Source organism: Papaver somniferum, chromosome 1 (genome assembly GCF_003573695.1).
Source record: "Papaver somniferum cultivar HN1 chromosome 1, ASM357369v1, whole genome shotgun sequence".
NCBI classification, from domain to species: Eukaryota; Viridiplantae; Streptophyta; class Magnoliopsida; order Ranunculales; family Papaveraceae; genus Papaver; species Papaver somniferum.
Genome location: NC_039358.1, coordinates 52,547,282 through 52,619,370, shown reverse-complemented (window position 1 = coordinate 52,619,370; position 72,089 = coordinate 52,547,282). Strand labels below are relative to the sequence as shown.

The window sequence follows — 72,089 nt, the reverse complement described above, 5'->3', positions numbered from 1 at the left end:
GACATTTTGTTCTTATCTGAAACTAAGCAACAATCTAGAAATCTTAAGAAAATCCTAGGCAGCATAGGTGTCACCAATTTTTGGTTTGTTGAACCTAAGGGTAAATCCAAAACTGCTTGAGGTCTAGTTCTTGCCTGGAAAACTAATCTAGATGTTACTATTGAGGACTTATTTGATCATCATATTAGTGCCACCATTCACCCTCTGCATGGAGAGCCTTGGTTATTTACTGGTTATTATGGTAACCCTTATACTACCTGTGAAAAGCTTAATTCCTGGAAGATGATTGAAAATACTTGTGCTACTAACTCTTTGCCTTGGTTAATCATGGGTGACTTCAATTTTGTCCTTCATGATCATGAGAAATATAGTCAACATCCTATAGATCAAGCTGAAGCTGATTTATTCTTGGACAAGATTGAAGAAGCTAATCTCACTGACTTGAGTTACACTGAATGTCCTTTCACCTGGACCAACAAAAGAACTGATCTCCAACTCACTGAGCAGAGATTAGATAGAGGACTATCTAATGAAGCTTGTCTAGAAATTCAACCCAATGCTACCATCTCCAACCTCACTGCCATTGGTTCTGATCATAACCCTATCATTCTCAATACCAATCCCTCTTGGAAACATGGTCAAATCCCATTCAAATTCTTTGGACCTTGGCTCAACCATGAAGACTGCAAAAGCATTATAGCTGAGTGATGGAAGGCCCATCACAAAGGATCTCTAGCCATAAAAATAGCCAGAAAACTCAGAGATGTGTAAGTCAGACTCAAGAAATGGAATAAAGAAGTGTATGGCAATATCAAGACCAACTTAGAAAAAAGCATACATCATCTGGATTGGATAACCAATCACCAGTTCAACTCTACTAGATGAAAGGATATTAAAGAAGCACGACTTCAAGTGGAGCATTGGCAGCAAGTGCAAGAATCCTTCTAGAAGACTAAGAGCAGAGATCAACATATCAAACTTGGGGACAAAAATATTGGATACTTCCACATAGCAGCCAAGAAAAGATATAGAAGAAACAAAATTGACTTTATACAAAAGGAGGATGGTACTTGGATACAAGACAATACTGAGATCACTCAGACTTTCACAACGCACTTTGCCAACATGGGAACTGCTGAAACCATTAATATCAACCCCTACATTATAAACCTCATACCCACCACCATAACTTATCAAGAGAACCAAAACCTCACTAGAATTCCTGAGGCTCTGGAAATTAAAAACATTGTTTTCAGCATGGCTGGAGATAAAGCCCCAGGACCTAATGGCTTCCCTCCTAACTTATTTCAATCCAACTGGGACATTGTTGGAGAAGACATCACAAACATGGTTCAACAATTCTTCACCTATGGATACATCTTAAAAGAAATGAACTCCACATTCATATCCCTCATTCCCAAAATTGAAAACCTTACTACCCCATCTCATTTCAGACCCATCTCCCTATGTGACACAACTTACAAAATCATTTATAAACTTCTTGCCCAAAGACTGAAACCCCTGCTACCCAAAATAATATCTCCATTCCAATCTGCCTTTCATGGAAGACAAATCTCTGACAACATTGCCATATCACATGAAATAATTCACTACATGAACACCATAAGGGAAAAAAATGGAGCAATGACACAATGGGCATAAAAATAGACATGGCCAAAGCCTTTGACAGAGTCAACTGGGACTTCCTTCTACAAGTTTTATCTCAAATGGAATCCAGTCTTTAATGGTGCAACTTAATTCACCAATGCATTTCTACTACCAGTATGGATGTCTTGGTTAATGGATCACTAGGAAAATTCTTCAAACCCTCCAGGGGATTAAGACAAGGAGATCCCCTATCCCCATATCTTTTTCTCTTCTGCATGGAAGCTCTATCAAGGTATCTATCACATGCTGAGACCCAACATCAAATTCAAGGAATCAAGATTTGCAAGGATGCCCCAGCCATTAACCACCTTCTGTTTGCAGATGACTGCATGATATTATGCAAATCCAACATGCAAGAATGCAATAACCTAATAAAGATTTTTCAAGAATTTGGGCAATCTTCAGGTCAGCTAATAAACTTCTCTAAGTCTGGCATCTTCTTCAGCAAGAATACTGCTCCTGAAATAGCTGAAAATATCAGTAATACTATGAAAGTTCAAAGGATCAATACTTCTGACAAGTATCTGGGATCCCCTCTGTTCACCACCAAGAGCAAGATACAAGCCTTCAAACCTTGTGTTGACAAACTAAAATTCAGATTTGTTGGATGGAAGACAAATCTCTCAACTGCTGGGAAACTAACCATGATACAATTAGTCACTTCCACTTCTAGCATCTACCAAATGAATTGCTTCAAAATACCAAAAACCACTTGCAATGAGATCAATTACATCCAAAGAGATTTCTTCTATAACAAAGAACAAGATAAATCCAAAGGTCTCTACTATATTGTCTGGGATGCAGTCAACAAACCCAAAGAGCTAGGAGGTCTGGGATTCAAAAACATGGAACTCTTAAACTTGGCTATTGATGAGTGCCAAATAATGTATATATTTATCCCTTTTTGTTGGCATTTAACTCATCTTTTGTGCAGTAATTCTACATTTTATCCCATATTCTGTATTTTCATTTTTTTCAAGAATAAATATTTTTCTTACTTAATTTTGCATTTTTAGGTAATAAATAAAGTTTGGATGAATAGCAGAGAGGAAAAGAGCAGAAAAGTAGTGAAAAGCCGGAAGAAATTACGCAAGGAAGACGCAAAGAATGGAGCGCACGTCCAAAAAGCTAGGAATGGGCTCAAGAAGGAAGAATTGTTCTTAAAGAAGATATGGGCTTGGCATACCCAAGGCCCAAAACCCTTACCCAAACCCATTTTCTATATCCATACCCGCCTCCATTCTCAGCCGTTAGATCGGATCCATCTCATCATCCAATGGTCGCTTCTTCATCGTTCATCAAAATCTGAAGTCCCTGCAAAACACCATAGTACCTAAATTCCAAGCCTTCAGATTAGATCACATTTAGATCCTACGGTCGCTTCTTTTCCTGCGCATCAAACCTCGATATTTCCGCTTAACACTACAACACCTAACTCCATCTGGTGTCGTCAATTTTGTTGTATCTCATAATCCAACGGTTGCCACATACCTCTCCATCGTAGCCGTTCGATTCAATCTATATGGGATCATCCAACGCTCTTTACTCGATGTTCATCAAAGTTCTCTATCCCTGCTTCACACCCTAGTCACCGAACCCTATTACCCAACCAAACAGACCCTTCTTCTCCATCGGGTTCTTCCTCTCTTCTTCCCAAACAACAGAGAGCTGCTCTGCAACTCCATCACCTCCACCAGCTACACCTTCTTCTCGAACCACACCACCACCACAACCACCCGACAACATCACTTTCTCCAACCCTCTAGCCTAGTTGCTTTTTCAAACCCACATCTCTCTGACCTAGGTGTGGAGTTGATGAAACAACTCGAGCTAGGGTTGCAGTACAAAATTGAGGGCAGGAAAAGCTTCAGAAGAGCAGAGGGGACATACCCAAAGCATGGGTCGAGCTCAATTCAGGAAATTGGTGAGAGAATTTGATTTTCCCCAAAAAATTAGGGTTTCGAATTAGGGTTTTATATTTGGTTGTAAACTATAAATAGGAAGTGATGTAGGATGTTAAAGGGTGTTCTTGGTTAGCCGAGAAACCCCCTAATTGGGTTAATTTAATTTCACTGTTAATTTTTAGGGTTCTTGTTTTGCAATTTTCATTCACTGTTTAGTAGTTTAAATGTTGTGTTGTTCCTGTTAAATGTGTGTTGTTCCTGTTAATGTGTGTTGTTTACATGTGTGTTACTGTTTTGCCATTCTAAATGTGTTCCTGTTAAATGTGTTGTTCCTGTTAAATGTGTGTTGTTTAAATGTGTTGTTTAAATGTGTGTTACTGTTTTGCCATTGTAGTTTAAATGTGTGTTGTTCCTGTTAATCATGTTTAGTTCCATTGTAGTGTTAATTATGTTCTGAGTTCACTGTTGAGGCTCAGATGAAACCTTAGTGCACTAATGAATGATGAATTGCTAGGAAGGCCTGTTTTGCTTGAGTAATGGGAAGAAGTTGGTGCTCTGATATGCCTGTGATTGACTGTGCTTTCAAAAGACAGTCAATGCTAGAGGCAAATCAGTGAGCAAGCTGATTCTCTTCCCATTCTAGTTGGATGCTTAAGTTTTTGCATTGTTTAGCTAGGACACAAGGTGGATTCTAAGCCTTAGCTTAGCCACAACTGCAACCTCCTCTCTGCCCTTGGCTCATAGCCTTGGTTTACTTCAATACCATTGCTTCACATCATCTTCACTGCCACCTTTCTTTTACCACTTTCTTTTGTAACTTACTTTGCTTCGTTGGCACTTTGCCACTGTTAACAATCACCATTTCACTGCCATTGTATATGCTTCCATTGTTTCATTGTCTTTACCACTGTCACTTTAGTGTTTTTGTCTCACTGTTTTCTTATTCACTTCATCTGTTTTCTTTCTCTGTTTCTTTTCTGTTTTCATTTCACTGTCACTCTTTGATACACTATATCTTTGTTACTCTTCACTACTGTTTCTTTACCTTCACTGTTCTTTCTTTGCCATTGTTTTTTTTGTCCTTCCTGGTTTGTTCTCTGTTTCTTTGTCATTGAAGACTGTTAGGTTAAGGCCAAAAGCCCAGCTCATTGCTAGGGTGAAGCAAAAGCCCAGATCACTGTTAGGGTGCCCAAGGCTCAGTTCAGTCCATCTGTAGTCCAAAGGCCCAAAGCCCAGTTCATTCTTATAGAATAAGGCTAAAGCACAAACTCAATCAAGATCCCAGTGCACTTCAAAACCAAAGCCAAGCCCACTGTGCCTAGAAGTTACCAAAGCCCAATAGCAACTTAGAAGCCCAAAATAGCTACACACTCCAAACACACCCAGTCCCTGTGGATTCGACCCGTACTTGCACGAGCTATAACTGACGACCGTGCACTTGCGGTATTACTGTAGGCCCGTTTTCATTTCGCTTCAATTTTATACGCTTTCCCGGGCCCACCAAGTTTTTGGCGCCGCTGCCGGGGATTGGTGCTGTGTTTTTCTTGTAGTTTTATTAGCTATTTTTGCATTTCACTGCATAGCATTTGCATTTGCATCTGCATCTGCTTCACTTCATTTGCTGTTGGTCCTGCTGTTCTGAACCAGTTTTTCCTCTGTTGGGACGCCACCAAGGAAAAGAGCCAAATCCCAACTGGGTTTTTGCAACAATATCAGAGCAGCTGGGCTGTGCTTAAAAGGTAACCCATTTAAGAGAACCCGAATTGTGGGCTTCCAATTTTTAATTGTGGGCTTGTAATATTAAAGCCAATTTTTGGGCTTTTTATTTTCGGTTGGGTTTGTAATTAATTTCTGTGGGCTTGTTTGTTTAATTTGTGGGCTTGTATTTAATTTTTGTGAGCTTGTTTAATTTGGACTGGTATTTTGTATTCTGGGTTTTTAAACCCAGCTGAGCTTGTAACCGATCACGCTAGGTTAACTCGTTAGTGGGCCGAGTACCCAAATTCTAGGCCGAGATTTTGGACTCAGTTTCACCAAACGTTTTCAAACCAGCTGAGCCAAAGCAAACACAAACCAAACAGTGGGCTTGCTCCCATTCAAAAACCAAATTTTATTTTCTTTTTTAAAAAAAAAAAAAAAAAAAAAAAAAAAAACAATTTTTTACTTCTCCCATTCAAAACCAAATTTTACTTGCTCCCATTTTAACAACCAAATTTTTCTTCTTTATCCCATTAAAACCAAACTTGCTCCCAAATTTTAAAAAACCAAAAAAATGTCTCCCACCAAAACCAAATTTTTCCCAAAAATCAAACCCTTTAAAAAACCAAATTTTGAGCTTTGTAAACTCTTTACTTAGCTTTTGAGCCCAATCATGAATAGATCTTTTTCTACAGTTGGGGAGTACAACAAATCCCTTAGAGAACTTGCATATGGACAAACTTCACGTTATGAACCTTCCACGGACCATGATGTCAATAGTCATAGGAATTATTATGGACATTTTCAAAGTCCCGAGCCGCAATACATGAACCCTAATGACTATTCATACGTGCATCATTCATCGCAACGCAACGTGAAATGAACATTATGCTAGAGCCTCACTCACACAATCATCACTTATGGATCAAATAGAAGCTCGAATCACAGCTTTAGAAATGCAATCACATGAGGAATCTGTCACATCTAATTTTCTTAGGCAACCTGAAATCTATGCATGTCCCGCATGTGGTAGTTTAGACCACCCTGTTGAGAATTGTCATATTTTGCATAATTTTAGGCAATCTAGAGAAAATTCAAGGTATGAAATGCCCATAAATTGTGAGAATGGTAGTCATTGGGACCATAATCAATCCTTTGAGGGTTGCGATCAATATTTTGTAAACCCTAATGACCATGCACACATGTACCATTCACCACAATTTGAACATGAAGAATTTGGTACTCCCATGAATTTAGACTCCACAACAGAAGCTTTAAGACTCTGCAAGCAAGACTATGATAGATCTACATCACGAATTCATGCATATTTAGATCAGATTTTGCTTCACCTACAAAAGGAGGAAATTCATGAGGAAATGTATGTTGTCCCTAATGAAGTGTCTAGTCCCATTCATGTAAATAATGTTGAATATGAACCTAATTTAGAGGAACATGAATCGACTAATGACACCACCACTGTTAATGAGGACCAATATGCATGCTACCATGATGATGATTATGATGATATGTTAGAAGAACATGAAAATATTGTGGAACCTGTTGGTTCAAAAACATATGGCTTCTCGCCCTCGACCTTCATGCATGTTGTTCTTTCTAATACTCATTGTAATTCATATGATTTTGATATTGACATGGGATTCGTACAATTATTCTGTGAAGATGAGCATGACATAGGAATAGTTGAATCTTCTGTAGACACTAATATGCATGAAAATATATTTGATGTGTCTGATTCTCTACCTAGGTCACATTGTGATATTTCTCCTGATTTGCCGATGCATGAGAATGAATCTGTTGATGATGTTGATGACTCTGATTGTGATCTTGCCAATTTGTTTGATGATTGCGAGCATGTTGTGACACTTGTAGAAGACTTAGGAGATGTTGATGTGATTAGTAATGATGTGCCTATCGTCCTACATAAGTCACAATCTGATGGCCTTCCACCCAACCTAGATTTGGTTTGTACCCATATTGTCAAACCGACTTTTCTGAGAGTCCCTAATCTAGGTTTGGAACTGTGTGCTTCCCAAGTCCTCTTGGACTATTTTGCTTCTAAGTATAATACATTTGAGGAACCACAGTTGGAATTAGCATGTTTGCCCGTCCCTAGCACAGTTCATTTCGAGCTAGACCTTGTGCATGATGAACCCCCGAAACTGCGCGATTTTGTTTTCAAAATTATATCTTCTGTAAAATCCAGGTTTGGGGGTAGCTCATTTTGTTTCACAGCTTCACTTGCATGCCTACCATATTATTGTGTGAAGCTGTTGAAACCTCTACACTTTGTCTTTTGGGTTGATCCTCAACTCTTTAGATTGTTAGTGTATGGTGAATTTTTGTATATAATCCAGTAGATAAAATTTCTTAAAAACCTTTTTGTTCCTTTTGTATAAATTTTACTAATCCAATATGATCTCGGCTGACATATGTTGGATTCTTGCCTTGAATAACGGAGTTCTAATATTGCTTTCGCCGAAATCGGGTATTCTCTTTCCTTTTTCTCTACTCAACATGATCCTCTTCATATGTTGTATTATAATTTTGTTCATATTTTGAAACATTGAGGACAATGTTTAGTTTAGGTTTGGGGGTGAAAAGTAGATACTTTGATAATATGCCATAATTGAAAACAAGAACTCCTTCTTTTTGAAAAAAAAAAAAAATAAATAAAAAAAATAAAAATAAAAATAAAAAATAAAAAATTGAAAAAAGAAAAAACATAAAAAATGGAGCTCATTTACCTTGAAATGTTGACTCTTGTGCAAATATGTAATTATTAGGAGTCTTAGTCTAGATATTTAGGCACCCTGATTCTAGCACAATTCACATAGTGATAAGAAATTTGCACGCGCACGATCTACCAATACATGTATAGCCTCGATCTTCAAGGTGTTTGATAGGAAGTCACGATTGCCAATCACTTTAGAATACTGAACGAAACTTGACTAGCTTGTTCTTTGGTTGGTTGGGATAGAAGGTGGAGGTTACATTAAGAAAGACAACCATCGAATTTAACTGGGTGCATCAAAAAGGGCTACCTCTTGCAAAGTGTCATGTAATCTTTTGTTTCCTTTTGTATATGTATCAAAAGTGTTTCCTATTCAAAAAAAAATAAATCAAAAAATCAAAAAATCAAAAAAAAAAAAAAAAAAAAAAAGATGTATATATTCAGAAAAAAAAATATATCAGAAAAATACAAAAAAATCAAGTATTTATCAATTCCATTCTCTCTTGTTCCAAAAATAAAAGAGAGTAATCAATGTAAATAAGAGTCATGTAAATAGTCATCTTTTGTGTTTCATTGTAATAAGCAAGGAAGGGTGTATGCCATTGATGTACAACGCGAGTAATTGTGAAACACCTCCAACTCATTCACAATTCTCGTAAAGTCCGGACAGCTAGCTAGATTTCGACCTTGGTTCTTAGCCTGAGAAACTATCTCTTGGTGATTAGTAGTCATAACATCCGATCTTTCTTTACACATGTGTAGATACACTTTACACTCTTATCACATGTCCTTATTTGTTATCAGTGCTAGGATTGTGCCTTCGATAGCTAGATTGACATCTCCATTTTGATGTGAGCTTAACTGACTTGCACATGTCACATTTGATGGAATCTGAGCTTATATTTTGACCTAGAACTTTGTAGGTACGTTCTAAGCAAACCTTCACGAGACTTCAACTCGTCCACTAGGGACACTTAGTGGTTTAAAAGGCTTAGTGCATACGCTAAATGCATTCGAGAGACCAGCGACAGTGGTATAGGTAGGATTTCCTTAGTTTTGTTTTACTTGAGGACAAGTAAAATTCAGGTTTGGGGGTATTTGATGAGTGCCAAATAATGTATATATTTATCCCTTTTTGTTGGCATTTAACTCATCTTTTGTGCAGTAATTCTACATTTTATCCCATATTCTGTATTTTCATTGTTTTCAAGAATAAATATTTTTCTTACTTAATTTTGCATTTTTAGGTAATAAATAAAGTTTGGATGAATAGCAGAGCGGAAAAGAGCAGAAAAGTAGTGAAAAGCCGGAAGAAATTACGCAAGGAAGACGCAAAGAATGGAGCGCACGTCCAAAAAGCTAGGAATGGGCTCAAGAAGGAAGAATTGTTCTTAAAGAAGATATGGGCTTGGCATACCCAAGGCCCAAAACCCTTACCCAAACCCATTTTCTATATCCATACCCGCCTCCATTCTCAGTCGTTAGATCGGATCCATCTCATCATCCAATGGTCGCTTCTTCATCGTTCATCAAAATCTGAAGTCCCTGCAAAACACCATAGTACCTAAATTCCAAGCCTTCAGATTAGATCACATTTAGATCCTACGGTCGCTTCTTTTCCTGCGCATCAAACCTCGATATTTCCGCTTAACACTACAACACCTAACTCCATCTGGTGTCGTCAATTTTGTTGTATCTCATAATCCAACGGTTGCCACATACCTCTCCATCGTAGCCGTTCGATTCAATCTATATGGGATCATCCAACGCTCTTTACTCGATGTTCATCAAAGTTCTCTATCCCTGCTTCACACCCTAGTCACCGAACCCTATTACCCAACCAAACAGACCCTTCTTCTCCATCGGGTTCTTCCTCTCTTCTTCCCAAACAACAGAGAGCTGCTCTGCAACTCCATCACCTCCACCAGCTACACCTTCTTCTCGAACCACACCACCACCACAACCACCCGACAACATCACTTTCTCCAACCCTCTAGCCTAGTTGCTTTTTCAAACCCACATCTCTCTGACCTAGGTGTGGAGTTGATGAAACAACTCGAGCTAGGGTTGCAGTACAAAATTGAGGGCAGGAAAAGCTTCAGAAGAGCAAAGGGGACATACCCAAAGCATGGGTCGAGCTCAATTCAGGAAATTGGTGAGAGAATTTGATTTTCCCCAAAAAATTAGGGTTTTGAATTAGGGTTTTATATTTGGTTGTAAACTATAAATAGGAAGTGATGTAGGATGTTAAAGGGTGTTCTTGGTTAGCCGAGAAACCCCCTAATTGGGTTAATTTAATTTCACTGTTAATTTTTAGGGTTCTTGTTTTGAAATTTTCATTCACTGTTTAGTAGTTTAAATGTTGTGTTGTTCCTGTTAAATGTGTGTTGTTCCTGTTAATGTGTGTTGTTTACATGTGTGTTACTGTTTTGCCATTCTAAATGTGTTCCTGTTAAATGTGTTGTTCCTGTTAAATGTGTGTTGTTTAAATGTGTTGTTTAAATGTGTGTTACTGTTTTGCCATTGTAGTTTAAATGTGTGTTGTTCCTGTTAATCATGTTTAGTTCCATTGTAGTGTTAATTATGTTCTGAGTTCACTGTTGAGGCTCAGATGAAACCTTAGTGCACTAATGAATGATGAATTGCTAGGAAGGCCTGTTTTGCTTGAGTAATGGGAAGAAGTTGGTGCTCTGATATGCCTGTGATTGACTGTGCTTTCAAAATACAGTCAATGCTAGGGGCAAATCAGTGAGCAAGCTGATTCTCTTCCCATTCTAGTTGGATGCTTAAGTTTTTGCATTGTTTAGCTAGGACACAAGGTGGATTCTAAGCCTTAGCTTAGCCACAACTGCAACCTCCTCTCTGCCCTTGGCTCATAGCCTTGGTTTACTTCAATACCATTGCTTCACATCATCTTCACTGCCACCTTTCTTTTACCACTTTCTTTTGTAACTTACTTTGCTTCGTTGGCACTTTGCCACTGTTAACAATCACCATTTCACTGCCATTGTATATGCTTCCATTGTTTCATTGTCTTTACCACTGTCACTTTAGTGTTTTTGTCTCACTGTTTTTTATTCACTTCATCTGTTTTCTTTCTCTGTTTCTTTTCTGTTTTCATTTCACTGTCACTCTTTGATACACTATATCTTTGTTACTCTTCACTACTGTTTCTTTACCTTCACTGTTCTTTCTTTGCCATTGTTTTTTTTGTCCTTCCTGGTTTGTTCTCTGTTTCTTTGTCATTGAAGACTGTTAGGTTAAGGCCAAAAGCCCAGCTCATTGCTAGGGTGAAGCAAAAGCCCAGATCACTGTTAGGGTGCCCAAGGCTCAGTTCAGTCCATCTGTAGTCCAAAGGCCCAAAGCCCAGTTCATTCTTATAGAATAAGGCTAAAGCACAAACTCAATCAAGATCCCAGTGCACTTCAAAACCAAAGCCAAGCCCACTGTGCCTAGAAGTTACCAAAGCCCAATAGCAACTTAGAAGCCCAAAATAGCTACACACTCCAAACACACCCAGTCCCTGTGGATTCGACCCGTACTTGCACGAGCTATAACTGACGACCGTGCACTTGCGGTATTACTGTAGGCCCGTTTTCATTTCGCTTCAATTTTATACGCTTTCCCGGGCCCACCAAGTTTTTGGCGCCGCTGCCGGGGATTGGTGCTGTGTTTTTCTTGTAGTTTTATTAGCTATTTTTGCATTTCACTGCATAGCATTTGCATTTGCATCTGCATCTGCTTCACTTCATTTGCTGTTGGTCCTGCTGTTCTGAACCAGTTTTTCCTCTGCTGGGACGCCACCAAGGAAAAGAGCCAAATCCCAACTGGGTTTTTGCAACAATATCAGAGCAGCTGGGCTGTGCTTAAAAGGTAACCCATTTAAGAGAACCCGAATTGTGGGCTTCCAATTTTTAATTGTGGGCTTGTAATATTAAAGCCAATTTTTGGGCTTTTTATTTTCGGTTGGGTTTGTAATTAATTTCTGTGGGCTTGTTTGTTTAATTTGTGGGCTTGTATTTAATTTTTGTGAGCTTGTTTAATTTGGACTGGTATTTTGTATTCTGGGTTTTTAAACCCAGCTGGGCTTGTAACCGATCACGCTAGGTTAACTCGTTAGTGGGCCGAGTACCCAAATTCTAGGCCGAGATTTTGGACTCAGTTTCACCAAACGTTTTCAAACCAGCTGAGCCAAAGCAAACACAAAACCAAACAGTGGGCTTGCTCCCATTCAAAAACCAAATTTTATTTTCTTTTTTAAAAAAAAAAAAAAAAAAAAAAAACCAAATTTTTTACTTTTCTCCCATTCAAAAACCAAATTTTACTTGCTCCCATTTTAACAACCAAATTTTTTCTTCTTTATCCCATTAAAACCAAACTTGCTCCCAAATTTTAAAAAACCAAAAAAATGTCTCCCACCAAAACCAAATTTTTCCCAAAAATCCAAACCCTTTAAAAAACCAAATTTTGAGCTTTGTAAACTCTTTACTTAGCTTTTGAGCCCAATCATGAATAGATCTTTTTCTACAGTTGGGGAGTACAACAAATCCCTTAGAGAACTTGCATATGGACAAACTTCACGTTATGAACCTTCCACGGACCATGATGTCAATAGTCATAGGAATTATTATGGACATTTTCAAAGTCCCGAGCCGCAATACATGAACCCTAATGACTATTCATACGTGCATCATTCATCGCAACGTGAAAATGAACATTATGCTAGAGCCTCACTCACACAATCATCACTTATGGATCAAATAGAAGCTCGAATCACAGCTTTAGAAATGCAATCACATGAGGAATCTGTCACATCTAATTTTCTTAGGCAACCTGAAATCTATGCATGTCCCGCATGTGGTAGTTTAGACCACCCTGTTGAGAATTGTCATATTTTGCATAATTTTAGGCAATCTAGAGAAAATTCAAGGTATGAAATGCCCATAAATTGTGAGAATGGTAGTCATTGGGACCATAATCAATCCTTTGAGGGTTGCGATCAATATTTTGTAAACCCTAATGACCATGCACACATGTACCATTCACCACAATTTGAACATGAAGAATTTGGTACTCCCATGAATTTAGACTCCACAACAGAAGCTTTAAGACTCTGCAAGCAAGACTATGATAGATCTACATCACGAATTCATGCATATTTAGATCAGATTTTGCTTCACCTACAAAAGGAGGAAATTCATGAGGAAATGTATGTTGTCCCTAATGAAGTGTCTAGTCCCATTCATGTAAATAATGTTGAATATGAACCTAATTTAGAGGAACATGAATCGACTAATGACACCACCACTGTTAATGAGGACCAATATGCATGCTACCATGATGATGATTATGATGATATGTTAGAAGAACATGAAAATATTGTGGAACCTGTTGGTTCAAAAACATATGGCTTCTCGCCCTCGACCTTCATGCATGTTGTTCTTTCTAATACTCATTGTAATTCATATGATTTTGATATTGACATGGGATTCGTACAATTATTCTGTGAAGATGAGCATGACATAGGAATAGTTGAATCTTCTGTAGACACTAATATGCATGAAAATATATTTGATGTGTCTGATTCTCTACCTAGGTCACATTGTGATATTTCTCCTGATTTGCCGATGCATGAGAATGAATCTGTTGATGATGTTGATGACTCTGATTGTGATCTTGCCAATTTGTTTGATGATTGCGAGCATGTTGTGACACTTGTAGAAGACTTAGGAGATGTTGATGTGATTAGTAATGATGTGCCTATCGTCCTACATAAGTCACAATCTGATGGCCTTCCACCCAACCTAGATTTGGTTTGTACCCATATTGTCAAACCGACTTTTCTGAGAGTCCCTAATCTAGGTTTGGAACTGTGTGCTTCCCAAGTCCTCTTGGACTATTTTGCTTCTAAGTATAATACATTTGAGGAACCACAGTTGGAATTAGCATGTTTGCCCGTCCCTAGCACAGTTCATTTCGAGCTAGACCTTGTGCATGATGAACCCCCGAAACTGCGCGATTTTGTTTTCAAAATTATATCTTCTGTAAAATCCAGGTTTGGGGGTAGCTCATTTTGTTTCACAGCTTCACTTGCATGCCTACCATATTATTATTGTGTGAAGCTGTTGAAACCTCTACACTTTGTCTTTTGGGTTGATCCTCAACTCTTTAGATTGTTAGTGTATGGTGAATTTTTGTATATAATCCAGTAGATAAAATTTCTTAAAAACCTTTTTGTTCCTTTTGTATAAATTTTACTAATCCAATATGATCTCGGCTGACATATGTTGGATTCTTGCCTTGAATAACGGAGTTCTAATATTGCTTTCGCCGAAATCGGGTATTCTCTTTCCTTTTTCTCTACTCAACATGATCCTCTTCATATGTTGTATTATAATTTTGTTCATATTTTGAAACATTGAGGACAATGTTTAGTTTAGGTTTGGGGGTGAAAAGTAGATACTTTGATAATATGCCATAATTGAAAACAAGAACTCCTTCTTTTTGAAAAAAAAAAAAAAAATAAAAAAAAAATAAAAATAAAATAAAAAATAAAAATTGAAAAAAGAAAAAACATAAAAAATGGAGCTCATTTACCTTGAAATGTTGACTCTTGTGCAAATATGTAATTATTAGGAGTCTTAGTCTAGATATTTAGGCACCCTGATTCTAGCACAATTCACATAGTGATAAGAAATTTGCACGCGCACGATCTACCAATACATGTATAGCCTCGATCTTCAAGGTGTTTGATAGGAAGTCACGATTGCCAATCACTTTAGAATACTGAACGAAACTTGACTAGCTTGTTCTTTGGTTGGTTGGGATAGAAGGTGGAGGTTACATTAAGAAAGACAACCATCGAATTTAACTGGGTGCATCAAAAAGGGCTACCTCTTGCAAAGTGTCATGTAATCTTTTGTTTCCTTTTGTATATGTATCAAAAGTGTTTCCTATTCAAAAAAAAAAATCAAAAAATCAAAAAATCAAAAAAAAAAAAAAAAAAAAAACGATGTATATATTCAGAAAAAAAAAATATCAGAAAAATACAAAAAAATCAAGTATTTATCAATTCCATTCTCTCTTGTTCCAAAAATAAAAGAGAGTAATCAATGTAAATAAGAGTCATGTAAATAGTCATCTTTTGTGTTTCATTGTAATAAGCAAGGAAGGGTGTATGCCATTGATGTACAACGCGAGTAATTGTGAAACACCTCCAACTCATTCACAATTCTCGTAAAGTCCGGACAGCTAGCTAGATTTCGACCTTGGTTCTTAGCCTGAGAAACTATCTCTTGGTGATTAGTAGTCATAACATCCGATCTTTCTTTACACATGTGTAGATACACTTTACACTCTTATCACATGTCCTTATTTGTTATCAGTGCTAGGATTGTGCCTTCGATAGCTAGATTGACATCTCCATTTTGATGTGAGCTTAACTGACTTGCACATGTCACATTTGATGGAATCTGAGCTTATATTTTGACCTAGAACTTTGTAGGTACGTTCTAAGCAAACCTTCACGAGACTTCAACTCGTCCACTAGGGACACTTAGTGGTTTAAAAGGCTTAGTGCATACGCTAAATGCATTCGAGAGACCAGCGACAGTGGTATAGGTAGGATTTCCTTAGTTTTGTTTTACTTGAGGACAAGTAAAATTCAGGTTTGGGGGTATTTGATGAGTGCCAAATGTATATATTTATCCCTTTTTGTTGGCATTTAACTCATCTTTTGTGCAGTAATTCTACATTTTATCCCATATTCTGTATTTTCATTGTTTTCAAGAATAAATATTTTTCTTACTTAATTTTGCATTTTTAGGTAATAAATAAAGTTTGGATGAATAGCAGAGCGGAAAAGAGCAGAAAAGTAGTGAAAAGCCGGAAGAAATTACGCAAGGAAGACGCAAAGAATGGAGCGCACGTCCAAAAAGCTAGGAATGGGCTCAAGAAGGAAGAATTGTTCTTAAAGAAGATATGGGCTTGGCATACCCAAGGCCCAAAACCCTTACCCAAACCCATTTTCTATATCCATACCCGCCTCCATTCTCAGTCGTTAGATCGGATCCATCTCATCATCCAATGGTCGCTTCTTCATCGTTCATCAAAATCTGAAGTCCCTGCAAAACACCATAGTACCTAAATTCCAAGCCTTCAGATTAGATCACATTTAGATCCTACGGTCGCTTCTTTTCCTGCGCATCAAACCTCGATATTTCCGCTTAACACTACAACACCTAACTCCATCTGGTGTCGTCAATTTTGTTGCTATAATCAAATCCAACGGTTGCACATACCTCTCCATCGTAGCCGTTCGATTCAATCTATATGGGATCATCCAACGCTCTTTACTCGATGTTCATCAAAGTTCTCTATCCCTGCTTCACACCCTAGTCACCGAACCCTATTACCCAACCAAACAGACCCTTCTTCTCCATCGGGTTCTTCCTCTCTTCTTCCCAAACAACAGAGAGCTGCTCTGCAACTCCATCACCTCCACCAGCTACACCTTCTTCTCGAACCACACCACCACCACAACCACCCGACAACATCACTTTCTCCAACCCTCTAGCCTAGTTGCTTTTTCAAACCCACATCTCTCTGACCTAGGTGTGGAGTTGATGAAACAACTCGAGCTAGGGTTGCAGTACAAAATTGAGGGCAGGAAAAGCTTCAGAAGAGCAAAGGGGACATACCCAAAGCATGGGTCGAGCTCAATTCAGGAAATTGGTGAGAGAATTTGATTTTCCCCAAAAAATTAGGGTTTTGAATTAGGGTTTTATTTGGTTGTAAACTATAAATAGGAAGTGATGTAGGATGTTAAAGGGTGTTCTTGGTTAGCCGAGAAACCCCCTAATTGGGTTAATTTAATTTCACTGTTAATTTTAGGGTTCTTGTTTTGAAATTTTCATTCACTGTTTAGTAGTTTAAATGTTGTGTTGTTCCTGTTAAATGTGTGTTGTTCCTGTTAATGTGTGTTGTTTACATGTGTGTTACTGTTTTGCCATTCTAAATGTGTTCCTGTTAAATGTGTTGTTCCTGTTAAATGTGTGTTGTTTAAATGTGTTGTGTTGTTTAATGTGTGTTACTGTTTTGCCATTGTAGTTTAAATGTGTGTTGTTCCTGTTAATCATGTTTAGTTCCATTGTAGTGTTAATTATGTTCTGAGTTCACTGTTGAGGCTCAGATGAAACCTTAGTGCACTAATGAATGATGAATTGCTAGGAAGGCCTGTTTTGCTTGAGTAATGGGAAGAAGTTGGTGCTCTGATATGCCTGTGATTGACTGTGCTTTCAAAATACAGTCAATGCTAGGGCAAATCAGTGAGCAAGCTGATTCTCTTCCCATTCTAGTTGGATGCTTAAGTTTTTGCATTGTTTAGCTAGGACACAAGGTGGATTCTAAGCCTTAGCTTAGCCACAACTGCAACCTCCTCTCTGCCCTTGGCTCATAGCCTTGGTTTACTTCAATACCATTGCTTCACATCATCTTCACTGCCACCTTTCTTTTACCACTTTCTTTTGTAACTTACTTTGCTTCGTTGGCACTTTGCCACTGTTAACAATCACCATTTCACTGCCATTGTATATGCTTCCATTGTTTCATTGTCTTTACCACTGTCACTTTAGTGTTTTTGTCTCACTGTTTTCTTATTCACTTCATCTGTTTTCTTTCTCTGTTTCTTTTCTGTTTTCATTTCACTGTCACTCTTTGATACACTATATCTTTGTTACTCTTCACTACTGTTTCTTTACCTTCACTGTTCTTTCTTTGCCATTGTTTTTTTTGTCCTTCCTGGTTTTCTCTGTTTCTTTGTCATTGAAGACTGTTAGGTTAAGGCCAAAAGCCCAGCTCATTGCTAGGGTGAAGCAAAAGCCCAGATCACTGTTAGGGTGCCCAAGGCTCAGTTCAGTCCATCTGTAGTCCAAAGGCCCAAAGCCCAGTTCATTCTTATAGAATAAGGCTAAAGCACAAACTCAATCAAGATCCCAGTGCACTTCAAAACCAAAGCCAAGCCCACTGTGCCTAGAAGTTACCAAAGCCCAATAGCAACTTAGAAGCCCAAAATAGCTACACACTCCAAACACACCCAGTCCCTGTGGATTCGACCCGTACTTGCACGAGCTATAACTGACGACCGTGCACTTGCGGTATTACTGTAGGCCCGTTTTCATTTCGCTTCAATTTTATACGCTTTCCCGGGCCCACCAAGTTTTTGGCGCCGCTGCCGGGGATTGGTGCTGTGTTTTTCTTGTAGTTTTATTAGCTATTTTTGCATTTCACTGCATAGCATTTGCATTTGCATCTGCATCTGCTTCACTTCATTTGCTGTTGGTCCTGCTGTTCTGAACCAGTTTTTCCTCTGCTGGGACGCCACCAAGGAAAAGAGCCAAATCCCAACTGGGTTTTTGCAACAATATCAGAGCAGCTGGGCTATGCTTAAAAGGTAACCCATTTAAGAGAACCCGAATTGTGGGCTTCCAATTTTTAATTGTGGGCTTGTAATATTAAAGCCAATTTTTGGGCTTTTTATTTTCGGTTGGGTTTGTAATTAATTTCTGTGGGCTTGTTTGTTTAATTTGTGGGCTTGTATTTAATTTTTGTGAGCTTGTTTAATTTGGACTGGTATTTTGTATTCTGGGTTTTTAAACCCAGCTGGGCTTGTAACCGATCACGCTAGGTTAACTCGTTAGTGGGCCGAGTACCCAAATTCTAGGCCGAGATTTTGGACTCAGTTTCACCAAACGTTTTCAAACCAGCTGAGCCAAAGCAAACACAAAACCAAACAGTGGGCTTGCTCCCAAAAAACCAAATTTTATTTTCTTTTTTTAAAAAAAAAAAAAAACCAAATTTTTTACTTTTCTCCCATTCAAAACCAAATTTTACTTGCTCCCATTTTAACAACCAAATTTTTCTTCTTTATCCCATTAAAACCAAACTTGCTCCCAAATTTTAAAAAACCAAAAAAATGTCTCCCACCAAAACCAAATTTTTCCCAAAAATCAAACCCTTTAAAAAACCAAATTTTGAGCTTTGTAAACTCTTTACTTAGCTTTTGAGCCCAATCATGAATAGATCTTTTTCTACAGTTGGGGAGTACAACAAATCCCTTAGAGAACTTGCATATGGACAAACTTCACGTTATGAACCTTCCACGGACCATGATGTCAATAGTCATAGGAATTATTATGGACATTTTCAAAGTCCCGAGCCGCAATACATGAACCCTAATGACTATTCATACGTGCATCATTCATCGCAACGTGAAAATGAACATTATGCTAGAGCCTCACTCACACAATCATCACTTATGGATCAAATAGAAGCTCGAATCACAGCTTTAGAAATGCAATCACATGAGGAATCTGTCACATCTAATTTTCTTAGGCAACCTGAAATCTATGCATGTCCCGCATGTGGTAGTTTAGACCACCCTGTTGAGAATTGTCATTTTGCATAATTTTAGGCAATCTAGAGAAAATTCAAGGTATGAAATGCCCATAAATTGTGAGAATGGTAGTCATTGGGACCATAATCAATCCTTTGAGGGTTGCGATCAATATTTTGTAAACCCTAATGACCATGCACACATGTACCATTCACCACAATTTGAACATGAAGAATTTGGTACTCCCATGAATTTAGACTCCACAACAGAAGCTTTAAGACTCTGCAAGCAAGACTATGATAGATCTACATCACGAATTCATGCATATTTAGATCAGATTTTGCTTCACCTACAAAAGGAGGAAATTCATGAGGAAATGTATGTTGTCCCTAATGAAGTGTCTAGTCCCATTCATGTAAATAATGTTGAATATGAACCTAATTTAGAGGAACATGAATCGACTAATGACACCACCACTGTTAATGAGGACCAATATGCATGCTACCATGATGATGATTATGATGATATGTTAGAAGAACATGAAAATATTGTGGAACCTGTTGGTTCAAAAACATATGGCTTCTCGCCCTCGACCTTCATGCATGTTGTTCTTTCTAATACTCATTGTAATTCATATGATTTTGATATTGACATGGGATTCGTACAATTATTCTGTGAAGATGAGCATGACATAGGAATAGTTGAATCTTCTGTAGACACTAATATGCATGAAAATATATTTGATGTGTCTGATTCTCTACCTAGGTCACATTGTGATATTTCTCCTGATTTGCCGATGCATGAGAATGAATCTGTTGATGATGTTGATGACTCTGATTGTGATCTTGCCAATTTGTTTGATGATTGCGAGCATGTTGTGACACTTGTAGAAGACTTAGGAGATTTGATGTGATTAGTAATGATGTGCCTATCGTCCTACATAAGTCACAATCTGATGGCCTTCCACCCAACCTAGATTTGGTTTGTACCCATATTGTCAAACCGACTTTTCTGAGAGTCCCTAATCTAGGTTTGGAACTGTGTGCTTCCCAAGTCCTCTTGGACTATTTTGCTTCTAAGTATAATACATTTGAGGAACCACAGTTGGAATTAGCATGTTTGCCCGTCCCTAGCACAGTTCATTTCGAGCTAGACCTTGTGCATGATGAACCCCCGAAACTGCGCGATTTTGTTTTCAAAATTATATCTTCTGTAAAATCCAGGTTTGGGGGTAGCTCATTTTGTTTCACAGCTTCACTTGCATGCCTACCATATTATTATTGTGTGAAGCTGTTGAAACCTCTACACTTTGTCTTTTGGGTTGATCCTCAACTCTTTAGATTGTTAGTGTATGGTGAATTTTTGTATATAATCCAGTAGATAAAATTTCTTAAAAACCTTTTTGTTCCTTTTGTATAAATTTTACTAATCCAATATGATCTCGGCTGACATATGTTGGATTCTTGCCTTGAATAACGGAGTTCTAATATTGCTTTCGCCGAAATCGGGTATTCTCTTTCCTTTTTCTCTACTCAACATGATCCTCTTCATATGTTGTATTATAATTTTGTTCATATTTTGAAACATTGAGGACAATGTTTAGTTTAGGTTTGGGGGTGAAAAGTAGATACTTTGATAATATGCCATAATTGAAAACAAGAACTCCTTCTTTTTGAAAAAAAAAAAAAATATAATAAAAAAAAAATAAAAATAAAAATAAAAAATAAAAAATTGAAAAAAGAAAAAACATAAAAAATGGAGCTCATTTACCTTGAAATGTTGACTCTTGTGCAAATATGTAATTATTAGGAGTCTTAGTCTAGATATTTAGGCACCCTGATTCTAGCACAATTCACATAGTGATAAGAAATTTGCACGCGCACGATCTACCAATACATGTATAGCCTCGATCTTCAAGGTGTTTGATAGGAAGTCACGATTGCCAATCACTTTAGAATACTGAACGAAACTTGACTAGCTTGTTCTTTGGTTGGTTGGGATAGAAGGTGGAGGTTACATTAAGAAAGACAACCATCGAATTTAACTGGGTGCATCAAAAAGGGCTACCTCTTGCAAAGTGTCATGTAATCTTTTGTTTCCTTTTGTATATGTATCAAAAGTGTTTCCTATTCAAAAAAAAAATAAATCAAAAAATCAAAAAATCAAAAAAAAAAAAAAAAAAAAAAAAAACGATGTATATATTCAGAAAAAAAAAATATATCAGAAAAATACAAAAAAATCAAGTATTTATCAATTCCATTCTCTCTGTTCCAAAAATAAAAGAGAGTAATCAATGTAAATAAGAGTCATGTAAATAGTCATCTTTGTGTTTCATTGTAATAAGCAAGGAAGGGTGTATGCCATTGATGTACAACGCGAGTAATTGTGAAACACCTCCAACTCATTCACAATTCTCGTAAAGTCCGGACAGCTAGCTAGATTTCGACCTTGGTTCTTAGCCTGAGAAACTATCTCTTGGTGATTAGTAGTCATAACATCCGATCTTTCTTTACACATGTGTAGATACACTTTACACTCTTATCACATGTCCTTATTTGTTATCAGTGCTAGGATTGTGCCTTCGATAGCTAGATTGACATCTCCATTTTGATGTGAGCTTAACTGACTTGCACATGTCACATTTGATGGAATCTGAGCTTATATTTGACCTAGAACTTGTAGGTACGTTCTAAGCAAACCTTCACGAGACTTCAACTCGTCCACTAGGGACACTTAGTGGTTTAAAAGGCTTAGTGCATACGCTAAATGCATTCGAGAGACCAGCGACAGTGGTATAGGTAGGATTTCCTTAGTTTTGTTTTACTTGAGGACAAGTAAAATTCAGGTTTGGGGGTATTTGATGAGTGCCAAATAATGTATATATTTATCCCTTTTTGTTGGCATTTAACTCATCTTTTGTGCAGTAATTCTACATTTTATCCCATATTCTGTATTTTCATTGTTTTCAAGAATAAATATTTTTCTTACTTAATTTTGCATTTTTAGGTAATAAATAAAGTTTGGATGAATAGCAGAGCGGAAAAGAGCAGAAAAGTAGTGAAAAGCCGGAAGAAATTACGCAAGGAAGACGCAAAGAATGGAGCGCACGTCCAAAAAGCTAGGAATGGGCTCAAGAAGGAAGAATTGTTCTTAAAGAAGATATGGGCTTGGCATACCCAAGGCCCAAAACCCTTACCCAAACCCATTTTCTATATCCATACCCGCCTCCATTCTCAGTCGTTAGATCGGATCCATCTCATCATCCAATGGTCGCTTCTTCATCGTTCATCAAAATCTGAAGTCCCTGCAAAACACCATAGTACCTAAATTCCAAGCCTTCAGATTAGATCACATTTAGATCCTACGGTCGCTTCTTTTCCTGCGCATCAAACCTCGATATTTCCGCTTAACACTACAACACCTAACTCCATCTGGTGTCGTCAATTTTGTTGTATCTCATAATCCAACGGTTGACACATACCTCTCCATCGTAGCCGTTCGATTCAATCTATATGGGATCATCCAACGCTCTTTACTCGATGTTCATCAAAGTTCTCTATCCCTGCTTCACACCCTAGTCACCGAACCCTATTACCCAACCAAACAGACCCTTCTTCTCCATCGGGTTCTTCCTCTTCTTCCCAACAACAGAGAGCTGCTCTGCAACTCCATCACCTCCACCAGCTACACTTCTTCTCGAACCCACACCACCACCACAACCACCCGACAACATCACTTTCTCCAACCCTCTAGCCTAGTTGCTTTTTCAAACCCACATCTCTCTGACCTAGGTGTGGAGTTGATGAAACAACTCGAGCTAGGGTTGGTTGGAAAATGAGGGCCAGAAAAAGCTTCAGAAGAGCAAGGGGACATACCCAAAGCATGGGTCGAGCTCAATTCAGGAAATTGGTGAGAGAATTTGATTTTCCCCAAAAAATTAGGGTTTTGAATTAGGGTTTATATTTGGTTGTAAACTATAAATAGGAAGTGATGTAGGATGTTAAAGGGTGTTCTTGGTTAGCCGAGAAACCCCCTAATTGGGTTAATTTAATTTCACTGTTAATTTTTAGGGTTCTTGTTTTGAAATTTTCATTCACTGTTTAGTAGTTTAATGTTGTGTTGTTCCTGTTAAATGTGTTGTTCCTGTTAATGTGTGTTGTTTACATGTGTGTTACTGTTTTGCCATTCTAAATGTGTTCCTGTTAAATGTGTTGTTCCTGTTAAATGGTGTGTTTAAATGTGTTGTTTAAATTGTGTTACTGTTTTGCCATTGTAGTTTAAATGTGTGTTGTTCCTGTTAATCATGTTTAGTTCCATTGTAGTGTTAATTATGTTCTGAGTTCACTGTTGAGGCTCAGATGAAACCTTAGTGCACTAATGAATGATGAATTGCTAGAAGGCCTGTTTTGCTTGAGTAATGGGAAGAAGTTGGTGCTCTGATATGCCTGTGATTGACTGTGCTTTCAAAATACAGTCAATGCTAGGGGCAAATCAGTGAGCAAGCTGATTCTCTTCCCATTCTAGTTGGATGCTTAAGTTTTTGCATTGTTTAGCTAGGACACAAGGTGGATTCTAAGCCTTAGCTTAGCCACAACTGCAACCTCCTCTCTGCCCTTGGCTCATAGCCTTGGTTTACTTCAATACCATTGCTTCACATCATCTTCACTGCCACCTTTCTTTTACCACTTTCTTTTGTAACTTACTTTGCTTCGTTGGCACTTTGCCACTGTTAACAATCACCATTTCACTGCCATTGTATATGCTTCCATTGTTTCATTGTCTTTACCACTGTCACTTTAGTGTTTTTGTCTCACTGTTTTCTTATTCACTTCATCTGTTTTCTTTCTCTGTTTCTTTTCTGTTTTCATTTCACTGTCACTCTTTGATACACTATATCTTTGTTACTCTTCACTACTGTTTCTTTACCTTCACTGTTCTTTCTTTGCCATTGTTTTTTTTGTCCTTCCTGGTTTGTTCTCTGTTTCTTTGTCATTGAAGACTGTTAGGTTAAGGCCAAAAGCCCAGCTCATTGCTAGGGTGAAGCAAAAGCCCAGATCACTGTTAGGGTGCCCAAGGCTCAGTTCAGTCCATCTGTAGTCCAAAGGCCCAAAGCCCAGTTCATTCTTATAGAATAAGGCTAAAGCACAAACTCAATCAAGATCCCAGTGCACTTCAAAACCAAAGCCAAGCCCACTGTGCCTAGAAGTTACCAAAGCCCAATAGCAACTTAGAAGCCCAAAATAGCTACACACTCCAAACACACCCAGTCCCTGTGGATTCGACCCGTACTTGCACGAGCTATAACTGACGACCGTGCACTTGCGGTATTACTGTAGGCCCGTTTTCATTTCGCTTCAATTTTATACGCTTTCCCGGGCCCACCAAGTTTTTGGCGCCGCTGCCGGGGATTGGTGCTGTGTTTTTCTTGTAGTTTTATTAGCTATTTTTGCATTTCACTGCATAGCATTTGCATTTGCATCTGCATCTGCTTCACTTCATTTGCTGTTGGTCCTGCTGTTCTGAACCAGTTTTTCCTCTGCTGGGACGCCACCAAGGAAAAGAGCCAAATCCCAACTGGGTTTTTGCAACAATATCAGAGCAGCTGGGCTGTGCTTAAAAGGTAACCCATTTAAGAGAACCCGAATTGTGGGCTTCCAATTTTTAATTGTGGGCTTGTAATATTAAAGCCAATTTTTGGGCTTTTTATTTTCGGTTGGGTTTGTAATTAATTTCTGTGGGCTTGTTTGTTTAATTTGTGGGCTTGTATTTAATTTTTGTGAGCTTGTTTAATTTGGACTGGTATTTTGTATTCTGGGTTTTTAAACCCAGCTGGCTTGTAACCGATCACGCTAGGTTAACTCGTTAGTGGGCCGAGTACCCAAATTCTAGGCCGAGATTTTGGACTCAGTTTCACCAAACGTTTTCAAACCAGCTGAGCCAAAGCAAACACAAAACCAAACAGTGGGCTTGCTCCCATTCAAAAACCAAATTTTATTTTCTTTTTTAAAAAAAAAAAAAAAAAAAAAAAAAACCAAATTTTTTACTTTTCTCCCATTCAAAACCAAATTTTACTTGCTCCCATTTTAACAACCAAATTTTTTCTTCTTTATCCCATTAAAACCAAACTTGCTCCCAAATTTTAAAAAACCAAAAAATGTCTCCCACCAAAACCAAATTTTTCCCAAAAATCCAAACCCTTTAAAAAACCAAATTTTGAGCTTTGTAAACTCTTTACTTAGCTTTTGAGCCCAATCATGAATAGATCTTTTTCTACAGTTGGGGAGTACAACAAATCCCTTAGAGAACTTGCATATGGACAAACTTCACGTTATGAACCTTCCACGGACCATGATGTCAATAGTCATAGGAATTATTATGGACATTTTCAAAGTCCCGAGCCGCAATACATGAACCCTAATGACTATTCATACGTGCATCATTCATCGCAACGTGAAAATGAACATTATGCTAGAGCCTCACTCACACAATCATCACTTATGGATCAAATAGAAGCTCGAATCACAGCTTTAGAAATGCAATCACATGAGGAATCTGTCACATCTAATTTTCTTAGGCAACCTGAAATCTATGCATGTCCCGCATGTGGTAGTTTAGACCACCCTGTTGAGAATTGTCATATTTTGCATAATTTTAGGCAATCTAGAGAAAATTCAAGGTATGAAATGCCCATAAATTGTGAGAATGGTAGTCATTGGGACCATAATCAATCCTTTGAGGGTTGCGATCAATATTTTGTAAACCCTAATGACCATGCACACATGTACCATTCACCACAATTTGAACATGAAGAATTTGGTACTCCCATGAATTTAGACTCCACAACAGAAGCTTTAAGACTCTGCAAGCAAGACTATGATAGATCTACATCACGAATTCATGCATATTTAGATCAGATTTTGCTTCACCTACAAAAGGAGGAAATTCATGAGGAAATGTATGTTGTCCCTAATGAAGTGTCTAGTCCCATTCATGTAAATAATGTTGAATATGAACCTAATTTAGAGGAACATGAATCGACTAATGACACCACCACTGTTAATGAGGACCAATATGCATGCTACCATGATGATGATTATGATGATGTTAGAAGAACATGAAAATATTGTGGAACCTGTTGGTTCAAAAACATATGGCTTCTCGCCCTCGACCTTCATGCATGTTGTTCTTTCTAATACTCATTGTAATTCATATGATTTTGATATTGACATGGGATTCGTACAATTATTCTGTGAAGATGAGCATGACATAGGAATAGTTGAATCTTCTGTAGACACTAATATGCATGAAAATATATTTGATGTGTCTGATTCTCTACCTAGGTCACATTGTGATATTTCTCCTGATTTGCCGATGCATGAGAATGAATCTGTTGATGATGTTGATGACTCTGATTGTGATCTTGCCAATTTGTTTGATGATTGCGAGCATGTTGTGACACTTGTAGAAGACTTAGGAGATGTTGATGTGATTAGTAATGATGTGCCTATCGTCCTACATAAGTCACAATCTGATGGCCTTCCACCCAACCTAGATTTGGTTTGTACCCATATTGTCAAACCGACTTTTCTGAGAGTCCCTAATCTAGGTTTGGAACTGTGTGCTTCCCAAGTCCTCTTGGACTATTTTGCTTCTAAGTATAATACATTTGAGGAACCACAGTTGGAATTAGCATGTTTGCCCGTCCCTAGCACAGTTCATTTCGAGCTAGACCTTGTGCATGATGAACCCCCGAAACTGCGCGATTTTGTTTTCAAAATTATATCTTCTGTAAAATCCAGGTTTGGGGGTAGCTCATTTTGTTTCACAGCTTCACTTGCATGCCTACCATATTATTATTGTGTGAAGCTGTTGAAACCTCTACACTTTGTCTTTTGGGTTGATCCTCAACTCTTTAGATTGTTAGTGTATGGTGAATTTTTGTATATAATCCAGTAGATAAAATTTCTTAAAAACCTTTTTGTTCCTTTTGTATAAATTTTACTAATCCAATATGATCTCGGCTGACATATGTTGGATTCTTGCCTTGAATAACGGAGTTCTAATATTGCTTTCGCCGAAATCGGGTATTCTCTTTCCTTTTTCTCTACTCAACATGATCCTCTTCATATGTTGTATTATAATTTTGTTCATATTTTGAAACATTGAGGACAATGTTTAGTTTAGGTTTGGGGGTGAAAAGTAGATACTTTGATAATATGCCATAATTGAAAACAAGAACTCCTTCTTTTTGAAAAAAAAAAATAATAAAAAAAAAAAAATAAAAAAAAAATAAAAAATAAAAATTGAAAAAAGAAAAAACATAAAAAATGGAGCTCATTTACCTTGAAATGTTGACTCTTGTGCAAATATGTAATTATTAGGAGTCTTAGTCTAGATATTTAGGCACCCTGATTCTAGCACAATTCACATAGTGATAAGAAATTTGCACGCGCACGATCTACCAATACATGTATAGCCTCGATCTTCAAGGTGTTTGATAGGAAGTCACGATTGCCAATCACTTTAGAATACTGAACGAAACTTGACTAGCTTGTTCTTTGGTTGGTTGGGATAGAAGGTGGAGGTTACATTAAGAAAGACAACCATCGAATTTAACTGGGTGCATCAAAAAGGGCTACCTCTTGCAAAGTGTCATGTAATCTTTTGTTTCCTTTTGTATATGTATCAAAAGTGTTTCCTATTCAAAAAAAAAAAAAATCAAAAAATCAAAAAAAAAAAAAAAAAAAAAACGATGTATATTCAGAAAAAAAAATATATCAGAAAAATACAAAAAAATCAAGTATTTATCAATTCCATTCTCTCTGTTCCAAAAATAAAAGAGAGTAATCAATGTAAATAAGAGTCATGTAAATAGTCATCTTTTGTGTTTCATTGTAATAAGCAAGGAAGGGTGTATGCCATTGATGTACAACGCGAGTAATTGTGAAACACCTCCAACTCATTCACAATTCTCGTAAAGTCCGGACAGCTAGCTAGATTTCGACCTTGGTTCTTAGCCTGAGAAACTATCTCTTGGTGATTAGTAGTCATAACATCCGATCTTTCTTTACACATGTGTAGATACACTTTACACTCTTATCACATGTCCTTATTTGTTATCAGTGCTAGGATTGTGCCTTCGATAGCTAGATTGACATCTCCATTTTGATGTGAGCTTAACTGACTTGCACATGTCACATTTGATGGAATCTGAGCTTATATTTTGACCTAGAACTTTGTAGGTACGTTCTAAGCAAACCTTCACGAGACTTCAACTCGTCCACTAGGGACACTTAGTGGTTTAAAAGGCTTAGTGCATACGCTAAATGCATTCGAGAGACCAGCGACAGTGGTATAGGTAGGATTTCCTTAGTTTTGTTTTACTTGAGGACAAGTAAAATTCAGGTTTGGGGGTATTTGATGAGTGCCAAATAATGTATATATTTATCCCTTTTTGTTGGCATTTAACTCATCTTTTGTGCAGTAATTCTACATTTTATCCCATATTCTGTATTTTCATTGTTTTCAAGAATAAATATTTTTCTTACTTAATTTTGCATTTTTAGGTAATAAATAAAGTTTGGATGAATAGCAGAGCGGAAAGAGCAGAAAAGTAGTGAAAAGCCGGAAGAAATTACGCAAGGAAGACGCAAAGAATGGAGCGCACGTCCAAAAAGCTAGGAATGGGCTCAAGAAGGAAGAATTGTTCTTAAAGAAGATATGGGCTTGGCATACCCAAGGCCCAAAACCCTTACCCAAACCCATTTTCTATATCCATACCCGCCTCCATTCTCAGTCGTTAGATCGGATCCATCTCATCATCCAATGGTCGCTTCTTCATCGTTCATCAAAATCTGAAGTCCCTGCAAAACACCATAGTACCTAAATTCCAAGCCTTCAGATTAGATCACATTTAGATCCTACGGTCGCTTCTTTTCCTGCGCATCAAACCTCGATATTTCCGCTTAACACTACAACACCTAACTCCATCTGGTGTCGTCAATTTTGTTGTATCTCATAATCCAACGGTGCCACATACCTCTCCATCGTAGCCGTTCGATTCAATCTATATGGGATCATCCAACGCTCTTTACTCGATGTTCATCAAAGTTCTCTATCCCTGCTTCACACCCTAGTCACCGAACCCTATTACCCAACCAAACAGACCCTTCTTCTCCATCGGGTTCTTCCTCTCTTCTTCCCAAACAACAGAGAGCTGCTCTGCAACTCCATCACCTCCACCAGCTACACCTTCTTCTCGAACCACACCACCACCACAACCACCCGACAACATCACTTTCTCCAACCCTCTAGCCTAGTTGCTTTTTCAAACCCACATCTCTCTGACCTAGGTGTGGAGTTGATGAAACAACTCGAGCTAGGGTTGCAGTACAAAATTGAGGGCAGGAAAAGCTTCAGAAGAGCAAAGGGGACATACCCAAAGCATGGGTCGAGCTCAATTCAGGAAATTGGTGAGAGAATTTGATTTTCCCCAAAAAATTAGGGTTTTGAATTAGGGTTTTATTTGGTTGTAAACTATAAATAGGAAGTGATGTAGGATGTTAAAGGGTGTTCTTGGTTAGCCGAGAAACCCCCTAATTGGGTTAATTTAATTTCACTGTTAATTTTTAGGGTTCTTGTTTTGAAATTTTCATTCACTGTTTAGTAGTTTAAATGTTGTGTTGTTCCTGTTAAATGTGTGTTGTTCCTGTTAATGTGTGTTGTTTACATGTGTGTTACTGTTTTGCCATTCTAAATGTGTTCCTGTTAAATGTGTTGTTCCTGTTAAATGTGTGTTGTTTAAATGTGTTGTTTAAATGTGTTGTTAAATGTGTGTTACTGTTTTGCCATTGTAGTTTAAATGTGTGTTGTTCCTGTTAATCATGTTTAGTTCCATTGTAGTGTTAATTATGTTCTGAGTTCACTGTTGAGGCTCAGATGAAACCTTAGTGCACTAATGAATGATGAATTGCTAGGAAGGCCTGTTTTGCTTGAGTAATGGGAAGAAGTTGGTGCTCTGATATGCCTGTGATTGACTGTGCTTTCAAAATACAGTCAATGCTAGGGGCAAATCAGTGAGCAAGCTGATTCTCTTCCCATTCTAGTTGGATGCTTAAGTTTTTGCATTGTTTAGCTAGGACACAAGGTGGATTCTAAGCCTTAGCTTAGCCACAACTGCAACCTCCTCTCTGCCCTTGGCTCATAGCCTTGGTTTACTTCAATACCATTGCTTCACATCATCTTCACTGCCACCTTTCTTTTACCACTTTCTTTTGTAACTTACTTTGCTTCGTTGGCACTTTGCCACTGTTAACAATCACCATTTCACTGCCATTGTATATGCTTCCATTGTTTCATTGTCTTTACCACTGTCACTTTAGTGTTTTTGTCTCACTGTTTTCTTATTCACTTCATCTGTTTTCTTTCTCTGTTTCTTTTCTGTTTTCATTTCACTGTCACTCTTTGATACACTATATCTTTGTTACTCTTCACTACTGTTTCTTTACCTTCACTGTTCTTTCTTTGCCATTGTTTTTTTTGTCCTTCCTGGTTTGTTCTCTGTTTCTTTGTCATTGAAGACTGTTAGGTTAAGGCCAAAAGCCCAGCTCATTGCTAGGGTGAAGCAAAAGCCCAGATCACTGTTAGGGTGCCCAAGGCTCAGTTCAGTCCATCTGTAGTCCAAAGGCCCAAAGCCCAGTTCATTCTTATAGAATAAGGCTAAAGCACAAACTCAATCAAGATCCCAGTGCACTTCAAAACCAAATCCAAGCCCACTGTGCCTAGAAGTTACCAAAGCCCAATAGCAACTTAGAAGCCCAAAATAGCTACACACTCCAAACACACCCAGTCCCTGTGGATTCGACCCGTACTTGCACGAGCTACAACTGACGACCGTGCACTTGCGGTATTACTGTAGGCCCGTTTTCATTTCGCTTCAATTTTATACGCTTTCCCGGGCCCACCAGCTATGCTCTCCAAGATAGCCCGGAGACTAATTATGGAACCAGATTCCCTATGGAGCAGCACCATGAAGGCATCTCACTATCCAGCTACTGAAGTTATAAGAATGGACACAAAGCGTAAGACTACTGACTCTTGGATCTGGAAAGGAATTCTGGAAGGCATATCCTTAATTCAACAGAACTACATATGGAAGATTGGTAATGGAACTAAAATTCATATCTGGGAAGACAGATGGATTACCAAAAACTCTGACAGAATAACCAAACCTACCCTTTGCCCAGTTACCCTCATCACAGTCAACCAACTATTCAATACCTATGGAGAATGGGACAATAATCTCTTAAACCAATGGTTCACACCTGAAATTCAACAACTCATTCTCCAAACCCCTCATTCTCCTAATGATCAGGATGAAATCCAGTGGGCTCTCACCCCCAACAACAAGTTTTCTGTCAAATCCCTATATGAAAAACAGATTCATGACAAGTATGCTAATGATAATCAGTTAGCTCCTTGGAGCCAAATCTGGGGACTTGATACTAAACCAACCATCCATTTATTTATCTGGAAATGTGCTCATGGTATTCTCCCAACAAATGCTAAAACAGCTAGCATCCTGAGCTACATTGACCCTATATGATCTGCAAAAATGGAGTTGAAGATATAACACATGTCCTCTTAACTTGTCCCGCTGCTTCTGAAGTCTGTAAGAAGTTTTTTGGAGATCATCATCAACTCTTCTCCTCCTTCATCTCTTTTCATGATTGGTTTAACAACTGGTTCCAGGCAAATAACTTAAATGCTATTTGGAATGCAACTTATGCCACTATCTGCTGGTTTATCTGGAAAGCCAGATGCGACTGGGTCTTTCAAAATACTTCTCCTTCCGAAACAACTACTGCAAGAGAAATCAACCACCATCTCTGCAATCACTCAGAGTGCAACATAAACCAGGGCACATCCTTAATAATCTTTACTACCAGTCTAATAGCACTCGTTCTCCACCTGAGAACTATAGTCAGCACAGGCACACAACTGATAAGTTTGGGATCACTATTAGCATGCATATTGCTCCAGCTGATCTATGTCATGTTACTAGTGATATTCAACCCTATACTAATTTCTCTTTTATTGCAATGTCCCTCACAGGTCAATGCATGGGCACAAGAAACTTCAAAGACTACACCACTGGAATCGGAGGAGCAGACAGAACAAGCAGAGGAGCTCAACTTGCTATGACATGGGGGAAGACTATGAGGCAAACCAACATCAATTTTGCTGCAGAAACATAAGAAATTCTACAAGCTATCAAAAAAGGTTACCAACTGGAGGTTCAACATCGTTTCAAAGGGAGAAGAAATCAAAATCAGGAAAGCAACAACAACAATGCTCCAATTGATTTCGTCTGAGGGAAGTTCACCAAAGTCAGTGCTCAACAAAATTATGCTGCTATCAATCTAGCTAGACTAGCTAGACAATCTATCTTATTTTCTGACTCTACCTGGAGAGGATCCAATCTACAAACCATTATGCTTGTCTTACAGAATTCCACAAACAATATTCAACTGGATTACTGTAACAACGATAATTATATTTTGGGAGATATACCTGATGCTCGGGACAACTGAGATGATATCCAAGTTGTAAACATGAGTGGGTTGCCTGCCTAGGCACCAATACTCTTTTCTTATTAAAAAAAAGAAACAAAGAGAGATAATATGTAGGCAGACCGGGTAAAACACTTTGTATCATAAGAAGTCTTTGGCCTTTCGACAAGTAAGACTATTTCCAAGCCGCAAGCTTATGAATTACTACTTTGAATAATAACATTCCAAACTCCGTATCTATCATCGAACAGTTTTCTACTCTGAAGAAAAACACATGTGAAATTTTTTCGATGGCGCAAATCACAGATTTCACTTCTCTCAGGTAACTTTCAAACCCTGAATACCTGATCTAAAATTCATTTCCCATAATGATTTCAACAAAATTCTTACCAAATGTCCGTTAATTTTTGTTTGGTTATCGTGTTTTTTACTGATTCTAGATAACAATCTGAGAAAGATCTTCTAACGATTCTGAAAAACATAAGTTTACTACTCCCTCCGTTCTTTTTTAATAGGCCAGTTTTTATAAATAAAAGTTTCAAAAAAATAGGCCAGTTTCCTAATTGGGAAAGTCAAATGTTATTTTAATTTTTTGGGACCACTTTTCTCTTAACTTCTTTTGATGACAAGTGTCATGTGGACCACTTCACTTTACTTCTTTTGCTAACAAGTATCATGAGGACCATTTCACTTCACTTCTTTTATTGACAAGTGTCATGAGGACCACTTTCAATGATTAGTTTTCTTAATTTCCTTAAATTTCGCTAAAAACAAAACTGGCCTATTAAAAAAGAACGGAGGGAGTATAACACTTCAACTTTTTCTTCTTCCCCAAATTGAATGCAAGATTGACTGCATGTTCGTTTCTCATTTTTATCTTTTATAAGCAAAACCCAGTAAGGGTGATTTATTAAATTTTCGTTTCTCATCGTTGGATAGATTCGTGGAAAGAAGTGTTTAATTGTGGATGACTCTCATTAATCATTCAAACATCAAGTTTCGAAGTACATTTTGTTTTGTTGCGAGTCATTTTATTTTTTATGCCCTAGATATTTTTGATTGATTAGTGTTATGTGATTTTTTTATACTAACAGAAACTTGGAGTATATGATACTGTATATCTGAAGGAACTCAAAGCGAGTATTCTGTTTATTTCGTTCTTTGGCGTATTCTTGCATATGAAAAGGTGAGATATCGTGGACTTTTGATTTTTCATTTGTTTCTTATTGAAAGATTGATTATCATTACGAATATGGATTTCGTTGTTTGCTTGCTTAAATTTTGATGAGGTTGTAGTTGGAGGTGTCAATGAGTGCCATATTCAAGCTCAAGTAACTGAAGTATTAGGGTTATACTATGTATACAAAATAGTTATTGGTCTGGACTCTTAATGGTTTCTGTCTTAGCTTTCCAAATTATTGACTGTACCTTAACAAGACTTATCGTATATCATTTTTGTGAAGATGTAAGTGGAGGGTTGTTTGAGTGATTTGAGTTTGAGCTAATTCGTGCTCTCATTTTAGTTTTATAATCATGAGATCTATGATGCTAATGATAATAGCCAATAGATTAGCCAAATATAATCTGTTTACCACCTCCTTGTAGGTTGGTGGCACTAGTTTCCAGTTGCTGATCGTTCAACATATGTTTTGGTTACTTTGACTGAAAAAAATGAACCCTGTTGAGCAGAAATTTTTGTTATTTGAAACTGGGATAGAAAGATAAGATAAGGAGTGCATGTGACTTATGCCCTGGTAAAAGTTAGATTTCCTTCGTGCTTTTGTTGTATTGTTATTAAAAAAATCTTCTGAGGCCTAGACCAGTACAGGTTGACTGCCCACTAAGACTAACACACAGAAGTGAAGACTAAATAATCTTTTCCTGAGATCATCTATCACTCTGTAAAGCTCTTAGCTTGATTTCGTTGGACGAGGTTGTGCTTTCATATGAACTTGACCTGGATTATAGAGTAATCCCAGTTGCTGAATATCATTCTACTTAATCCCTTCTGAATGTTTCTGTATAGTGCTCTGATTACATCCAGATTTATGATACCATCTTCCGTTCTGCTAACTATCTGACATTACTTGTTAGTACACTAGTTTTTGTACCACCATCCCTTTAATAGCATCTCTAGGAGGAAATGTATATCTTTGACGAAGAACGAAACTCTGCCGCAGCTAATTATGCCATGCAAATTCTTCTTTAGCATGTAATAAACTGACTACGGTTATGTGAAACTTAAGTGTCTACGATGTGTATGTTTCGGTGTTGATCTTCCTTTTTCTGTCTTTCTTTGAAGAGCATATCGTAGTAGTGTGGTTGGAACCAAACATTTCTCTTTTCCATTAAGCAGTTTATATTCCACCTTGTTTTGTGTCTGTGCAGCTAGGTCAGAAAACCTGTCAGCCGCCAAGGGAGTATACCAGAACAAGATGCATGTTGCCGAACCATGGCCTTCAGAGAACGAGAAGAACTTTAAGAAAGGCTGGTTAACATACATTACCATATCTTTGCTTACACATAGGCAACTCTTATTGAGGTAGTTCGTATGATTTGTGCATGTTCTTAAATTTTGTGAATATGATGACAACCTTTTTTATGTCTTAATCTGTTGCAGTGTTCTTAGAGACATGAGAGTCCCTCCTAGACCAATGCTTCTAATATTCTCCCACATTGCAAGGTGCGATCGCAACTCATAAATTTGTTTTCCTTGGCATAAAAACTGTGATTTTAGGTTGGGCTACTTAGCATCACACAATCTCATTAGTATCATTGTCGTCATCTTCGCTAGTGTTTTCTTCACTTGAGCATTCAGAAGTAGGAGTTTGGTGAAGAAGCACGATTAGGTTAACTAGTTAAGACTGCATTAATGCCTTCAATACCGGTCTGGGGACATCTCTCACCAGGCCTTTCACCACTCTATGTTGTACAAGGTGTTGGGGTATACTATGGAGCCAGTGAGCCACACCTCGTGAAGGCACCAGTCATACATTATTTTTCATCTACAGTACCTACTTTAGGTGGTATTACTCAATAGACAAACAAGTGGGGCTTTTAGCTCGGTCATAAAAGTGAGCCTAAGATAAATAAGAAAAAAAAGGCCTAAGTGCTATATTTAGGGTTTAGGTTGGTTAATTAGGTCGTAGCAAAGATCCTTCGAGGCGCCTAGGCGCCAAAACTCTCGCCTTTTGGTCCTAAGGTGGGGGCACCTTGTACGACATACCTCTCCTTATATATTCCTCACCAGATCCAATGGCTAAGATTACATCGAATAGCTTCCTTAAACTCCTTAAACAATCTTACAACCAAAATTACCCTTCCACTTATATTCTAACTTCTAACATTACCCTTAACTATTGTCAGTTACATAACATCATTTTACCGGTGTCAGTCTCTCATCACTTTAATTACTAAAAGTGGGGGATGATCACTAATGAACGGGGTAATGCAAAAATACATCCTATTAGAGCTAATAGGATGTATGTTTTATCATCTCCCTAACAGAGGTGTGGGGTTCATTCCCCTACCCATGATATGGAGAGGATTGGAGGTTGGTTAAAGTGGTAAAGTAGATAGTTGGGGTTGGTGGGCAGTCAGGCTGGCCCAGGGACAGGGAGTCAAGTTTAGCTTCATCTGTATCAAAAAATAAAAAAAATTGTCATCACTTTGATAACCTCATGACTTAATATTTAGGGATCCTGAACTGCAAAAGTGAAATTCATGGTAAGCAATTAAGTTTATACGTAAACCAACTAAGGATATCCCAGTTGGCTGGTGGCCACAGTCGCATACTTGAGGTTAGAGGTTTGAGTCCCTTGCTCTAAGAAAAGTGATACTATTATTTCCAGTTGATTTTTGAGTGTTTTATTGTTCTGGAATCCAGCGTAAGAGACAACAATGTTAGTGAAACTGGTGGTGAACAATGAAGGTTTGTATTTTATTAGCGCGAGAGAGATACGTATGTTTTTTAATTTTTTTATTAGTTAGTAGTCTACTTTTCTTATTTCTTTCCTTCTTTTTTATTTTTTTTGCCTTTTTCTTTCTTCTTTTTGCTTAGATTGTTGTCTTGGAAAGCTAAGTTGGGTTCTAGTTTATGTGTGATCCATAATACTTCACACAACTCTTTTTTTTCTAAATTCTAAATGGAACTTCTTGTGAGGACTGAAATGCACCCTTCATTCTATTGTTAAGATTATAATGGTGAAAAATGCACCCCTCATTCTATGTTCGGCGGATACCTGAATCAATATACTGGATCTGCAAAGCAGCTTTTTGTTGAAAAGGCAAATAATAGTTTTCCATTTATGATGTATCTCTTGTTGAGTATGCTGAATTTACAAATAAGATTTTGTGTTTACATGGTTTTGTGGGAGTACGAAAATTCATTGCCAACTCTACTAGAAATCTGTTAGATGTTTTCAACAGTTCATACATAACTTAGAATATCTTGGGTAGAAACTGCTTTCAGGAATCTACAGTTGAACTCTTATTTGTAGGTCGTGAGAATTTTAGGTAGGTTGGGCCTTTCACCGAATGAAAGAATTTGGCACAGTTCAGTACCTATCGGATACTAGGAACGATTTTTGGGGACCATGGTTTTATTTTGGGTAAAGGCATTAGAAGTAATTCTAGGTCACCCCATATGTAGTTATTTATTTAATACCTAATCTGCCCTTTTAATTAATTTTAGGTTATGATTAGTGAATGATTTAGTTAAAAACAATTAGTGAGATTAAATTAAAAGATGGGTTTATTATTAGTTGAGTAGAATTATTGAGATAGTAGAGTTAGAGAAGATGAAGGAGAAAAACATGAAAAATAATTATTTTTTTCCAATTCACTAAGTTTGAGTATTCAAATGATGAAAACTCATCTGATTCTTCATCTCCATCCTCTCATAGAATATTTGTTAATCTTCAAAACGATCCGGATTTGAACTGGATTTTGAACAGTTCGGTTACTTTATATGAAGAACAAGTAACCGAACTCATCTGAAGATGTAGTTCGGTTACTTTATATGAAGAACAAGTAACCGAACTCATCTGAAGTTGTAGTTCGGTTGCCCCTGTTGTGCCGAGAGGTTCATATTGTTCCTCAAGGCATTCCAGGATCCGGCATCAGAAACGAAAAACTACACATACAACGGAAGCTAATGCACAATAAATACAAAAGACACAGAGATTTACGTGGTTCGGCAATGGCCTACGTCCACGGGCAGCAATTCACTTACTTCATATATCAGAGAATACACAATGCACATGACACTCAACACCCGTTCTTCTTCTTCACATTCTCAACTCACCTTCAAATCTCCCCCAACTCTCCCAGCCCCAAAGCCATGAGAGGATCTACATCTTGCTAATGGAGAGATTACTTCTCTTCTTTGTGAGAAGATGTCTACAACCTAAGGGTTTAGACAATATTGATGTAGATGATGTAGATACCTATAACATAAAGGTTATGCCTTTATTTATAGGCTTACAATACTTCAAATAGGAAACCAAGCTTTACTCTAATTTAGGAAATCCAAACTAGGTAAGATAGGAAACCCTTGTTTAGATAGAAGTCTAAACACATTCCAAAAATCAGTAAAAACTGATTTAGGAAATCACACTGATGTTTCCTAAAAATCAAGCCAATATCCAACAATTCTCCACCTTGGCAAGATTTCAAGGACAACTTCAACTTCACTATTCTCTGATTTCTCCACCTTGGCATGAAATCTCGACATTCACCTTCCACGCCTTCATATTCTACTGCCTTCAATCATCCGGAGGTGCCAATCATCCGTAGATGCTTCAATTCCACTAAAGGACTTCAATACTTCACTCACCTATAGGTGCCAACCATCCGAAGATGTTTCACTTCCATAAAAGGACTTCAATACTTCACTCACCCGTAGGTGCCACCCATCCGAAGATGTTTCAATCCCTCATAGGGTTTCAATTCTCCAATCATCTAATGGTTTCAATTCTCCAATCATCTAATGATGCCTTCATACTTCAACCATTCTAAAGATGTTGCACTCCCACAAATGGGCTTCAATTTTTCATTCATCCGAAGACGTTGCACTGGTACAATTTCCAAAATCCTTGTCTAAGGTTCAAATGTGTCAACCGTCACCAACACACCAAATGGTGTTTCAAATTCCTTTTGAGGATGCAATGTGCTTCAACATGTGCTTCACAAATTCAATCCCATAACAGGGCTGCAACTGTGTCTAAAGACACCAACATACTAATGCACCTAAAGATGCTGCAAACATAAGTCATTGATCTAGTTCAAGATGGCCAATCTTAAACATCACCAATTCTTTCATAACTTTGCTGATTTTTCAACAATTCCAGTTATCTATGAATTCCTGACGCGTCTTCAACTTCATAGATTCTCACATGCACATATTGTTCAAACTTGCAAGATTCAATTCTTTGCATATTTGCTTCAACTTGTAGGATATAGTCTTTGACTTCAACTCACCACTTCACTTGTCAAATTTGAGCTCTTCCTCCATCCTACTTCTTCAAATTCCAACACTTCGTTTTTACATGCGGAGTTCAATATTTCATCACATCCAATTGTATGGTGTACCCCCCATACCGACGAAGTTCTCTTCAAAAGATGAAATAATTCATACCTTACAAAGATGCAGTATTTGTAAGTTCCCAAACATCTGTGTGAACACATTCCAATATTTTATATGTGGTGATATTCATGATATTTTCATATCATCAAAAACCTAGAATTTTCTACTTCAATTCCAAGCTTGATTCTTTCTCCACCTTCACACAATGTTCGCAAAATCCTAAACTGCATGATTCTGCGTTCTTAAAATTCATGCCTCAACTGCATGATTTAGTCTTCAAATGTATTAGATTGCGCACTATCTAACGCTTCTATTTCCATATTCAGTAATACAGATTTCCATTCTTCAATCCTTTCATCACTGCAACCGCATTGGAAAACTTCTTCAATATTCCACCGTTTAAACAACTTTAAACCCCACGGAGTTAAATGGATTTTAGATTCTTATTCAAACTTCGGTATACACCGAACAACTTCAAACTTCTCGAGTTGCACCTAAGTACTTCAAACGAATGCTTAATATCTTCAACTTCAAACTCCAACTCCTAAAAGTCAGAAACCATTCCCTAGAGGATGTACATGATACATAAACATTCAAACACTCGAGAACTTCCATATATTCTTTATCAACATCAGATCTTCATGTTCCAACATCCACGTTTGAACTTGAAACTTCTTTCCTATTTTCCAATGCTTTTTCTTATGACAAAAAGCAATTCAATTCACATACAACATTCTTCAAATAGTTCTTCGCTGAACTATATTCTTCACATGTAGTATTGTACCTTATAATTGTGAAGTGCCACAATGATACCTTGTTCCTTGCAACCAAGTTTTCGCCTCAAAAAACGTAATGTATCCACATGACCAACTTGTTTTTCCACCACGGTCTTGCACTTCTTCAACTTGATGACTTCAAAAGGTAAACACCTTCACTCTCCGTCAAATATCATCAAAACAACAAAGGTAAGAAACCACCTAGCTCCTCTTTCAAAAACAGTAAATCAAAGAGGTGCCTACAAACATCCGAGTGGATGATTCAAAATGTACCATATTTGCGGTGTTCAACGGTACAAAAAATTCTGCTCCTACATTGTTGTGTAAACAACAAAAGCTTGCAAAAATTCAATGCTCATAAGTTAACTCTACAAGTAAGCTTCAAACTCAACACATTCAAACAAACCCTTCTTCAATCATATGCTCAAGGTGCATATGCCAAAGACACTACAACTCCACCATACACAATATCTCCATATAGGAAATCCAATTACCGCGTCTTCAATCGATCATGCTCATAGCTAGCTGCTTCAAACAATTCTTCGTTAAATCAAACTCTTCAACCAGAATTTAACAACCCTCCGCTAGTGCTCTCACAACACTAAGATATTCAAATGGTCGATAATTCTCACATGAAACCTACTAATAGATTTCTGCAATCCTCGCTACACCATGCAACTGAGGCAAACTTGAGTTTAACTTATTCTTCAATTCCTTCGACTATGTCAAGGACAACATGATCGAACTAATGACAACCGGTAATATTCACAATCGTTCCCCTTGGTACTTTGAACAATTCTAAGGATCTTTGACAAACTCAATTTTTGCATCTTTACCTCTTCCAGCGTACAAACCATTCAATTTGTACTTCAAACATGATACTCTTGTTTCCTAGCAACTTGGCTTGCAAAGCAAGCACATTCAAACGGAAAACCGACTATGTATTCCCAAATAGTCCACAAAAGTCTCAAACAAACAAGGTAAAGACCAAAAAACCAACTAAACACCTTTATCAAACTAGTTAATAAGGTTATGAAAATACTTACCCGAAGCTATGCAAAATACATAGGATTTATACCTCAAGAAGTATTCCAACGTCAAATCCTCCCTTCATGTAGAGCTTCAACTTCAAAAGTGTATCAATCAACAATCAACGAATGTGAAATACTTCAAACACATTCGTTTATGAGTAATTGATGCTTCAAACGGTGCTTGTCAAATCAGAAAATCCACCTCTTCACCTTGATGCAATTCAAACGATCTTGTTTCCATGATTCTTCACATGAGGCTATACAATGATTTTCTGAATTCCAAAGTAACTTTGATTTCAAATCGACATAACTTGATTCTACAACATGCCTATTGATGCATCTTCTTCTAGGCTTTTACTTCAATCTTCAAGTATGTCTTCTTCCACAAATCCTCCCACGTTTTCTAACGAAACTGTTACAACTTTGCACCATAGTTCTAAAACTGTCACCAATCTTCACCACAAGTTTTCAGAACTATCACGATTCTTCTACCACAAATTTCAGTGAAAAAACGTCACCTTGTCTTTGTGTTCTTCTTCAAATTTGACATCTTCTTAATATCTTCACATACCGTTTCTGACCCAATTCAAACGAGCAAACCCTAGATTTCAAGAACCTAGACCTAGGCTCTGATACCAATTTGTTGTGCCGAGAGGTTCATATTGTTCCTCAAGGCATTCCAGGATCCGGCATCAGAAACGAAAAACTACACATACAACGGAAGCTAATGCACAATAAACACAAAAGACACAGAGATTTACGTGGTTCGGCAATGGCCTACGTCCACGGGCAGCAATTTACTTACTTCATATATCAGAGAATACACAATGCACATGACACTCAACACCCGTTCTTCTTCTTCACATTCTCAACTCACCTTCAAATCTCCCCCAACTCTCCCAGCCCCAAAGCCATGAGAGGATCTACATCTTGCTAATGGAGAGATTACTTCTCTTCTTTGTGAGGAGATGTCTACAACCTAAGGGTTTAGACAATATTGATGTAGATGATGTAGATACCTATAACCTAAAGGTTATGCCTTTATTTATAGGCTTACAATACTTCAAATAGGAAACCAAGCTCTACTCTAATTTAGGAAATCCAAACTAGCTAAGATAGGAAACCCTTGTTTAGATAGAAGTCTAAACACATTCCAAAAATCAGTAAAAACTGATTTAGGAAATCACACTGATGTTTCCTAAAAATCAAGCCAATATCCAACAGCCTCGTGAGATGGTGGTGGTAATCGGTGGTTGGTGGTGGTGATAATCGGAGGTGGTGGTGGTAATCGGCGGTGGTGAGCGGTGGTGGTGGTGGTGGTAATCGGCGGTGGTGAGCGGTGATAATCGGAGGTGGTGGTGGTGGTAATCGGCGGTGGTGAGCGGTGATAATCGGCGGTGGTGGGGGTGGTGGTGGTTATATATATATAGGTGGTTATTAGGTTTGTTTTAAATTAAATTAGGTTAAGGGTAGGTTAGTCATTTCAACGTTTTAGGACACCCCTTATCACTATAGGGAAGATGGCCTAATAAAACCATGGTCCCCTCAAAAAAACCATGGTCCCTAAAAAATCATTTTATACTAGGTAGGTTGGGCTTTTCATGGAATGAAAGAATTGGGGATATAGTTCAGTACCTATCAAAGGGAACTTAAGGTTGCATCAAGTCCTCTGTTCTTGCAGTTATATTAAAGACTTATCAAGTAGTGTAGTCCTTGAAACTGTAACTTCGGTTTAGATTTAGCTCGTGAAGTTTCCTGATGAGGGAGATGAACTGCCTTTCTAATAGAGATTCAATTAACTACTGATAACAGCTTTTTCGACATAAACACACAAGTGTCTACTGCAGACGTAAAACATCAATAGATACTAGTTAGCAATCTTCAGACAAGAGGTAAGTTATTGCCGAGTAGGGCTCGATGTCTCCAAGTAAATAAGTTTACTATATATTCCTACTTGACATGGTTGAGATATCATGTTCCGGCAGACAATTGCCTGCTTTCATATGTCTTCAAAATGTAAATGTAATATTAAATGGGTGGGTTATGGTTACTTTGGAAGTTATGTGCTTCCCTGTGCTCGTTGGTTTACCTGCATCCGTAATCTTTTGGTATATGTGAATGCAGTATATTCATCCTGGTAGTCTCCGGGAGAGAAGATGAAGTGGGAGCTCAAGAAAGTTTGGGACGAGTATAAAATATCAGAGTCGGGTTGTTGATCTTCTTGTGTTCAAGGTGATATTGTTAGCCTTTATCTCTTCATATAAAGTAGTGTAGTCCTTGAAACTGTAACACATTTGTGAAATGCTGATCAAAGACGACGATTGATAGGTAAAATAAGTTTAGGTACATGTTATTCTGGTTCTTGATGAGTAACTAAAAAGTTAAAGTTTGGATTATGCTGTTCTGTGAACCGAATTCCTGGAAATGCATTTGTTGGACTTCCTTATGCCAGTAGTCTGTAAATACAGTTATTCTTAAGCTTTATCTAGGTACTCATTAATATCTATGAAGTGTTTGTAGTTGCTCAACTGATAACAAAAATCAAGCATCTATAATCTGTTTTACATAAAAAGGTGACTTTCTGTTCACGGCTATCTTTCCGTTTCTCCATGGGTATATCGTTCTTTTATTATTCTATTCCTCTTCGCCATGTTGGAAACATGCTTAATTAGTCGCCCAGTTTTTAGTATCATAAATATAGATGAATTCGGTAGTAATCGACTTCTTTTCATACTCTATTTTTCACTGTACTCTGCTCCTATGTTGTGAAAGTCGAGCTAGGCGCTCGCTTAAGCGCACGAGTCGCCCAAGGGGAGCCTAGATAACAAAAAAATTTTGTTTTGAATTCTGTTCTGGGTGCCGTAGGCGCGCCTAACACAACATAGCTCTGCTCTCTTTGATTCAAAACCTGTTTCTGTAGCAGAGCAATACAAGGTATATGTGTTGTCAAGGGGCTTGTAGGAATGGTGCAAAGGAGGACGAAGATTCTTTGATATCTCTGAAGAACATACTGGGATTCTTACTGCTAGTGCCAAGTTCTCTCACAATTTGATCTATAGTGCGACGCCACATTGTATGGACCTGACCGGCACCATTCTCCATTGTAAAGATGTTTTGTATGTGGCCAAAAAGATGGTCCGTAGTCCTGTAAAAGTCACTCTCGCAGTTTTGTTCCCTTTTGCAGAGAAGTTTACCACCATCCAAAAGTAGACTAACTGCAAGGCCTTAATTTCCACTATGACTTGCTTTTATTTCATTACGCCTAGCGGACTAACTGCAACTGGATCAAGATATTAAAAACAAACAGCTTGATTAAATTGCAAACACCTACTAAAGAAATCATTTAGTGCGAGGGAAATAAATCACAAGTACGAGCAAGCCCAGGGAATTGTTTTTTGCTTTAGTTGGGGATCTTTTTCTCTCGCTCCTGATTTTAAAATATTGTTGAGAGAGCAGTTATGCGGAAGTAGCTAGTTACTGCTAATGGAGCGTGAGACTGCTATAATTAAAATGAGTCCTGAAACAAGTTATTGGAGAAGTATGGTAAGGGGGTATATATAGATATGGATGGATATGGACATGTCAATTTGAAGAGCAATGTTGAATCATCACAATCTTTGAGAGGAATGCTTTGAAACAACACAATGTTTCATTATTAAATTAAATGCCCTTCAATGAATCGTCACAATGTTTGAGAAGAATACTTTAAAACAACACGATGTTTCATTATTGAATGTCCCTCAATGAACCATCACAATGTTTCATTGTTGAATGCTTCCGAGTCTCATTTGAAACAATCTTTGAACTCCCAAACATTTTTAGTTTTTTAGTTTTCACCACTGTCTCGCACTCTTTCTTTTTGTTAACACGATAGTCTTATACAAATATCATCCGTTTCCTCGAGCTTCCCGGTGTAGCCCCCTAATTCAACTAGTAGACCTTTGTTTATATGGTAATGCTCAACACGGTGATCTAGTACTCACGAGTTTTTCCTTTAATTGAATCAGGATAGGCACGAGTTTTGAACTGCCATGCCTTATGCATTGTATTTTGGTCTGAAAAATGAGTATTGCCACTTGGATAGTCCAATTTTTACCACTAATCTTTACCATTCAAGATAAGCATATTAGCATGTTTTGTGACATGGGAAATGAAACCTTTAACCGTAAATGTGAACAAATAAAAAGGGTAATTTAGTGTTGTTTCATTCTATACACAGGCTGCAATATAGGTTGTTTTACTACCAGATATGGCAACAAAACTGTTGGTAAATCAGCATGTGATGTACATGATGCTAAAAGTTATAGGAAACGTGTACAGTTAAAGAAGACTATTTTTTTAAACAGAACTAAACATTGGAAATTTAAATGAACACGTATTTATAAACTGGTGGAATATCAAACACATTAGAAGTCCAAACTAGAAAAGTATGCTCCGCACTACATTCTGTTTACTGTTGCTCAATGGTGAATCAGTATGAAAATAAAAATACCAATAAACTAAGAATGCACCCATGAACACTGTGTGGTACTTACGCCATATCCACCACCCTTCCATTTTCTTGAGCAAGGGCCATAACTTGTAACAAATAGATTGCACTTTACAGCTGCATATGAACAATATGTAAAAAGCCGTAAGCATCCTAAAATATACAGCCGAACAATGTTGCAACACTGCCATCGTGTAGTTGCAAATGAGAAAAAGATTACCATGTAGTAACCAGCCACGTTTTCTAGAATAGCACCAATGGGAATTTGAGAATCATAAACGACCGGTCCAGCCTGTTATACAACCAGCCATGTATTACATTAGGTAAGCCAAATACTCGAATTAATTCAACACCAATAAAAATAATCCCTAAAAGTAGACTGGGTTAAAACTACTAAACAATAAATAAAGAATCCACATGCAGGAAGACGAGTAAGAACTGTGTTTTACTTATGATTCGAGGTCTCATAACCGATACTTGTAAAGTGTGTGATTTGTCTTTCTTAGAAAGCGAAAAAACAGAGAGAATGAAACTAGCATCCACCATACCAATGGCAGTATGGATCGGTTTCTGCAACAGAAACATGAATTAACAATTTATCAGGTTCATACACCAAAAGGAATAATGACATAAAAAAAAAAAAAAAAAAAAAAAAAGTTGAACCATCGAAGCCATTAAAGAGGGTGATCCAGATGACTGAAAGATCAGGAAATTAATATCCATGTTTGAGCTTATACGACTCCAAAATGGAGAGAAATCACAACTTTAATTGGACGTCTATAACTCATAACCTGGATATTACAGCGAGTTCCTGCGTTAACAGAAAGGAAAACACAATGTTGTATACCTTCCAATATTCCATGTTCCAAAACATGGTTGAGTTACCACCAAAATGCATGTTTAGCATTCAACATTCACTAACTGCAACCATTGTTGTAGAGTGACATTGAAATTTTGGTCAAATCCATCCATGAAATCGAACTTAACTCCACCCCCTTGTGGACATGTACCATTTTATGTTCTGACATGAGAGATGATGTACGCAACAAAGTAATATGTCAGAAATTATATTCTTTGCTAGATAAGAACCTACTGATCTGAAGTAAAATATTATTCCCACTGGATAAGGAGATTCTTTTATTTTTCGTCACCGTCACTAAACCACGCGAAGTGGGATTCTGCAATATTAATTTAAAAATTAAAATAGTATGGGAAATGTGCATTTGTGGAAGCCATTACGAATGTCTAAACATAGATTCACAATGTTCAATATTTAATAGACTTATGTTAACTCAATAATATTATTTTGGTAACTCAATATTCAATAATTAGATAACTCAATAATCTAATTTTGGTAAATAATGATAAGACGATAGTGATAACTCAAACTAACCTTCTTCCCAACGTAGTTAGAGCCCAATAGTGTTAGTCACTCCCATCCGTTGCAAATTTGCAGTAAGTGACTTGAGTCAAGATTCCTTTATCTCATTTGCATAAACAACTCCTGATCAGAGTAAGAAACTGAGCACTAACATGCATCTGAAGGGGGGGGGGAAACAAAACGACAAACAGACAGACAGACAGACATGAAAATTCTGATGCATGCAATGATATATTTGTTGAAGAGTCAAAAGTTAGTCCTGGAACTAAAGGTGTTTGAATGCATTCTCAGAAGTTGTTCCTCAACTTCTAGAAGCAAAAAGTCAGAAGTTAGGTTGGCAATAAAAATTGGGATTGACTTCTATAAGTGAAAAAGCAAACTTTTTGCTACTGACTTCTGGGATTGACTTCTGCTTCTGGTATCCAAACATCCTCTCCTTGAGATGTTATTTTTTGACTTCAAAGAAGTAAAAAAGCCAGGAGTGTGTTTGGATACCAAAAGTAGAAGTCAATCCCGGAAATCCAAAGAAAAGCGTAGCTCTATCAAAAATTCAATAAAAAAATGCATGCCATAATTGTATATGCACACCTCATAAAATGTAACTAGATTAAAAAAGGTTTCACATTGTAAAGAATCCAACTACTATGTAGTTACCTATTCTTAACTTATGCTATTGTCCCTCTATCCTGTCACGAGCACCTCATTACTAAGTAGCACAGTATGTAGACAAAATCGGAGACTAGTTTTCAACTAGTGACATGTGAATTATTGAAAACTGGTAAGACAGACCGGAAAAACCTCAACCATTGACCATGGGTAAGTTCAAGTTTTATCACTAATCTTTACCATTAAAGATAGGTTCAGCATATTAGCATGTTTATTGTGACAGTGGAAACTTAAATAGGTAAGGAAACGAAAACCTTAAAAGTAAGTGTGAAATTTGGTAGTAGACCATGGGTTTCAAGTTTTATCACTAATATTTACCATTACAGATCGATTCAGCATATTAGCATGTTTATTGTGACAGTGGAAACTTAAATAGGTAAAGAAATGAAAACCTTAAAACTAAGTGTGAAATTTGGTACCAGATCATTCATAGTGAAAGCTAGCCATTACATGATTACATGAAACTGCATCAAGCAAAAATATTCCGACTACAGGTACATTACTGGAATAATTAGGGACAAGTGCGTACCCCTTTACTACATGCGAGCTGCAATATAGATTGTTTTACCACCAGGTGCAATCCTAACAGAGAGAGAAAAAAACTAATAAATGAAGAGAGAGATGGCATCAAACTTAGAAAGCAAACTGGTGGTAGAACAGCATGTGATATATATGATGTGAAAAGTTCTAAGACACGTGAAAAGTTCAAGAAGACTAATTTTTTCTGCAGAACTCAACATTGGAAATTTGAATAAACACATTACTATAAACAAAGGAATATCAAACACATTTGAAGTCCAAACTAGAAAAGTATGCTCAACCGGACTACATTCTGTTTATTGTTTTTGACAAACTGTAAGACACGCCAGAAAAACCTCAATCCTTGCCCATGGGTATGTTCAACTTTTATCATATAGCATATGGCATGTTTCATGTGACAGTGGAAACCTAATCAGGTAAGAAAAAGAAAACCTTAAAAGTAAATGTCAACCAGTTGGTGCTAATTCATTTATAGTGACAGTAGGCCATTTAATAGAACTGTATCAAGCTAAAATATTAGGAATGACAGGTACTTTGTTGGAATAAGTGAGCGACAATCGCAAACTACTGTTCTTAATAAGAGCTGCAATATAGGTTGCTTTCCCACCAAATTGCAAAAGCAAAATGTTGGTTGAACAGCATGAGATGTACTCATGTACATGATATGAAAAATTTCTAGGAGATGTGAACCGTTCAAGAAGACTACTACTTCTTTCTACAGAACTGAATACTGGAAATTTGAATAAACACAATGTAAACTAAAGAATTGTCAAACACATTTGAAGCCCAGACTAGAAAAGTATGCTCAACTGCACTAAGTTGTGTTTGGTGTTCGTAAATGGTGAATCAGTATGAAAACAAAAGTCGCAATAAACTCAGAAAACACCAAGAACAATGTGCGGTACTTACGCCATAACTACCACCCTATCATTTTCTTCAGGAGCAAGGGCCATAACAGGTAAAAAGGAGGTTGCACTTCACAGCTGCATATGAACAAAATGTAAAAAATCATATGCATCCTAAAATTTACAGCTGAACAATTTCGCAGCATTGTCATTGGCTAGTTGCAACAAGAAAAGGATTACCATGTAGTGACCAGCCATGTATTCAAGAGTAGCACCAATGGGAACTTGAGAATCATAAATGACCATTCCAACCTGTTATATAACCAGCCATTTATTACATAAGGTGGGCTAAATACTCGAATTAGGTCAATACCAATCCCAAAAAATACTCCAGGTTAACACAACACTACTGCATGAAAATCAACATGAAGGAAGAAGAGTAGGAACCGTGTTTTACCTCTGATTCGAGGTCTCATAGCTGATACTTGTAATTTGTAAAGTGTGTGTGATTTGTTTTTCTTAGAGAGCGAAAAACAGAGAGAAAATGAAGCTAGCATCCACCATATCAATGGCTGCACGGATCAGATTCTGCAACAGAAATATGAATAAATAATTTATCAGGTTCATGCACCATACGGAATAACGACAGAGGAGACAAGAAAACCAAGTAGAAGCCACTCTAGAGGGTGATCCAGATAAGCCGGACAATTAAAATGTATATAGGATCGAGCAAATTAGGAGGGGAACAGACAATCAGTTCCATACAAATCTTTTCCACCTGTTGCAGCTTCAAGTAATTCTGCTACTCTTAAGTCAACAGGTTTTTGATACAAATTCAGATGCCTAATGCAGAAACCAAGAGCTGGAGCAGGTCATATTGCAATACAAATAGTTCTTAATATGATGAAAACAACGGCAAACTGTTTACCAAACTCAAAATATTCACCTATTTCGGAGTTTTGAGAACTATCAGAATCAGAGATATGCTGACTGAGTTTTAAATTGGCAGTGTCAACGTCTGTATGGAGGATATCAAGACCATCTTTCTCTTAGAACTCTACTGACTCTTCTATCATTTCAGGTTTAAGCATATATACCAAGTGTCCCGTCTTCTCCTTAACCCCAGCAGCTAGTAAACAACCCTCTTCTGTCATTTCGGCTTCACTATTTTCCTCTAACTTCTGCTGAGGAAGTTTAATACCATCTTTTTCATGGATCACCATGGGCTTTTTTTATCATTTCGGAATCAAAATCAGCCAAATCTTAACTCTTGTCATCTTTTTCAACAATTAAACAACTGTCTTCTTCCTGGTTCACTTCCTCATTAGCTTCTATTTCCTCTAGGGATCCAAAACCATTCATTTCTTGATTTTCCTCTATTGCATTCTCACCCCAGTCCGCTGTTCGGTACCCTTTGTTTACCATAGTTAAATTGGCAACAAAGTTTTTATCTGGTTTTAATTGGTTAATCTAACAATGGGTTTTCAATAGGATCCGAAAATTGAAGACATACTAATCTCTAAGGTTTTATGGGGTACCTGAGAACCAGAAGCTAATCCCTAATCTGAATCAACAATTTCAGTAAATGAAAGATCTTGAATGGAAGAAACTTTTGGGAGTAATACCTGAGAACAATAAATTAACCGAATCAGAACATGATTCAATCTTTTCTGCAAATGGTAACTTTCTATAATCAGAAACCCTAACTGGTTCATTCCTGTCCACTAAGTAGCAGCAAATTCTGAAACCGTAGAGATTGTTGGAGCCATGAAATGCTTAGTAATAGGTGATGATGATCTTATCTTTGTAGACTTCAAATTCTGATCTTTTTCATTCTCTTTATACTCATTCTTTCCAACAAACAAAGGGTTGTTTAATTGATTTCAACTGAAACTCCTTCTGATCCGAACTGGGGTTCTTGGATTATTCAGTTTGTTTTACTGAAGCAGATCTGTTTGAAGATATCACAAGCTAAGATTTTTCAGATATTATCCAAAAAGAATCGAAGGGTTATTGATCTGAAAGAAGAGAAGCTGGAAGGAATGAGTGCTAGAGACTGTCACAGAGATTTTTTGGAGAAGAGAAAGAGAAGATATCTTTCTAGGGACCTTGTTGTTAGCATGCGTAGAAGTGCCTTTCCTTATCCGGAAGTAGAAATCAATTCAAGTCGGAAGCAAATCTGTTTCCGACTTCCACTTCCAAGAGTGGAAAGCAGAAGTCAAAAGCCAAACTATTTTGCTTATTTCTAAAAGTCGTTTTGAAATTTGATAGTCAAACTGATTTCTGATTATTCGATTTCTAAAAGTAGAAAAGTTATTTTTGATGTGCCACCCAAACGGGCTATAAGATTTTGCCATACAGAAAAGTTTTGTATCGCCGAACTAACTTCTTGTTTAAACAATTTTTCGAAGTGCATTGAAACACCTTCGAAGTTAATTTCAGAAATTAGAAGCAAAATCAATTTATTTCTAAAAATCATTACAATTCTTTTTATTTTTGAAAATCATTATAAAATTGTATATCCAAATTAACTTGCGATCTTTACTTGCTATAGGGTGAGAAATCTCACTGTAGTCGAAAGAATTTGCACAGATTTGTTTGATATAGGTGTTGGGTAGTGGAGAGATTCACTTTCACCCAAACTCATTCTCATTGTTTTCCTTCATGTGAAGCAGTGTCCAATTAATCTTCGGGAGAACATGCTCCCTCCTACTACGAACGTGGCGGTTTGAGCCCTTGTCGAGCCCCTGTAATAACTTTAGAAATCCTAAGTGGATGGATTTAGGAATAGTCCATGGACCACTTTTCTACGATATCAATAAAAAATGTTGTTCTTCAACCGTTAAAAAAGCTTTGAATGACCGATAAACAATTTTTTTCCTCGTTTTTTATTTATTTTAAATTGATTAACGTGTACCTGCTGATTTTATTATTTTGTCATGGACTATGTGTACGAAATTATAATTAAATCATTATCAATACTGTGTTAGGTAATCATCTACCTGTATATAGAGAAGGACTCAAATTTCTTCTAAGAATTTAAGCTTCAAGAGAGATTTAGCCCATAAAACCCAAATCGGTAAAAAAAACTACAGCTTCAAGAGCTACGAATACGAGGCTACGACAGTTCCCTTATACTATAAAATGGAATTAGAATAGATATCAAATCTTACCAAAAAAAAAAGATAAAAAAAATAATAATAATAAAAAAAATGTAAGACCTTTGACTTACCGATATACATAATTTATATGACATGTTGCACTCTTTCAGTGCTGGTTATAACAAATGGAATACTTATTTTGGGTACACATAATCCAAGGGGCTATCCCGGTTAGGTATCCTAATTTTCATCCTATAACATGTTTCACGACTAATTTATCGATGAATATCAGTGAAATTTGATTTCTTGAAGATGGCACTTGTCATCTGCAACACAAAAGCATCATGAAATCCCATAGGTGCACCATTAAAAAAAACAAGATAATTAACGCCCATTATATTCATCATGATTGTAATAGATAAATAATGTTTCTTCTACATATGATTTTTCTTGCCCACCACCGACCTAAGTATCCGAGTGAAGCGATACTAAGCTCTCGACATAAGTCTCCGTATGAAACCTGACAAAATTTTCAATAAGATCTGTTGTTGTATCCCATGATTCTCTGCCATACTTCCCCAAATCAATCTCCGCAAATCTATCTCTTTCACATATTGGGTCATAAATAATTAAAGGTGCAAACTGATACTCATACACGTCCAACTGAATTTCTAATAAGATATCCCCATTTTTTAATGATTGTATCCTCCTTAAGTACCAAAAGGATGGAATAATATTAACTCGCATTCGAGAAATGGTATAGCATTTAGTCCAGGACTCTCTTACGCCGTAATCAATCATCACCCATATTTCAAAACCAACATTGAAATGAGTGAAAAGCATTGCAAAAAATTCTTCCAAAATACTGATCCGTTTACGCTCAAACCTGTTTCCGTCACTAAAATATTCTAGGTATGGTATTTCCATGAATACTTCTTCTGACATGTTAAAAGAAAGTATTACTTTTGAGAACTCATTGTCTGATCTAATTGGACATGGTTTTGCTAACCAGTGTAAAGCTCTACTTCACTGTAAGGTATGTAGTCAATTCTTTTCCATGAATTCGAACTCAATGTGTAAACCTCTAGTTCAGCAACCATGATTTTTTCCTCTTTGTCATAGCGATTTCTACAAGGACTCACAATTGATACCAACTTGTAGTCATTAGTTTCTTGGTCATATCCAAATCCATACCTATCATAGCGGGATTCAATTCTAGGAAAATAATACGTATTTCTAAATCCCATTCGTTTTATATGTCTATAGGGAAAGTTGAAACTGCTTAGGTTTTGGTTAATTTAGAAGATGAGACAGAGAAGACAGAATGCGGTAAACAGAGATGACACTTCTTATTGATAGCAACTGTACAAAACAAACCGTAAAGATACAGAGGGTTTATATACACATACATTGCTTTAACTTTAGGCTAAAGTATTTCCTAACTTAAGATTTCCTATCATACAACTATTTCCAAAGAGTACAAACTCTTAAAAGAGAAACTGTCGTGTATAACGTTGGGTCACGTTATACACGTATCTGATGTTGTGCTAACACCCTCCCGCGAGCGCAACGGGTTATCCTGAACCGTTAACTTGAACCGTAAAAGAGAAAACCTGTCTCTAGATAATGGTTTTGTGAATATATCTGATCCTTAGATGATATAAACCTGACATCAAGAAGTTTAGAAGCAACCTGATCACAAACAAAATGATAATCAATCTCAATATGCTTTGTCCTTGCATGAAATATAGGATTGACAGTGAGATAAATAGCACCAAGATTGTCACACCATAGAACAGGGGGTGATTGAGTAGAAACACGAAGTTCTGAAAGAAGTGATTGAATCCACATAATTTCAGCAGTAGCAATTGCAAGTCCCCTGAATTCTGCTTCAGTACTTGAACGAGATACTGTTTTCTGCTTACGAGCACTCCAAGAAATAATATTACCACCCAAGAAAATACAATAACCACTAGTAGAACGTCGATTTTCAAGAGAACCAGCCCAATATGATCAATATATGCACTGAAAGATAATTGTAGAGAAGAAGATGGTCGAAGAAGTATGCCAAAGGTAGATGTATTCTTAAGATAACGAAGTATTCGCTTTACCAGACTCCAGTGAAAAACAGTGGGTGCATGCATAAACTGACATACCTTATTAACAGCATACGCTATATCAGGACGAGTAAATGTCAAATATTGTAAGGCTCCAACAATGCTACGGTATTCAGTAGCATCAGTTAATAAGGTACTACGATCAGAAGATATGTCACCAGAAGTACTTAGTGATGTTTGAATAGGTTTAACACCATCCATTTTTGCTCGAATAAGAAGATCATGAGCATACCTTTGTTGAGAAAGAAACAACCCTGAAGAAGTACGAATTGCTTCAATTCCAAGAAAATAAGACAAGAAACCAAGATCTTTAATTGCAAATTCTTGTTGCAGACGATTTAGAATGAATTTAATACCAGCAGAATTGGAACATGTAACAATAATATCATCCACATACACCAATAGATAAATCGTGCCATATGATCCATTGTAAATAAATAGAGATGAGTCACATTTTGAAGTAACAAACCCAATTTGTAATAAAAAAGGTACTGAGTCGATGGTACCATGCACGAGGAGCTTGTTTAAGGCCATAGAGAGAAGGATGCAACTTGCAAACATGCGTAGGAAATCGAGAATCAACATATCCTGGGAGGTTGTTTCATGTACACCTCTTCTTGAAGTTCACCATGTACGAAAGAATTTTGTACGTAAAGTTGGTGAATAGGCCAATTGGAAGACAAAGCCAATGTAAGAATAATACGAATAGTGCATGGTTTAACAACCGGACTAAAGGTTTCAGAAAAATCTATCCCCTCTTGTTGATTGTATCCTTTAGCAACTAAGCGAGACTTACGACGTTCAATTTCACCACTAGACTTGCGTTTGATACGAAATACCCATTTGCATCCAATAACATTCATAGAAGGATCAAATGGTACTAATGTCCAGGTACCATTACGAAGTAATGCATTAATCTCATCATCCGAGGAGACACGCCAATCTAGATCCTTATGTGCTTCTGAAATAAAAGTTGGTTCGCGAAGAGAATCACATACCAGAGTATATTTAGAGTTGGGTTTAAAAATTCCATCTTTTGCCCTAGTCACCATTTGATGTGTAAATGTAGAAATAGAGCTGGGAGTCGGTGCTGTAGTCAAACTAGAGGCTGATGCAGAACTGGACGTTGGAGCTGGTGCAAAATTGGATGAGGATGCAGAGTCGAATGCTGGTGCTGAGCTGATCATTGGCGCAAAACTCGATGCTGATGTTGAATTAAATACTGGCACAGAACTCGAGCAGGAAACTGATGCAGTAGTGGAAGTGATTTTTGGTGACAGTACGTGGCCAGAATTTGAGTGTTCTGGTTGTGTTGACAAAGACGGAACATTAGTTGAGACTGGTAGTGACAGTTGTATAATTGTAGTGGCTCTGGAGTCTGGAATCATTGGGAGTTGTACCAACTTGTGGTATCGGTGCAGACTGTGTAAAATTGTTCGAACCAATTGGAACTGCACAAGATGACAGCGACGGAGGAACAGTAGAATGTGTAACCGACACTGGTGGAGAAGAAATATAAATAGGTGAAGTAGAGTTTACCTGAGAAGGAGCCGATGCCGGTGAAGGTGATGATGCAGATGCAAAGGGAAAGGTAGTCTCATCAAAAACAACATGACGACTCGTAGGTATATGAAGACACTTGTAGCCCTTTTGAGACGGACTATAACCAATAAATACGCATGGAGATGAAAGTGGTTCCATTTTATGAGACTTATATGGACATAGATAAGGATAACATAAACAACCAAAGACACGAAGAAAAGTGTAATCCGGAGGAAGACCAAAAAGAGCTTCATATGGAGATGCATTATTGATAGAAGTGGAAGGAACACGATTCATCAGATAGCAAGCAGTGTAAAAAGAATCATACCAATACGAGGACGGTACAAAAGCCATGTTTAAAATTGTAAGTCCAGTTTCACGAATATGACGATGACGACGTTCTACTAAACCATTTTGTTCAGAAGTATGTGGACACGAAAATCTATGAAAAATACCAAGTTGCTTAAGATGCGGAGTAAGTTTGCGATACTCGAGTGCATTATCAGATTGAATTTTTTTAATTTTTCGATTAAATAGATTTTCAACATGCTTTTGAAACAAAAAGAATATAGAAAAGACATCAGACTTTTGAGACATAGGAAACATCCAAGTAAAACGACTAAACGCATCAATAAAAATGATATAATATATGTAACCTTCATTAGATATAACATGAGAAGGTCCCCATACATCGGAGACAATTAAATCTAATGGGTTCAAATAAATAGTTTTACTAGGATTGAAAGGTGACTAATGACTCCTATGTTCATGACAAGATGAACAAAAATTAATAGTCTGACTTGAAACTGGAAGAGGAAACTGAGAGACGACTTTACGAACTGTACGCATCATTGGATGTCCCAACCTAGAGTGCCAGTCTTGTAAGCTAGCACGTTCTCCTATGAAAACTTTAGGGGACTTAGACGAACCATCAAGTTGATAGAGACCACCCCTCCTACTGCCGCGAAGAAGAACCTTCCCGGTACATCGATCCTTCACAAGACGAAAATTCGGATGAAATTCAAACAAGACATTATTATCAGTTGTGAGACGAGAAACTGACAAGAGATTATGAGAAATTTTTGGTGCATAGAGGACATTACGAAGCTGCAACTTACGGTTGGGAGTTCCCAAAACAGAAGATCCAACATTAGAAATTGGAATAGAAGAGCCATTACCCATCTGAATTTGGTCAGGACCAGTATACTCGGTTGAGAACTGAAGACGAGAAAGATCATTCGTTATGTGATCTGTGGCACCACTGTCAGGTGTCCATGGAGGAGTTGGCAGCAAACCGGTATGAGCAGTATAGGCACGTGGTGCGGAAGCTGGTGGTTAACGATGCGGAGGACGAAAACTGCGATCAAATCGGTTCCAACAATCTGGGGCTTCATGATTGGGACGACCGCATAGCTGACAGGGAAGTTTGGACGGTGCTGGAGAACGCCCTGAAGCAGGGAACCGAGATGAACTGGAGGAGCTGGATGTGTTGTTAAACCGTTTCGGAGTTGCTGCTGCAAACTGATGCTGAGAGTTGTATGCGGCCTGGAACAGAGCAGGGGACTGAGACGAGTTTGAAACAGCATAACGAGCAGGTGCTGCCAGGTTGGCTACGGGCTGAGAGTTTAAAGCTTTCCCTTGATGTTCAATTCGTAGTTCAAAAGTGAGAAGAAAGGTAAGAATATATTCTACAGTAAGAGAACCCATTGTGGTAGTCAAGGATGTAACAATAGCATCATACGAGTTGTCAAGACCATCAAGAAGACAATGACGAAATTCTTTGTCCGTAACAGTTGTATTCGCAGCTGCAAGATTATCCACCAAGTCTCGAGCATGATTGATATATTCTCGCATGGTCTTTGAACCCTTCTTAAGAGCACATAGCTCACAATGAAGATGGTGAATTTGAGCATCATATTTAGAGGCATATTGAGCTTCAAGAAAGTCCCGTATTGCTTTCGAAGTTGTAAGACGATGAACATGACGGAAAATAGCAGGTGTAAGAGAGGAAAACAACCAACTTACCAGGATTTTATCCTGTTTTATCCATGAAAGATACGCCGGAGTAGGAGCTGCATCGACTACAGGAGATGCTGGACAGGGTTTCATACCAGTAATGTAACCATCGAGATCATAACCCTGAAGATATGGAAAAAACTGAGCACGCCATAGAGAATAATTAGTTTCATCTAGTTTTACAGTGATATGGTGAGGTTGGGAGAATTGGACAGACGACATAACAGAAGTTTGCAAAGAAGAACTGGAAGAGTCTATCAAAGACGAGGTTGTAGAAGAAATAGTTGAAGACTCTGTAGACATTATATAGGATCGAAAAGGCTCTATGGATACCAAGTTGAAACTGCTTAGGTTTTGATTAATTTAGAAGATGAGACACAGAAGACAGAATACGGTAAACAGATAAGACACTTCTTATTGATAGCAATTGTATAAAACAAACCGTAAAGGTACAGAGGGTTTATATACACAGACATTGCTTTAACTTTAGGCTAAAGTATTTCCTAACTTAAGATTTCCTATCATACAACTATTTCCAAAGAGTACAAACTCTTAAAAAAGAAACTGACGTGTATAACGTTGGGTCACGTTATACACGTATCTGATGTTGTGTTAACGGGGAATTATTTTGTATTCTTTGGTATCCGGAGTCCACAAACCAATAACTAAACTCCCCATGATTTTAATGAATACCAAACCATTACAACAACCAAAGATTTCAACACTTTCAACTTTGAATGGCCAATCAACCATCTCAACAACCTCACGAGAAGTTAACGATGACGGGTCATAATTTAAAGAGAAAATACCTGTTTCATATTTTTGCGTAAAAAGTATTGTAACGTTGTTTTTTCTCGTAGAATAATCAAGTCGCTTATTAATAAAATCAGAATTATGTTTAAGGAACCTGTACCATTTTTTGCATACGCACCTGAATCTCAATATAGCTTTTACCGGGAGACGCAACAGGATTTGCACAACAACTTCCTTTGGACATTTTTTTCTTTTTTGATCGGCATGAACTTCTTGTTGGTTTTGGGAAGCTTGAATCTCTGTTCGGATATTAAATGCCTAAACTGCGAGACAAGTAGTGAAGCTATGCGGTTGGGCTTGCGAGTACCCTAATTCTCAAAATGAAGGAGTTCTTGTGGTTTATAGAACCTGTCCTTTTCATAGCTAATAGTCGGTCATGTTATGGTTCTCTCTTCTCTGTGCTAAAGAAGATGTTGTGCATGGCAGCGTGGGAACCTGAGGTTGAAGCCACAAAAATAGAGTTTTTCTCCTTTAAATGCCGGGAAAATTACAATAGCTGTTCTTCAAAGTATACCCACTACTTGGCACTGTTCACTGTAAGTAAAGGCGTAAATCTACCATAAGAACTGCCCTGAGCAATATTTTGCTTCGATTCATACCGTGGTTGCAAGTTTTGTTGTGAAAACTCAATTTTCCTGACAAAACAGAGATTGCACTGCTCCAATGAAACCAACTCAATTGGCAAAACAACCAGCGATTCCTAGATATTATCACAAGGCACCTAGGTAGCGAAGATGACATACTACAACGGACTCGCCAACATAAAATAAGTAAGAGGCAGGTCTTACAAAATTACCTAGCTTCTCAATCTGTATTGCAATGAATGTATCTATTTTAGAAGTTATGATAGGCTTCAAAAATATGTTCTAGAGAAAAAATGAGCAACAGTTTAAAACATCTATTATGCTTTCCAACACCTGAAATTTGGTGATTATACAAACTTCATCAGATTTGTGAACGAAACAAGTAGCATCCAAGCAAAGATCCAAAATATGATGGAACAAACATAGAGCATTCATTTTCCCCGAGTCACCAACTGAAAAGGGTCAATATATGATGGAACAAACAAAGATCCAAAATATCCAGCACAAGGATTGAACAATAGCTGGGACACAAAAAAAACCATCCATGTTATGGACACAAGGATAAAAACACCTAGCCTTATCCAATGATGGGTGAAACCGGCACTCTCTACAGCAAGTAAACCTGGAAGTAACCAAGGAAGTAGGGAATATCACATTCATCAATGAATTCATGCAAACAGTGAAATACTGAAGCTTACCCAGGGAGTCCAAAATCTAGCCCCACATGGCACGAGTTGTACATCCCTCTTCTTGAAGGCATAATCTACAATCGTTTCATTCTGCAAGCGTAAAGTTGAAACTGTTATGTAAGAAAGAATTAACATATTGGTGATGAGTTATAACTTTAACAGGGGGAATTGCACAGACCTCTGGAACCATTATAGAGCAAGTTGGGTAAACTATGTATCCGCCAGATTTGGATCTAGCATCCACCAATGGCTGCAAGGACAGGTTGCTGCAACAGAAACAGGATTCAATAATTTATTGGGTTCATACACCGTAAGGAATAATGACAGAGACAAGAAACCAAGTAGAAGCCACTATAGTCTATAGAGGGTGATCCGGATAAGTCAGATGAATGAAATGTATATAGGAATGAGAAATTTATGAGGGAACAGAAATGCCAATTAAAATGACATGATAGTAGAAGGGTTAATTTAGTGCCCCGGTATCTAAGTTGAACCCAAGAAAACTTAGTTTTTGAGTTCTGCAGTCACAATTTAGCAGAATTGCTGAAAAATCAGAATATTGATATCCATGTCTGAGCTTACATGACTCCAAAATGGAGAGCAATCACAACGTTGAAATGGTCAAGTGGACGTCCATAATTCATAACTTGGATACTACAGCAACTTCATGTGCTGTCAGAAAGGAAGAATTTACCTTCTGCACGAACGAAAAAATTTATATATCTTCCAAACTTTTTGATCCTTTTACAGATTCATCATTAGACATAACCTGCATCATAACCCGACTCAATAGGCTCCTACATAATGACAAACATATAAGAGGAACAGCTACACGAAAGAAAGGTTCTAATGCAAAAGTCAAGGTCACTTACTCCAGTCTACTGCAAGGTGCATCCGATACCACTCGATCAACGGTGTTCATCCCAATACCTAAGGAGCTGAAATTAACAATCACATGTTATTAAATACCTTGAAGGTTGAGTTATACAAGGTCTCGAGATGGATCAATGATTTCAACTTTATGAAGATAACACCAAATGACATTACCTTGGTCTGTAGAGTGGCATTGAAATTTTGGTCAAATCCATCCATGAAATTGACTCCTCCCTGTGTGCTCTCTAAAGCGAGTAAACCTGGAAGTAACCAAGAAGGTTAAAGAAGTAGAGAATTACATTCATCAGTCCTTCATGCGAACAGTGGAATACTGATGCTTACCCAGAAAGTCAAAAAGTAGTCCACGTGGCACGAGTTGTACATCCTTCTCTTGAGGGCATAATCTGTAATCGCTTCATTCTGCAAGCAGAAAGTTTAGACTGTTATGTAAAAAAGAATTAACATATTGGATACAACTTTAACTAAGGAATTGCACAAACCTCTGGAATCATTATAGAACAAGTTGAGTAAACTAAGTATCCGCCAGATTGGGAACTAGCATCCACCATATCAAAGGCTGCAAGAATCAGTTGCTGCCACAAAAACATGAATTAACAGTTTATCAGGTTCATATACCAAAAGGAACAATGACAGAGACAAAAAAAAACCAAGTAGGAGCCATTAAAGAGGGTGATCTAAATAAGTCAGATGATTGAAATGTATATAGGAATGAGCAAATTAGGAGAGCAACAGGAATGCCAATCAAGGTGACATGATAGTACAAGGGTTGACTAGGGGCCCCAGCACCTAAGTTGCACCCAGGAAAACTTAGTTTTTAAGTTCTGCGGTCATCAATTCAGCACATATAATGGAGAGAAATCACGACTTTAATTGGACATCTATAATTCATAACCTGACAAACTTGTATACCTTCCAATATTCCATGTTCCAAAACATGGTTGGGTTATCACCAAAATGCATGTTTAGTTTTCAACATTTAATAACTGCAACCATTATTGTAGAGTGACATTGAAATTTTGGTCAAATCCATCCACGAAATTGAGCTTAACTCCTTCACCATATTATATTCTAACATGAGAGATGATGTACGCAACAAAGTAATATGTTATAAATAATATTCTTTGCAGGATAAAAACCTACTAATCTGAAGTAAAATACTATTCCCACTGAATAGGGAGATTTTTTTATATTTCGTCACTAACCACGTGAAGTGGGATAATGCAATATTAACCTAAAATAGTATGGGAAATGTGCATTTGTGGAAGCCATTATGAATGTCTAAGCATAGATTCACAATGTTCGATACTTAATAGACTTACTTTAACTCAATAATATTATTTTGGTAACTCAATATTCAATAATTAGATAAATCAATAATCCAAATTCGGTAAATAATGACAAGACAATAGCGATAGCGATAGCTCAAACTAACCTTCTTCCCGACGTAGTTAAAGACAATAGTGTTAGCCACTCCCATCCGTTGCAAATTTGCAGTTAGTAATTTGAGTCAAGATTCCTTTATCTCATTTGCACAAACAACTCCTGATGAAACAGACAAAAAAGAGAGTAAGAAACTGAGCATTAACATGCATCTGAAGGGGGTACAAACAAAACAACAGACAGACAATAAAATTTTGATGCATACAATGATATATTTGTCGAAAAGTCAGAAGTTAGTTTTGGAACTAAAGGTGTTTGGATGCATTCTCAGAAGTTGTTTTTCAACTTCTAGAAGCAAAAAGTCAGAAGTTAAGTTGGCAACAAAAATTGGGATTGACTTGTATAAGTGAAAAGGCAAACTTTTTGCTAGTGACTTCTGTGATCGACTTCTGCTTCTGGTATCCAAACATCCTCTCCTTGAGAGTTATTTTTTGACTTCAAAGAAGTAATATAGCCAGAGAGTGTGTTTGGATACCAAAAGTAGAAGTCAATCCCGGAAATCCAAAAAATAAAAAGGTAGCTCTATAAAAAATTCAATAGAAAAAAAGTGAATGCCATGATTGTATATGCACACCTCATAAAATGTAACTAGATTAAAAAAAGGTTTCTTGTACAGAATCCAACTACTATGTAGTCACCTATTCTTAACTTCAGGTATTGTCCCTCTATCCTGTCACGAGCAGCTCATTACTGACCAACTTTTTCTGCAGAACTAAACATTGGAAATTTGAATAAACGCATTACTATAAATAAAGAAAAATCAAACACATTTGAAATGCTCAACCGGACTACATTCTGTTTAGTGTTTATCGACTAGTCGACATGTGAGTTTTTGACAAATTGTAAGACACACCAGAAAAACCTGAATCCTTGCCCAGGGGTATGTTCAACTTTTATCACAAACATTCACCATTAAAGATTAGATTTAGCATATTAGCATGTTTCATGTGACAGTGGAACCTAATGAAAACCTTAAAAGTAAATGTCACCTAGTTGGTGCTAATTCATTTATAGTGAAAGCAGGCCATTTAATAGAACTGTATCAAGCTAAAATATTAGGGATGACACGTACTTTATTGGAATAAGTGAGCGACAAGCTACAAATTACCGTTCTTAATAAGAGCTGCAATTTAGGTTGCTTTTACACCAAATTGCAAAAGCAAAATGTTGGTTGAACAGCATGAGATGTACATGATATGAAAATTTCTAGGAGATGCGAACCGTTCAAGAAGATTACTTCTTTCTACAGAACTGAACACTGGAAATTTGAATAAACATAATGTAAACTAAGGAATTGTCAAACACATTTAAAACCCAAACTAGAAAAGTATGCTCAACTGCACTACATTCTGTTTAGTGTTCCTCAATGGTGAATCAGTATGAAAACAAAAGTCGTAATAAACTCAGAATACACCAAGAACAATGTGCGGTTTTTACGCGATATTTACCAGCCTATCATTTTCTTCAGGATCAAGGGCCATAACAGGTAAAAAGGAGGTTGCACTTCACAGCTGCGTATGAACAAAATGTGAAAAATCATATGCATCCTAAAATTTACAGCTGAACAATTTTGCAACATTGTCATTGGCTAGTTGCAACGAGAAAAGGATTACCATGTAGTGACCAGCCATGTATTCTGGAGTAGCACCAAAGGGAACTTAGAGAATCATAAACGACCAGTCCAACCTGTTATATAACCAGCCATGTATTACATAGGTGAGCCAAATACAATAACCAGCCATGTATTACATAGGTGAGCCAAATACAATAACCAGCCATGTATTACATAAGTGAGCCAAATGCAAAATTCGGTCAACACCAATAAAAATAATCCCCAAGAATACACCAGGTTAAAACTACTACACAGTAAACAAAGAATTAACATGAAGGACGAAGAGTAAGAACTGTGCTTTACCTCTGATCCGAGGTCTCATAGCTGACACTTGTAGCGTTTGGGATTTGTTTTTCTTAGACAGCGAAAAACCAGATAATAAATGAAACTAGCATCCACCATACAAATGGCTGCACGGACCGATTTCTGCAACAGAAGCATGAATAAATAATTTATCAGGTTCATGCACCATATGGAATTACAATAGAGACAAGAAAACCAACTAGAAGCCACTCTAGAGGGTGATCCAGATAAGTCAGACAAATAAAATGTATTTAGGAACTAGCACATTAGGTGGGGAACATGACTGCCAAATTGCCAATCAAGATGACATGATAATGGAAGGGTTAATTAGGTGGCTCGGTATCTAAATTGTCCCCAGGAAAACTTAGTTTTTGAATTTTGAATTCTGCAGTCACCAGCCCATTTGCTGAAAGGTCAGGAAATTAATATCCCGCATTGCTGAAAGGCCAGAAAACCTTAATCCTTACCCATGGGTATGTTCAATTTTTATCACTAATCTTTAATTCTAAAGATTAGATTTAGCATATTAGGATGTATCATGTGACAGTGGAAACCTAATACTAAATAGGTAAGAAAATAAAAACCTTAAAATCAAATCTGAACAATAAAAAAACCAATTTGGAGCTAGTTCATTCGTAGTGAAAGTAAGCCATTTGATAGAACTATAGCAAGCTAAATTATTAGGAATGAACAGGTACATTGTTGGAACAGTAAGTGACAAGCGCACACTACTATTCTTCATAAGAGCTGGAATATAGGTTGTTTACCACTAGGTGCAACCCTCAATGGAGAAAATTAAATAATAAGAGATAGGGTATTAAATTTAAAGAGCAAACTGGTAGTTGAACAGCATGTAATGTACATGATATGAAAAGTTCTAGGAGACGTCAACAGTTCAAGAAGACTACTTTTTCCTAGAGAAATAAACAATGGGGGGATGAAAATAAAAATCGCAATAAACTAAGAAAATACTTACGCCATATCTACCACTCTTCCATTTTCTTGAGGAGCAACGACCAGGACATGTAAAAAGGAGCTTGCACTTTACAGCTGCATATGAACAAAATTTATAAAATCACAAGTATCCTAAAAGCTACAGCCGAACAATGTTGCAACACCGTCATTGTGTAGTTGCAAATGATAAAAAGATTACCATGTAGTAACCATCAATGTATTCTGGAGTAACACCAGTGGGAACATGAGAATCATATACGACCAGTCCAACCTGTTAACAGTGAGACAAATACTCAAATTAGGTCAGCACCAATAAAAATAATCCTCAAAGTTATGCTGGGTTAAAAGTTTTAAACTACTAAACAGCAAATAAATATCAACATGGAGGAAGAAGGGTAAGAACTGTGCTTTACCTCTGATTCCAGGTCTCACAGATGCTATTTGTAAAAGTATATGTTCTTAGACAGCGAAAAACCAAGAGAAAATGAAACTAGCATCCACCGTATCAACGGCTGCAAGGATCGGTTTCTGCAACAGAAACATGAACCAACAGCGCATCAGCTTCATGCACCATATGGAATAACGACAGAAAAAAAAAAAAAAAAAAAAAGACGGAAGCCACTCTAGAGGGTGATAGATAAGTCAAATAATTGATATGTATATAGGAACGACCAAATTAGGAGGGCAACAGGTGCCTCAAACCTCAGTATCTAAGTTGCACCCGGGAAAACTTAGTTTTTGAGTTATGTGGTCATCAGCACATTTGCTGAAAGATCAGGAAATTGATATACATGTTTGAGCTTATATGACTCCAAAATGGAGAGGAATCACAACTTTCAAAGACGGCCAATTAGACATCCATAATTACTTACCTGGATATTAAAGCAACTTCCTGCGTAACAGACACGAAGCATGAACCTTCTGCAAGAACACGCAATTTTGTACAACTTCCAAACTTTTTGACGCTTCAAGTGATTCATCTTTAGATATAACCTGCATCATAACCAGACTCAATAAGCTTCTATATAATTATGGAAACATATAAGAGGAAAGCTCCATGAGAGAAAGGCGCCAATGCAAAAGCCAAGGTCGCTTACTCCAGTCCCACTGCAAGGTGCATCCAATAAAACTCGATCTACGGTGTCCATCCCCAATACCTTAGGGACCTGAAATTAATAACTACATGTTATTAAATTCCTTGAAGATGAAAACTGTCTCCCTCCAATAAGTTGTACAATGTTCCAAGATGGATCAATTGAAAAGAATACCACCAAAACGCATGTTCAGTAATTCAACGTTGTGTAGAGTGCCATTGAAATTTAGTGAAATCTATCCATTAAATCAAACTTAACTCCTCCCCCTTGTGGACATGTGCCATATTATTTTCCAGCAACAGAAAAGATGTATGCGAAGAAGTTATATGGGGTAAATAATATTCTTTACATGATAAGAACCTACTAATCTCAAGTAATATACTATTCCCACTGAATAGAGAAACTGTTCTAATATTTCATTACTAAAAGACATGAAGTGGGATTCTGCAATTTTAACCTAAAATAGTTAGGATTTGTGCATTCGTGAAAGCCATTTCGAATGTCTAAACATAGATTCGCAATGCTCCATCCTGTCAGTAGCAGCTCATCAGCAAGTAGCGCAGTATGTAGACAAAGTCTGGAAACTAGTTTTTGACTTGTCAACATGTGAATGTTAGACAATGGGAAGACACCAGAAAACCTTAATCCTTGTTCATGGGTATGTTCAATTTTTTCCTTTAAAGATTAGATTTAGCATGTTTCATGTAGCAGTGGAAACCTAAATAAGCAAGGAAATAAAAACCTTAGAAGTACATGTTAAAAAAAAAAAAAGGACCTAGTTCATTCGTAGTTAAAGTAAGCCATTTAATAATACTATATCGAGCTTAAATATACTAGGAATTACAAGTAACAGTAAATGACAAGCGCATGCTACTATTCTTCATAAGAGCTGCACTACAGCTTGTATTTTGCAGCTGCATAAGAAAAATGGAAAAAATCATAAACATCAGCCGAACACAACAGTGTCATTGGCTAGTTGCAATGAGAATTACCATGTAGTAGGCAGACATGTACTCTAGAGTAGCACCAATGGGAACTTGAGAATCATATACTACCAGTCCCAACCTGTTAAGCCAAATACTGAAATTAGGTCAAAACCAATAAAAAAGAATCCCAAAAATACACTGGATTAAAATTACTAAACAGTAAATAGATAATCAACATGAAGGAAGAAGAGTAAGAAATGTGTTTTACCTTTGATTTTCATAGCTGCTACTTGTAGAGAGAGAGTGAATTGTTTCGCTTACAGAACGAAAAACAAAGGAACAGATGAACCTTAACAGTTAATTTACTCAAATGAAAACCCTAAAAATTAATTGATTGAAGAACAAACACTATGGCAAGTGATGAAGTTTCTACGGAGTTCGCAAAGATGCAGATCTGTGATTGGAAAAGAGAGAAGTTTTGGTAAAATGACTAGAAGTACATCTGTCGCGGGCACGTTGTTTTCGACTCCTTTTTCCTCGTGACGTGGCACTCTATTAGACCCTTCAATTTTAGGAAACGGACAGTAGGTCCCGGATTGAATCCGAAGTAATACACTTACGGCAATTCACATGGCAATGGCGGAATTCATTTTTTTGTTGAGCCTTATGGATGGCCAAACTGATTTTTCCACCAAGAACTCGGCGATTGATGATTAAGTGTCTGAACTTCATAAACACGCCAGCACGTGAAGGTTAAACGCCAGCGGTGGAAGCTCGAGCGCTGGCGTTAGGAACATAAACGCGACGCTCGAACGTAGAGCGCTGGCGTTTTTGCTACAAACGCCACCGGGTAGTTTTTTAAAATTCAAATTTCACTTTTTACCTCTATAAATTACCATCATCTTCAAACAGTTCCCTCACGCCCTTCTAAAATTTATTTCAATTTTTTAGTTTATTGTTGGTGAAATGGCTGAAAAAGCGATCACACTTTTTTGCGATGCAAAACTTGAAGCTGTTGTTTCTAAGATATGTGGGAGTTTTAAAAAGATTGAAAAGTGTAAGATAGGAAGTGCAAGTTTTTGAAGTTGCTCCAAGAAAGTGTTTGAAGCTGTTGTTTCCTAGATGTGTGGGAGTTTTAAAAGATTGAAAAGTGTAAGAGGGAAGTGCAAGATTTTGAAGTTGCTCCAAGAGAATGTTCCGCTAAAAGGCAAAGAAGAGCTCCAGTTTTGAAAGTTAACAACAAAAAATTCAAAAACAAAGGCGAAACTGTCAAAGAGCGCGTTGAATGGAAGATACGTCAAATGAAGATAAACAGGAGGCTAAAACTTGTACTTGATTTTTACTGAAGTTGTTTAGTACGTTTCATTATTGCCTAAGTTTATATATTGTAAAAGAATTGGCATCAATTAATGAAAATATTTAGATTTTAAATTAGAGATTTCCACTTTAGATTAAGCGAAATTTATTACAAATTAAACTTGCAAATAACATTAAACTACATTTTAATAAATCCCAACAAAAACATCAAACTACATCAAATCCAGCGACATTTCAAAATGCTTTAACTCTCTTCCGCTTTCTTCAGTAAACTTGGTCTGAGCGATGGTTTTCTTTAAAACAGATAAACACCAAGTTCAGATATTTATGATGCAATTGAGTCCATGAGGACAAAGGTAAGATACTCACCAGTCTTCGTTGGATAGTCCAAAATTGCTACGGTGAACCATCCAAAAAACTTCCGTATAATGTTTGACTTCCTTAGTGATGAATGCAATTCTTAGTTCTAAGCTCTTACTGTTTCTTATGGTTTCGTTCCGCGATGCTACAAAATGTCCTAATACTCTTTCCCAAAAATAGTCATTGTTCATTGGTCTCATCATATGATGTAACCAACATCGAACAAGAGTAACATTTTCTTCCATTGTAAAGACCGGGAGCGGCATTTGAGTGCAGTACAGATGTGCTTGAGATAGACCATCTTTTAGAATTCTAAAACACACTTCGAAACGAAAAGATTCACCGTGAGCTTCCTCCCAATTATCAAGAGTTGTTTGGATCACTTCATCTCTTCAGTTACACTGCTGAACTTTTCTCGATCAATTTCCATTACCAGAGCAAGAAATGTCTGGACTGCTTGCCTAATAGATTGAGAACGAGCACGCAATCGACGAGCATATCAGTTTCCTGGGTTTCCCGTCAGTGAGATGAACATTGAAAAAACATTCTCCCAAAAAGAACCGTCTTGAAAGCCCACACCAGTGATTACCTTATGAAAAAATATGCTTTGCATATAGTTATATCCTCTTCTTCAGTAAACTTGGTATCACGATTTCTAACAGACATTTCTGCCGAGTGAGAGAGATTAAGAGTTTTAGGAAAAAAAAAAAGGAAGATATGATTTTGGAGATAGGAAGAATGGAATTTATAGGTCGAAAAAGAAAATCGAGTTGTTGGAAATTTAGCCGTTGGCGTTTGTAGTAAAACCGCGAGCCTTTACTACAAATGCCCGCTTGAATTACCATAGGAGTTGGCATATGTAGCAAAACCGCGCGACTTTACTAAAACCACCCGTTTGAATTACCAACGCCTATTTTTTTGTTATAAATACAGCACTAGATTTTATTCTCAACCAAACCAACATATTTCTTTCTCAACATCCACCATGTTTTCTAAAGGCAAAGCGAAGCAAATATTATGTGTCGAAGCAAAAGAGGTTTATGTTTCATGGATAACCACAATCTTATGCAATGCCCTTGGATGTACTCAACGTGTCCGCGAGAGGGTTGTTTGCGTATCAGAATGGTGATTGAATCACAACCAGAAAAGCTCAGGTATTTGCAATGTCAAGATCCAAACTGTCCAGAGGAATCACATATGTTAGATGATGTTCTGAAGTTTAAAAAAGAAGAAGAAGAAAAGATTGCAACACTCTGCAAAAACTTCAAACTTAAAGCTAAATTGAAGAAGGAGTTATTACACTGCAAGCATTATGGATTTGAATATCACGAATACAAACATTGTCCACGGAGAATCAGTGGATGCTCAAAGCCCGGTTGCAAGACTTTTATGCATTTGCGGACTTCTTCTGAAGAAGACACATATGGAAGGCATTTCTGGAAATGAACTAGGTGTTTGTTGGTGGAGTAGGCTGATTGAAGTTGAAGGACAAATCGATGACTATGGTATTATGTTATTTAGTTTTCTATTTATTTTGTGTTATTATGATTATCTAAAACCAAACATGTGGATGTCTTCACATTTGCACCATCAATATCATAAGTAATTTAAAATTTTCCTTAATTAAACATTGCACCATCAATCTCATAAATAAAAACATAATTCATTGAACAACCACATCATACATGTGAATAAAAGAAAAACAACAACCACATCATACATGAGAATAAATGAAATACATTAGATTAAAACAACTACTACATAGGCGTCAATTCTCGGCGGGTGGTGGAATTCCTAGGGCGATGTAGGGATCGTATCTGTTGAGCACCCTAAGAATGTTGAAACAAGCTTGGAAGTCGTAAGGACGACCGTCGTGAGATACTGCCCACATCTCTAGAGTTATGGGTTCCACTTCATGTTCGGCATCACCGTTGAGCTTATTTTTGTGATTATCCATTAATAAAGCGATGAACTCCGATACATGACTACTAATTGAACTAAAACGATGTGACAATGAGTAAGAATTACGCCCATAAATGTTGCCCGTTTCAGCGGCGAACATTCTATAAACTTTCTCCCAGAAACACAACATCGATTCGGCTACATTCCTATCGACAACATTTTGTGTGTGAAAAACAGAGGCTCTACAAATAGCTAAATCCTCTTGTTGAGTGAATCTAACACCACGAACTCTGGGAGGCATTTTTGTAGATGATTTGAGAGTGAAGTATTTGTAGAATGTGTGAATTTAGAGTTGAAATGAGGAGTATTTATAGAACTCAAAAATTATAGCCGTTAGATCACAAGAGTTTTTAGCCGTCCAGATTCAGCCGTTGGCGCTTTTGTGTCAAACGCGGCGCTTTCAAGAAAGACGCTGGCGTTTGAAATAACAACACGCGTTGGAAATACAAGCGCCAGTATTTTTTGGACAAGCGCCAGCATTGGTGCCAAGGTCGCCCGACCTTCCATCAAGCGCGCGCTACATGTTCCATCTCACTCAACAAACCAACAAATTTGTTGGTTTGTACATCCATTTTTCATGTTTGTTGAGTCCATAGTGGGAGAAAAATCAACAAACTTCAAGTTTGTTGAGTCCATAGGAACTGCTCTTATCGAGCCTAAATCCCGCATGGTGTCCCGATTGGAAATCCTACGGCTTCTGGTAGCGCTCTAAATATTGGGATAGGAGTCATGTGACGTGGGTCCCTAACTTCTCTCTTGCGGGATAATCGTCGGGAGAGATATTTTCGGTTGATTAAGCATTTCCCATGATTGAATATTGTGAAGTGTGAACGAATAATTTTGCAACTCGTCAGAATATGAAAATATGATGAGAAGCATTTTCGTTTTTTCTTTTCCTAATTTTTTGGCATTGTATCGATTATCCCCAACTGGGGATCGGGTCTTGTGGTTGTGAAAGTATAATGCGTTATTTCTCGCTTTTAAAAGGAAAAAAAAAAAGTAGGAATCCTAATTTTGAATATATGGAAACTAAAAAGTAAGAAATAATGACAAATGGAGAAACTTT

The 72,089-nt window shown here is 37.3% G+C and overlaps 3 long non-coding RNA genes across 23 annotated transcripts; 1 reads left to right on the top strand and 2 right to left on the bottom strand.

Moving 5' to 3' along the window:
• Positions 1-33,857: 33,857 nt before the first annotated feature.
• Positions 33,858-44,634, top strand: LOC113286781. The gene is made up of 6 exons (XR_003329520.1): positions 33,858-33,989; positions 34,080-34,171; positions 35,374-35,527; positions 35,606-35,668; positions 43,503-43,610; positions 44,302-44,634. It is a non-coding gene; the product is annotated as an uncharacterized LOC113286781 (long non-coding RNA).
• Positions 44,635-45,733: 1,099 nt separating this feature from the next.
• LOC113286755 lies at positions 45,734-51,469 on the bottom strand. 11 transcript variants are annotated; one of them, XR_003329503.1, is made up of 10 exons: positions 50,246-51,459; positions 49,757-49,887; positions 49,540-49,611; positions 49,364-49,437; positions 48,444-48,496; positions 47,261-47,345; positions 46,715-47,045; positions 46,317-46,437; positions 46,088-46,159; positions 45,734-45,984 (listed from the first exon to the last, which is right to left on the bottom strand). It is a non-coding gene; the product is annotated as an uncharacterized LOC113286755 (long non-coding RNA). The 11 variants fall into 11 exon arrangements; XR_003329484.1 differs by having other exon boundaries at positions 46,715-46,888; positions 47,261-47,406; positions 50,246-51,456; XR_003329483.1 differs by having other exon boundaries at positions 46,715-46,888; positions 47,261-47,371; positions 50,246-51,455.
• Positions 51,470-59,769: 8,300 nt separating this feature from the next.
• Positions 59,770-67,857, bottom strand: LOC113286727. 11 transcript variants are annotated; one of them, XR_003329465.1, is made up of 20 exons: positions 67,653-67,857; positions 67,451-67,523; positions 66,462-66,530; positions 66,237-66,357; positions 65,778-65,892; positions 65,564-65,635; positions 65,387-65,460; positions 64,411-64,533; positions 64,109-64,181; positions 63,944-64,006; positions 63,134-63,199; positions 62,488-62,597; positions 61,535-61,627; positions 61,377-61,454; positions 61,209-61,294; positions 61,034-61,099; positions 60,856-60,930; positions 60,340-60,427; positions 60,171-60,251; positions 59,770-59,805 (listed from the first exon to the last, which is right to left on the bottom strand). It is a non-coding gene; the product is annotated as an uncharacterized LOC113286727 (long non-coding RNA). The 11 variants fall into 11 exon arrangements; XR_003329462.1 differs by lacking the exon at positions 59,770-59,805 and adding an exon at positions 59,856-60,094; XR_003329463.1 differs by lacking the exon at positions 59,770-59,805 and adding an exon at positions 59,934-59,993.
• Positions 67,858-72,089: the final 4,232 nt, after the last annotated feature.